The sequence below is a fragment of the Cololabis saira genome, chromosome 18 (genome assembly GCF_033807715.1).
Source record: "Cololabis saira isolate AMF1-May2022 chromosome 18, fColSai1.1, whole genome shotgun sequence".
Taxonomy (NCBI): domain Eukaryota; kingdom Metazoa; phylum Chordata; class Actinopteri; order Beloniformes; family Belonidae; genus Cololabis; species Cololabis saira.
The window spans coordinates 30,834,139-30,906,227 of record NC_084604.1 but is presented as its reverse complement, the minus strand read 5'-3'; the positions used below and the strand labels follow the sequence as shown (position 1 = coordinate 30,906,227).

At 38.9% G+C, this 72,089-nt stretch overlaps 3 protein-coding genes across 3 annotated transcripts; 2 read left to right on the top strand and 1 right to left on the bottom strand.

The window, feature by feature from the left end:
• The first annotated feature begins 26,861 nt into the window (after window positions 1–26,861).
• On the top strand, window positions 26,862–38,259 carry mgat2 (alpha-1,6-mannosyl-glycoprotein 2-beta-N-acetylglucosaminyltransferase). Its single transcript, XM_061746479.1, has 2 exons — window positions 26,862–27,037; window positions 36,429–38,259. Exon 2 carries the CDS (start codon window positions 36,678–36,680, stop codon window positions 38,088–38,090), a length of 1,413 nt encoding a protein of 470 aa, XP_061602463.1. The 5' UTR covers window positions 26,862–27,037; window positions 36,429–36,677; the 3' UTR covers window positions 38,091–38,259.
• A 3,540-nt stretch (window positions 38,260–41,799) lies between these two features.
• On the bottom strand, window positions 41,800–56,303 carry wdr20b (WD repeat domain 20b). The gene is made up of 4 exons (XM_061746798.1): window positions 56,040–56,303; window positions 46,805–46,987; window positions 44,441–45,835; window positions 41,800–43,483 (listed from the first exon to the last, which is right to left on the bottom strand). The coding sequence occupies exons 1-4, from the start codon at window positions 56,286–56,288 to the stop codon at window positions 43,427–43,429; spliced, it is 1,884 nt and encodes a 627-aa protein (XP_061602782.1). The 5' UTR covers window positions 56,289–56,303; the 3' UTR covers window positions 41,800–43,426.
• A 7,989-nt stretch (window positions 56,304–64,292) lies between these two features.
• Window positions 64,293–71,768, top strand: hsp90aa1.1 (heat shock protein 90, alpha (cytosolic), class A member 1, tandem duplicate 1). The gene is made up of 11 exons (XM_061707237.1): window positions 64,293–64,509; window positions 65,318–65,467; window positions 65,571–65,937; window positions 66,057–66,190; window positions 66,883–67,188; window positions 67,277–67,442; window positions 68,268–68,458; window positions 69,459–69,606; window positions 69,700–69,968; window positions 70,873–71,206; window positions 71,318–71,768. Exons 2-11 carry the CDS (start codon window positions 65,318–65,320, stop codon window positions 71,425–71,427), a joined length of 2,175 nt encoding a protein of 724 aa, XP_061563221.1. The 5' UTR covers window positions 64,293–64,509; the 3' UTR covers window positions 71,428–71,768.
• Window positions 71,769–72,089: the final 321 nt, after the last annotated feature.

The following is a 72,089-nucleotide window of genomic DNA, read 5'->3' as shown; positions in this document are numbered from 1 at the left end:
AATTGTACACATTGTTTGCTCTTACTGATGGCAAAAAATGTAATTTCCCAGAGAGAGCGGCTTTCACAGTGGAACGTAACAGCTGGAACTAAACTGAGTTTGAATTTTCCAAGAAAAGAAATTGCCTTTTGACCCCCAAATAAGACATCAGCATGGCTCTTATAGATCAAATAAAGTCTCTTGAGTTCAACATTTGTTTTAGTTGATGATATCTGGTAAGCTCTGTCATCTCACAGCTTATTTCATTTTTGATTCATCTCTTCCTTTTTATTACTCTCCTTTAGGAATATCATTTTCTCATTTAAAAAGAAAGTGCTGCAGACATAAAGTTGCATATGAAAATAGCTAAAATGATGGTCTTCAGTTAGTTCATATTTGGCTGAGTAATACATAGGGAGACGTGATGTCTGAGGAGATACTTATGGCAGTAAAAGTTTGCATGCTAGCTCATCAGAAGGACACTACACACATCTGGGACAGAGAAGGATAGTTTGCAGCAGTGGCAGTGAGTGCTTTTCTGTTTTTGCCCCCGGTTTGCTTCCACAGGTTGATCTTAGGGGACTTTGCAGAGCAGCCAGAACACTTGAGAAGTAAAGCTGAAGCATGCTAACAAACCCTGACGCTGACAGATAAGCACCAGTTTTATCCACATGGGGTGCAGAAACCTTACAATACAATGCAGGCCAGCTGACAGTCTTGCCTGGGCCCCGAAAAAAATAATCTAAGATGGGCCCCCCTGCGCACGGATCTCTCCTTCTCCCTCTTCCTCTCCTCTCCCTCTGCTCTTCAGGTTTTTATACAAGCTAATGGACGTTAACATTAGAGCTAGCCAGTTAGGTTAAGTTACAAGGTTGGTAAACATTGGCTGTGCTGTTTCTTACCTTGCTCTACGCTGACTTTATTAATTCCAGCTTCACCGTCACCCCCTTTTTAAAATATTTGTGTAGAGAATCTCTGAGGCCTCTATTTTCTTCTTCTCTTCTTCTCTTTTCTCTTCTTTTCTGAGCACCGGACTTGTGCTGACCGGACATTTTGACCATTCTAATGGTTGAATTAAATTATCCAATTTTGATCAGCGGCCAAACCATTTTTGTGTTGGGGGTTCTTGACCACAATTAGGAAGAAAACAAATAACAAGCTTTTATGTAACTCAAATACTACATATTTTTACTACAAATAGGCATATACGGCAACTACAAACGCATGGAGTGCTGCTGGGTGTAAAAAAGAGTATACTTCAGGTGCTCTTCGGCATGGGGATCCAAAAGATTCAAAAACAAGAAAAAACCGAGACACTCAAGAAGTTGGAAAAATATAAAAGGCCTTTATTAAATCATGGCTTAGAAAAAGTTAAAATGCCTAGAAAAAGTTAAAATGCCAACATGTTCCGGCCATGTAGGCCTTCCTCAAGGCAGATAGCAAAGACGACTTTTTTCTTGTTTTTACAAAAAGGCATATTTTGAAACATTTTGAAAAATGATTCCATAATTTAATGAGAATTTTTTTTTTTTTTTCAGTTCTGGGCACCCCCCACCCAACCCTGGGCCCGGGACAACAGACCCGTTTGTCCCCCCCTATCGGCGGGCGTGGTACAATGCAGTAGCCCAGGTTCTCCCTCACGCTCTAACCATTGCAAAGACAGTGCAACCGCCCCGACAGGTGGGCATCACCGTGCGATCCCTGGCAGAGCGTGACGCCTGCTGCTGGAACCTGGCGGGGGTGGAAATCAACCTCCTGCAGCTCTCCATCTCGTCTTCGTCACATGCTTATTTTATTAACATCCTGAGGCTTGAGTACCACTCCAGATGAAAAGCAGTGGGCTATTATGGAAAAGTGAATAACGAGCTGCCAGCATCTCGCCAGTTGCATGTAAATTACCCAACAGAGAGGACTCTTGTGTAGGCTGTGTAGGTTTAACTTCATAAATCAGTTGGCTAGTTACTGTAAATTATATCTTCGTAAATAGAGATGATGGAAGCAGCAGAAGTGCATGCACTAATAACACGAGATGATTTAGAAAGAGCATAAAAACTCAAAGATAATGCAGAAATACTACTAAGAGAGAAAAAAAAGCATTCAATCTACTTTCATTAGGCAAAAATCGTCAAAGCCGTGTTGATTTTATTCCTCTTGATGGAGTCCAGTTATTTCTGTTTTGATAACATACTCACTTTTATTGACCATGACGTTTTTGTGCTCAAGTTCAGTCATCTCATTTTAATCTCTGCTTCCTCTTGAACAGCGTTGAACCTAAAAAAAACTCCAAAAGCCTTTTAATAATCGTTTAAGAACAACAAAGACGGAGAACGGCGTTGGGAGGCTCATCCTGAAAAAGAGCAGATTTGGCTTGTGTCAAATTGGCGCAGACTCGCCGGGGGGCAGAGCTTACGGCTCATGAATGTGTCCTGCTGCCTGTCAACATCAGATCAACATTTTATTAACACGTTGTTTTACCTCAGCGACTCAAATCCTTCTGCACATGTTGGAGCCAGAAGGAGATCCAGAATATGAACGAGAACAATGAGAAGACATGTGACATAATGTCATATATATATATATATATACATATATATATATATATATGGGTCAATGACGAAAAATTATTTTCAACAGGTTTTCAACATTTTAATTTAATAAAAAAAAGAATATCTATTGCAGTAGTTCAAACATTAAGAATGTTGTGTACACATACATTCATATAAAGATTTTAAATTAATTGATTTCAGAGTTTTTTGTCAAAATGAATCGGCATTAGCCTTAAAAAAAGTAATGTGGTGCAACCATGATTCATATTAAGATAAATTTATTTCCTTAACATCTTGACATATTTTTTTGACACGTTTTCAGTATTATACAAAAAATTGTTGTTTTTTTAATGGTCGCGCCACATGATATTTCATAAAATGGACATCATCAGTCAAACTTTGTTTGTATATTATGATGGAAATATAAATACAAATGTGTTGCAATCTTACACACTACAAGACATTTCGGAAATCATGCCAGATCGGGCAGAAGATTGATTTAAATACATTTAGAGTGATTTCAAAAAAAGTTTTCAAAACAAGAGTCGCACCACATGACATTTTGATGCTAAAAACAACAACAAAATCCCAAATGAGTAGTATTTTTTGTAGAATTCAAGTGAGTCTATATGTGGGACAGGGAGGTCATATATATGGTATTTTTTTATCCATTTAAACCTTTTTTGAATTGAAAGAAAATCTGTTTTTCAGAAAATATAGCTGTCACGTCATTGACCCATATATATATATGTATATCCACTTGTTTATATATGGTGGAAGTGAAACATACTGAATTAGAAAGATCTGAAGCCATAAAATGAAAAGGTCAATGAGGCTATCACCAAATTGCTTTAGATTTTATAGTTTTCTAACAATCAAGCCTGTCAGAGATACTTTATTTTTGATTGCATTGAGATGGAGCATAAAAGAGTAAGAGTTGGCGTCTCTGGTCACTGTATCTATGATATTTGTACTCAGACACGCCAGTTGTCAATAAAATAGTTTACTACCGCGCTGACTTTTAGCTTTAGTCTCCCAGCTCTTATCTAATCTAGTCATCCAGAAGGTTTTGCAAATAAAAGAAATATCTATACATTTGTTCCATATCTGGCCCACAACATCAAACTGAGCCATGAAATGAAACTTTACCTCACCACCAAAACATCCACATTTCTTTGGAGGCGTTATGGAAACAAAAACAAAATGCTTAGTAAAAGTATTTGCAGATCCTCTGGGATAGAAAAAACATATTTGCTGCGCAGGTTGATCAAGTTTGCTTATAAAACAACTGCTGAAGCTTTCACTCCAGTGAATAAGCCCGCTAGCAGGAATCTACAGTAGCTGTTGTTTAAAAAAGATTTAAGAATTCTGATAAATTAATTAAATAAATTAATGATATTAACAAGAGTACCTTGTACATGGGAATACTCCAACATACATTTTTTCTCTTTTTTTAGCTCTTGGTTAAATATAAGATACATTTTCATAATACCTCTGTAAATTAAAAAAAAATACAAAATCATGACATGAGTTTATATCCTTTATATTTCTGGATGTTTCACCTTTAAAAAAGTTGTTTTTTATTTGAATTGAATATAATGAGTTTAGAAACCTTAGTGTCATGCTTTGAGCTTTTAAGTTTAATTCAATTGTAAATACTTCTTGCTTGTTTTAGCTTTTCTTTGTCATGGATATAGTTTTACCGGGCTCAGATATTTTATACCATTGCAGAGAAAGCTCATATAAATGCTTCAAGCAATTCTTTGTTTTGTTTTTCCTCTTTCTCATAAGCTTTTACAAGCCCACAGCTTCCTGTCAGTTTCAACAAACAGCCCTCAGACATCAGATCGGGCATAAAGCCGCTCCAGGAACCAAAAAAAATCTGGCATAAATGACAATTTCACAGTCCTCTGCAGCGTTGATCTCAGGTGTTTCTTAGAAAAAAAAACAAGTTAGTGATAGCTGTTTTGCCTCATCGAAAGCGCTCGGCATGAATCCATAACGCCTCTCAATACAGAGTGTCATTCACCAGTGCTTATTCAAATGCGTAGAATTTCTATTGACTTGCCTGCATTGATCTCTCTATCTGTTTATATACTCTCACCTAATCAATTGTAACCTGGCTCGAACTGATCACTATAACTCACAATCACTCAAAATCTGTGTTTGGTCTGCTGATAACCCTCTACCTTTAAATATGTGGACTGTGCATCATGTTGACTGGTATCAGATCATCTGGTGGGTGGACAGGCTGAAATCAATACATCTAAAGAGACAGCTGAGAGTGGGCATGTTGCTCTCACTGGCTGCAGCCTACCAAATCCAACCCATTGCTACTAGTAAGAAATGTTTCTTAGAAACCATGTGATTTAACATTCGGATATCTCTTGGGTTGTGCAGAGTATCTACTACATTATACAGTCTACTTATAAGTGGAGGTTTTTGCTCCAAGACATAACCAGCAGTGAGTGCTGAAAGGTCAAAACGGCAGGATGCACGCGACATCGCACTGCTAAACGCTTGTTTATCTGCATTTCAAACCCAGCTTTGTGTAGCGAGCACCTGTTCAACCAAGTAAAAAAAGTGAAATAAAAAGAAAACAACAAAAGAACCACAGGATGAAGGTCATCAACACTAAAAAAGAAAAAAAAAGAACTATCTTCTTCAATTGTATATTTGCATCTCGAGAGTTGCCATTTTGTTGTGATTTTCTGAAAGCAGAGCCAGTGGGAGACTGGAAGTGGAATGACTCAGACATAACGGGGGATGTTTGTTGGGCCAAAAAAAAAAAAAAAAAAACTAAAAAAGCCCAACTCTGCACCATCCACTCCAGAAAATGGGCCTCTCTGCGATGATGGCATAAACACTGTTTGTCATCTTTAATTCCAGTCATTTTCTGACATATTGGTTGTTCTGCAGAGATTTTGTGTGTAAGAGCCAGAGGCAAAGTGGTAATAGTGAGGTTGAAAAAAGAAAAAAAAAGAGTGGAATTGAAGGGAGCAGGAGTCCAAAAAATAAAAAATAAAAAAATACACCTGTCACACTGTCACAAAATTCTCTCGCCGAATTACCTCCCACCCCCAACTATTCAAAATGTGAAGAGAAATAAAACCAAGGTCCAGATCAAAACCTCTCACCTAGCCAACATTCAATTAAAAAAAAAAAACCGTGGAGATGTTGTCACAGAAACCAGCAGCCACGTTTAACAATCAAACATGCATGACAGTTCATTTTCCCTCCTGGATTAGAGGCGCGACAGCGACGGCGACGGCGGGCAGCAGCAGGGTGTGACAGTTGGATGGCAAAGGCAGACAATCCACCACTCCAAGCGCAGTGGAAGGAATTAGCAGCTGCTAACAAGATCAGCGGGTGGCAGCTGTTCACTCATCATCTTGAACATCTGTTTATCACTTCAAACAATTTGGGAATTCACAATAATTCAGGAGCAGCGATTCTGCTGAGGCACACAACAAATGTTTACATGTTGGCGTCACAAAAAAAAAAAAAGAGGATATCACATGTCAGTTATGTTTACCTGCTTCTACACCTCCGATCACCTCCCCCCACAGTCGTCGCTCGGTAAGGTGCACACGGTATTCTTTAATGTGCCCTTCATGCAAATCAGGTTAGATGTTCAATGCCACGAGGGATGTTGCTGAGATTCATAAATGTTGGCAATAGAATTACTCGCGCGGGTCATATTAAGGCCAAGCGCTGAGAATTCAAAAGGTTAACTTGCAAAGCGGTGCACAAAAGAGATTGACAGTACGGTTATTGGTGGGTATTTTCCTAAAGGGTTACAGCTAGTCTCTTAGGGACGCTAAGTCTGAAAATACCTATAAAGCTAGGAGAATATATATTGCACATGTGCATGACTGTAACGGGGGGGATTACAGCAAAAGACCACCTTGTAAAATAAAGTATGCAGCGCCGCTGAGAAGCCGTGACCTGTGTGAGAAATAAATTACAATCCAGACAGAACTACACATCCTCTTAGCCTGAGGAGAGCTGAAGGATGAGGTCTTCTGTAACACCATTTCGCTGCAGACTGTTAAATGCCAGTATTTGGTCTTTTCCATTTATGAGTAATATTTTCTTCCGCTGCCCCTGAGCGCTGAGCTGTGCCCGACTACATATGTCAGAGCAGTCAAAGGCCGGAACGGCCACCGACCTCTGCAATTTCCTGCAACTCTCCCGGTTTCTGTCATGAATCCCTTCCTGTGAATTGTCAGATCAGATTCAAAAATGGTTTTAGTGACAAAAAAAATAAATACATTTGTTCTCTAATTTAGTTACAGAGCCGCTGCACATTCCTACACTGCAACTGACATACGTGATGACGGAAGGTGTTGAACACACAGCAGAGTTTAAAAGCTCTGCGTTTGAACGTCGTATGGTTTCACACTTTGATTCTTTTTCTCACTCCCTCTCCTTTTGATCGATGAAAGATGCTCTCCCGCTGTGTTTGCCCTACTCCTGCTTCTCTTTTCTGCTCCAGTCATACTCTCCACTTCAATGGCATGGCGTGTGTAATTAGACATAGCTGGAGCTGACAGCCTGATCAGGATTCCTTGAAACGACTCTGCATCTCTATTTTTTCCCCCTCTACTGCAACTCTGGAGCTCACCCCAGGGGAACAGCTCAACAATACCTGTCACCTTCCCTCCCGATGCCCGCTCCATGCCTTCACTCTCTCTCTGTCTCTCTCTCTGTCTGTCTCTCTCTGTCTTTCTGCAGGAGCCACTTTCATCTGTGGGGCCACACTGCCCCCGCAGGTATGTTTGAGCATTGCAGCATCTTCTCAGTGGGTTGCTCACTGCACATCTTGGCATGTAAGGGCTTGTGTTACGCGTGACTTGTGTACAAATCTTCATCTGATAACCTACACATTTCTCTCTTCCAGCTCAGCCGTGACTAAGACGTGGAGATCATCCACCTAACATCAGTCAGGTGGAGGATATTCATTTTCAGTGCATCAGTTTTATGATGGCGTCAATACACTGTTCAGTCCATTAATGCGTCGAATGTGCAAACTACACAAGGAGGCATAACTCGGATAATTTCAGTGCTTTTAGTTATGTTTGTGTGTTTGTATTGCGTTAAAGAAGAAAGGAATGGCAGCATTTTTGCCTCTGTGCTGGAAATGAAAATGTTTTAATACTTGTTCTCTCCAGACTTACTTGATGTTTCTGTCTGTAAACAGCATTTTCTAGTTTTGTCCCCTTTTGAGTCCTGAGTGCATTGGAATCACTTTATACTCCAATCATCACCTGCGATCAAACACTGATCCCCCACAAAAGCCTTTTATATCTCTGTGTATCTGTAGTTGCGTTTCCATTACCGCTGGAATTGTGCAAAACCTAAATATTGGAAAGAAAAAGACCTGTAATGTAACTTGGAAAAAAAACAAACCGTCAAATGTCTCACAAAGCTTTTTACGCCTTCATGAGGTAGTTTTTCAGATGTGTCGATAGCACCGTTTAGCACAACAAGTGTAGAGGAAACACTTCTTTCACATGTCCACGTCTCCAGGATCACTCAGTACGTTTACATGCACTAACAGAAAGTCGAATTGTTGCCTTAATCCGACCGATATTGAATTTTTAAAAGCCATGTGTACACCTTAGCCAGGCTATAGTCGAACCGAACTGAAGCTCTTGAGATCGAGCTATTAGTGCCAGATAATGTGGTCCTAATTGGAGTTATTCCAGCATGTATATGCAACCCACGCTTAGCCGAGCTACTGACTGCCCCACGAGAGCCAGAATATCAACACAGCAGGAGAAGAAGACGGCGCACAACGAAGAAGGAACCGGAAGAACGCCAACGCAAAAGTGCGCATGGCGCCACCTAGTGTCACGGAGTCGAACGCACCTCACCTAATAATCGATTGTCTTCTCGAGCGTGTTTACTTGGATTTCTCCGAAAATCCAGTTTAATCCTTAGATAGATTGTTGCCAATAGCTTGATTTAGATGTGCATGTAACCACACTGACCAGGTGTGACGTAGTCGGTCATATGAGCAGACGACATGAAAGCAAGATGACGCACTTTCTGTGGACAGAGGAGGAGGCGGAAGGATCTTTCGGAAGAGTGGTAGCGGCAGTTGCAATAATTTGTCCAAAACTAAAGATGAACCAAAATCTCGCAGGATGAGATTCTCGGAGAGTCACCCTCATGAAAAGAAGTCTTGTGGGATGACATTTCACGAGAATTGGGCTCATTCACAAAACACAGTTTAATGAAAACACCAGCCCCCCGCCACAATACTTTGTCGCAATTTCAGAATTGTTGCTTTTGTTTTGCAAAAAATGTAAACATACACACCCATTAGGTGTCTGAGGAGTGGGAGGTGTTCTCCCTGAGACTAAATTACCCCCAGTTGAAAGCATGGAAAGGCGTCAGAAAGGATGATGTTGTGCTTGGAGCCAACTTCAACTGCACAGCTGGATTTGATGACAGCTTCTCTCGTGTCAGCTGTCTTGGTCGCATGTTTTATGGGATTAATCAATTTATCTGGATCTTTAAGAATCTGATAAAAAGCTCTGTCTGTTCCCCTTTTTCTAATATTCTGGCAACAGCTATCGGGCATCGTTAAACAGCGCAGAAACGTCCTTCTCGCCCACTTCAGCCTTATGGCCAATATTAACCCAGCGTCAGGTAAATTTATTTATTTATTTATTTAAAGGTTTAGATGACAGGGACAATGCACATTAATAACACATTTAAACAAATGTAAAATGTGCCGGAATTAGCCAAAAAGGCTATTTTGCATCCACTGTCCCTGGACTGATGTAAAAATAGTCAACCTAAAAGAAAGAATTATTAGATACAATCAATAAAACATTTCCGAATAAAAAGGTTATATCAGAATAGAGATTAAGAGGTAAAAAACTAAGCTAAAATACATACACACACAGGTTAACATAAGCTCAACAACAGACAATTGCTACAAACGAAAACAGAAACAACATGAAGCCGCAACAGTAACATCAGCGAAGTAACAGTATCAGCAATGCGATGGTCATTCTTGTTTTCACCGTTGAATCGGTATATTAAACGTGTATCCCGCTGTAAACGTCTGACAGCAGCTCTGCAGATATTTTGGAGGGACTCAGCTGAAGGAGCTGGGAGCAGAGCTAACTTTGATTGACATGTGACAGATATCAGCCGGATGTTTGTTGTTCAGGAAGTTGTGTTTCCATTTTCCAATAAGGAACAGCGGCCTTGGACAGGGATGATCAACGTCAAACACCCAGGTGTGCAGTCCCCATGAATGATAGACCCCCTCTTCGGTCTGCCAGGAGGAAGTGGTCCCAGCATGCCGGCTCCAAATGGCCCATCAGCTCAGAACTCTAGAACTGGAGCTGCAGCCATGGTACCAAGCCAGAGCCTGAGTGAGCACCGGTCTTGAGAAGGTATGGATCAGATCAATAAACTATAGTACTCCAATTAAAATGCACAACATTTCAAAGGATATCTCTTCAAAATGTCCAAGATGTAAAAGAATCGATGGAACATTTGTACGTATGTTTTGGGAATGTGATCTTTTAATAATTTTCTGGAAATCAATTCATTCCTTCACACAATCAGTATTAGAAATTAATTTTGAGTTAAGCTCCAATTTGTATTTATTAAATGACACACTGGATCTTCAGTTAGACCGGAAAAAAAGCAGGATATTAATTATGATCACATACTTCGCTAAGAAATGCATACTTTTACTTTGGAAAGATGAGTCCCCTCCGACTTTCAATTTTTTTTTTGATCAAATTTCAGTTTTTTTACCATTGGAAAAATTTACTTTGGAAAAATACAACCGTGGTCATATTTTTCAAGAATTTTGGTTTCCATTATTTTCAAAACTGGAGAATTTTTCCAAAGGGGACCAATGAGTATCTCTATTTTCAAACTTGTGCCTTATATGTATGTATGTATGTATGTATGTATGTATGTATGTATGTATGGATATATATATATATATATATATATATATATATATATATATATATATATATATAGTTTGATATCGCTGTTGCTGCCATTATATATATATTTTTTAATTTATTTTTGTTTTTTAATATTTATTTAATTTTGTTCTCCCTTAATGTATGTTTTTTTTTTTTTTTTTTGTTTTGTTTTTTTTTCCCTAGGGTAATTATGGAGAGGGCAAGAATGTGGGTAGAATAGAAATCGTGAATGTGAAAATGTAAATTGTGAAAATTATTGTGAAATAAAAAGATTTAAAAAAATAAACTATAGTACAAATGGAACCTGATGTGACCCTTCCATGACTTATTTGACATGTTAAGTGCCTGGAATTGTCTTAGTTGTCCCTTGTGTTACTGGTTGATAGTATTTTCTTCTCTTTATTCAGCTTTGATGCTCCAATCACGCCCTGATCTGCATTCAGCCAGAACACCCAACCACCACAGAAGCTCCACCCTGGTTTCTCACCAACTCCTCGCCACTTCTTGTGTGATGTGGTCAAAACAGCATTGTGTTTTCTAAATGCTTTGTATTTGTGGAAATGTCTTGGCTCCGCTGTGACATTGTTCGCAGCCACTACTGTAAATGCCACACTCGCTCTCCACTGTGTTTAAAACTGGTTACAGTTAAGGTCCATTCAAGCAAATCAAGACGGTGTGGAGGCAGGGGTGGACTTGGCAGTGTGGGCAGCTTCTAATTAGCTTTTTTTTTTTTCAAATTTGCAACCTGAAGACAAAAAAAAAAAATCAATAATTTCAAAAGGTTCAGCCCTTTTCAAATGGCATTATGCCGACGTTGCACCCCTGCAGATTCACAATATAAAACAAAGCAAGCAGATTCCAGAAAACTCGCCATACGGCAGTCGATCTTTATCACAGCAGAAAGCAGAAGCTCTGGCATCAGCTCTGTTCGCATTAAAGCCAGGTAAATGGTGACGATGAGCCAGAAAGCAGCTAGACCCCAGGGCTATCACACCTAAATGGAAATGAGCCATCATTAGTTTTATTAATGTGCTTGTTCCCTGTTGTGAGGCGCCAGCTATGAACCGGGAAAATACAGTATGTTTCCTTTTGCCGAGGACTCCTTTTATGACTGACTATACGTTACTTTATCGTTGCATGTAACATTAAAGCGGGCACATCAGCCAGATGCTCCACACCGCTCTGTAATAAAGCCTAGCGTAGCTGCATATCTCACTTCTCGAGGGAAATGTCCCGTTGTTGTCAGAGCTTTGTGATTATGCTTATCTTTGTTTTCATGTGAAATGAAAACGTGGATTATTGAAGCATTTCTGACTCCAGCGGTTACCTGTGATGGAAGAAAATGAGAATATTAGGAAGAAAACATTGTCTTACTGTGTATTTTTAGTCAGAATGAAACGTTCTTGGGTTTTTGCTTCATTTTTCAATTAAACTTTTTGTTTGTTCTTTCCGTGTCTGGCTGCTGCTGCACTTTTCTATTCTTTTTTCTCTATTTGCGGAATCTCAGTCAACCACGATCCCACTCAGGTGGAATTGAATGAATGAGTGGTGTGTTTGCCCGCAGCCCTTTTGAGGAACCTCAAGGCAAGCAGCGCCTCTTGCTCTAATAATCGAGAGCAGGCACACCCAGAGGAATGCTGCCATGCCAACAAGTTTGCCGTAACATTTTCAATTCGTTTCCTCTCCCTGTAATGCAGAAGATGAAGGGGGGACCTCTGTATTGTAGCTGCCAGTCAGTCGGAGTGGTTCTGACGCACCAGGTCCCCAGCCATCCCACAAAGCCTCCTGTATGATTTACTCGGACCTTTGTTTAATTCGGGTTCTGTTTTGATCTTTGGACGCCCCCGTAACCATTAGGCGTGCACACAACAAGACGTTTACACTCATGTGCGAGCTTCACTTGCCCACACGGGAGCACACAGAGCTTTACACGGCATCAAACAGTTGATTTTCCCCCCACATGCGCCGCCACTGCACCATACTTTTCACTTGGGGGTAACAAAACGGGAGTGCACGTCTCACTGCTTCTGTCACCAGGAAATCCTCAAAGAGCAGCAGAAACACACAAGCGTTCACCGTCAGACATGCAGAAGCCCATGAATAACACACAGAAGGAGTTATAAAAAGAAAATCATCCACTTATGAGACGTAAGCCATTTGTGTTGCATTCATTGAGAAAATAACGGTCATGTCAGATTACTGACTTTTAAAGAGTTGGTCTGGTTTTACAGCACAAGCCGATTGCACTGCTTTCTATTTTGCCCTGGTGACTCTCCTAACTTTATGAAAATGCAGAACTAAATTGCCCGAGTGTCCCTTTAACAACATTCCCACTAGTAGTCTCATGTTTACAGCAAATGGGCTCAGAGACACTAACTGTAAAAGTGGAATTAATTAGAAAAATGACATTAAGTAAATGGGACCCCACGGGCGGCGACGCCGTAAAACCCGAGGCGGCAGTGCGGTAGAAATCACTGCATGGACTCAAGGACGTTTCCAGAAACCATTGTTGGTCATTTATGAATCATTGTTTTCCATTTGTACCTACATTTACACAATAGTAGGGATGCTGTGATCCAACTTTTTTACTTGCGATCCGATACCGATACCACAGCCCTAGTACCGATCCGATACCGATCCGATACCAGCGCATATTTCTATCTCTCTGTTCTGACCAATAGGTTCACTTTTTTTAGTACTTATTTTGTAGTGTGGAATAATAGAAAAGGCTTGATAAAGTGGCATTACTCAGAATGAGAATAACATACTTCCTGAGATGAATAGTCCACAACAGTAGGTTATTATGACAAAACTTGAGCCATTTATCAGATATTCAATTTTTTTTAATATAAAATAGGCAGAAGCATTAAATAAAATAAATAACATCTCAACATGAAAAAGCCAATATAAAAAAAGCAAGCAAATTTAAAAACAAATTTATTAAAAGTAGGCTTTGTTTGACATCTGTTACCATAAATAAAAGTCATGACTTGCAAAGTCAGATAAATTCTGCTGCCAACCTGTGCTGCTGTGTGGTGAGAACAGAACTAGGCATAACGTAGTGAGGCTCGAGGTGTTGAATTAAGCGTTGAAATCCCACATTACTCACTACTAACGGGGCTGGTCATCAAGCACAATAAACTGCGCAATCTTTTCTGTAATTGCTTTTCCCTTCTTGCTGTCTCGTTGGAGTTGTTCACGCTTTTCAAATGTTTATAACAACGTTGGTTGTTTGAGGGAGCCGCCGGAGTGCGCTGTTATCATGTTAACATTAAATCAGATAGATTTGTCCAGGACATTTCTCTTGCGGGACGGGAGAAGACACAAAATCAATGCATCTCTATTATTATGCGGGCATGAATTCTCAGAGTTTTGCAGGAGTGGGCGGGATTGACACACTCGTCACACTCGGGTGTGGGCGGCAATGGTCAGAAATTCAGCGGGAGCGGGATGAAGAAAACAGTCCCGCGCAGAGCTATAGTTTGTTCATCCTTTACTTTAAAGTATTGCCACACCGCTGACATTTTATGCTGTCTCTCTCTCTCGCGTTTATTGTTATCACGTGATCCCCATGGATCTATAATATTAACTGGATGAAATATCGAAAATGGCCGCCCATTCATTTCAATGCAATTTGCTCACTCAGCGCATACGCCGAAAAAATTTCTGACTTCCGGGTTTACTTCCGCGTTAAGGGGCCCATAGAGCATGCGCAGTTGAATCACCTCCCATGATGCTCTGGGGCCTCCCATCATGCCCCGGGGCACAATGGCACCGACACGGCCGTGACGTCACGCCCAAAAAGAGACTTTTCTTTGACTTTTCTGGCCGTTATAAAACATTTTTGACGGATATAAAGTCCATGACTTAAAAATATAGAATACAAAGATTAGTAATTGTCGGTGATTACAGCTGGAGGTGTCCTGTGAACAGTTTTAGAGGCTTCTCTTTTACTATTGCAGTCTATGGGAAAAAAGCTTTCTGGGCCCCATGGGATTTTTTGTTGCAGGGGAGCAAGCACGGGGAGAACATGCAAACTCCACACAGATTTCTTTCCATTTGGCCTCATTTAAAAAAATAAATCAAAGTGAAAAAGTATATTCCTACAAATATAATAAAGTATATAAATAATTATTTAGTAAAAACCCTCCTCCCATCTACCACCCTTCCCATATGTGCGCTTCCGACTCAAAGCCCGGTTCCTGGATTCTGTGGAAACAGGTTCCTTTCTTACATTTTGGGAGCCCATATTCTGTAAAACTGTGGTGAGCTGGAGGAGTTTAAACCATTTAAAAAGTTCTGAAGTGATGAAATTAATCTGTTAAATTTTAGGACTCAATGTGCCAATCCAAGTTTCAGATTCCGGTTGAAACAGACAAATAAACTGAGCTCGCTATCGTACCTCCGTCTACAGATGCTAGCAGGGCTACCCTGGCGGTGTAAAATGTACAAAAATGTACGAAACAAAAAAAACTCATAATGACATCACAAACTTCCAAATTACCATGAAGGTTGATGCATTTCTGAGTTGTAATTTAAGTGGTTCACACTGAACATTCTCATTTAGGGGGAGACTGACCTCGTTTATAGTCTCAATATAGCAAGAAACAGTTCTGGGTAGAACCACTCTACAACTGTTAGACATCATTGAGCTCTTTCATGAGTCTCTTTACTTGAAGATAAAAAAAACCCCTATTGCAATATGGTGGCATGATTGATATTAAAGAACCCAAAATCAGCTTTAACTCCAGTTCATCAGTTACCAAGCCCTCCCTCACAGCTACAGTTTCCTCCACTGTTCTGCCCCTGCTTTAAACTAAACATAAAACATTATTGTAGTTCCTATTTCTGTGGGGGAATTCTTAACAAATGACAACTGAAGTTGGAAGTAACCATTATCTCCTTGATGGTTCTTTGACATTTGAAAAACTTGGCAGTGCACAAGAAATCAGTAAAGGCAAAGCAGATGATACTGTGCATCTTGCATGAAATTACTACTACTACCACTACTGTCATTTAGCAGACACAATTAGGGTTAAGGCCTTGCTCAGGGGCCCATGGTGGTTCATCTTGGTTGCCATTCTAGGGTTTGAACCGGGGTCCTCCAAACACAAGCCCACCTCTGTAGCCACTAGACTACCACCCCCCTAAATCAGTGCAGAATAACGTAAAAACGGCACAACAGGAGCTACAATACCTCAGTAAAAGGGCTTCTTGAGTCAAATGAAAGACTTTTCAACACGCCCTATCAGTAGTTTGTGTTGGCAGAGCCAAAGAGACTGCAGAACAAGAGCAGCAACGCGCTGATGACGGAGCTGCAACTGAAGAGAACATCAAAGACGACACCTTCTATCCGCCTCGTGATGCAACGACGAGCATTTGTGTGTTCAGCTTCAACTGTCCAAACAGCCCAGCCTCTGGAAGCTGAACGTTAAGTACCAGACTCCACTCTCGCCTGTGCGCATGTTTGCATTTCTGAAATGCACACATGCACATTTGAATATGAATTACACCAAAATCCCCTTAAAGAAATATATTTAAAGAACAAAAAACACCTGAACTCTTCACTTATTTGCACATTTTGGCACTGCTGTTAGTTTTGATGGGTTGACAAATATGTATTTATTTGAACAAGCAAGTGTTTCCAAATATTAAACTTTCACCAGGTTTTTTTTTCTCCAAAATACCATTTATTAGTTCATAACTATTTTGTCTCTCTTGGGTTTTGATTGTTCTTGTTCTTCCATACCTCACCTTGACCTCCACTGTTAATACTAAATCATATTTGTTACATGAACATCAGCTACCGGAATGCACATTTTTTTTCTTTTTTATAACCTTCTAGGTTGTTTTTTTTGGAAATCAAGTATTTTGTTCAAGTTCCCTACATTTATGGTTTCTGACAGAGAGGCTATGCTATAATGCTTTGGGGGAATTCTGCCAATTATGGCACAGAAAAAATATCGATATATATCGAGTATCGCCATTCAGCTAGAAAATAACGAGATATGACATTTTGGCACTACTGTTAGTTTTGATGTGTTGACAAATATGTATTTATTTGAACGAGCAAGTGTTTCCAAATATTAAACTTTCACCAGGTTTTTTTTTCCAAAATACCATTTATTAGTTCATAACTATTTTGTCTCTCTTGGGTTTTGATTGTTCTTGTTCTTCCATACCTCACCTTGACCTCCACTGTTAATACTAAATCATAGTATTATTTTTTGGAAATCAAGTATTTTGTTCAAGTTCCCTACATTTATGGTTTCTGACAGAGAGTTAAAGTTTTATAGTAAAATCGATACTGATAAAAGAATCCAATGCTTCACTTGACCTTTTTTAACAGCCAGTTGTGAGCATGTCGCAGCCTGAACAGACGAGTGAAGGTCTGAGAGCTTAGTGAAAGTAATATAGAGATGCAAAAACCTTTGCACTTTTTTCCTCTTCCATTATGATTGTTAAATGTGTGTATAAGTGTTGCATCTATAGGCCAAATCAGACAGCAAAAAGCACATTGCCATATAAGTCATGTCAAGCAGGAGTTTAAAACCTGGCATATTTTTGAAAAAATGCTAAATTGCATTGTATTTTGTCATGAACATGCAGTGCTGCTGCCATCTAGTGCTTCACCCTTAAAAAAAAAAAGTAAAAAGGGGAAAAAGACTGCATTTCAATAAAGGCTATGGACTATATGGGTGAAAATACAGGGAATCCCACCTGCCTGCAAGCACTTTGTGTCATTGTTAAATGTCTAGCCACGTAAATCACAGTACAATTAGGCACATTAGAGACTTTCAAACTCTATTCACACTGAGAAAAACGTGCATCTCGGCATGGTACTTTTGCTTTAATGTTATGGGCATACTGTTTCATAGAAGAGCCGACTGACTAGAAATTCAGTCCACTGCGGTATAGCTGTAATTATTCATTGCACTGCTCAACTTCTTGCTGAATGGCACAGCGAGTACACTTCCACAGGCTCCAGGACAAATTATCCTTTAATCATGTTATCCTCAGTAAAAGGAAGGTCTTGTAATTAGGTTTCCTTCAGATGCATTTCACATTGAGGCTGCTTGCTTTATCTTCACCCAGCAGGTGGTACTGGGTCCAGTTACCGCAAACTGAGCTTGAACTACCAAAATAAGCATTTATCCCCAACTGGCAAAAGGTATATAAAAAAAAAAAAGAACCAGACTCGATGCAATTATCATCTTCCTTCAACTTCTTCGCAGTGGCTCATATTTTCCATGTACATTATACATTGTGTTAAGTTTTCACATTTATCAAAAAGCTTACAAGTTGATACTCAAATTATGATTCAAAGCCAATCAGAACGTCAAGTGGAGTCACAAGTATACGGGCAGCACATTTTACACTGCTTATGCTTTCACCAAATATAAAAAACCATCATGTTCTTTTAACACTTAGCAAAAGGAAAAAAAACATGACCAAAATTAACCCCATTAGTGATCATATCAAAAAACAGTCTTTGAAAAATGTCATCAACTGATGTACTTCTCATTCCCGCCTGAATGACAGCATTTAAAATGTATTAGGAGTATGAGAGAAATTTGAAATCCAATGAATAAACACAGAGATCAATATTAGACAACAAAACATTTATTTGCAGTGCTGAATAATCCAATATTGATCAGCCTCTTCATGACGAGTTCATCATCCATCAATCAGAGGACGTCTGGCAATACATCTAATCCAGCTGTACAAAAACAAAATAATGGAAGAGTTAGTAAAGGTGAAGTGGCAGACATGCAACATCACTGCTGCAAATTCCTCCAACGGACAAAGCAATAAATACATTCTTACATTTGCCATTTACATGTAATGCTTGTCTAGAAAGTTATGTTGGGTAAATGAAACCACTGCACAACAGTTTCGAGGTGCGTTCAGGGTAATCAGGAACAAAGCCAGTCGCTTCTCCAGAGCATAACGAGATGCATACAAATTAACAGATGTGTCAAGTAACAAAGTACAAATACTTCGTTACCTTACTTAAGTAGAAATTTTGGTTATCTATACTTCACTGGAGTAATTATTTTTCAGACGACTTTTTACTTTTACTCCTTACATTTTCACACAATTATCTGTACTTTTCACTCCTTACATTCTAAAAACAGCCTTGTTACTCTATTTCATTTCGGCCTTTAAAAAAAACTATCCAGTTAAATTGCTCCATCCGGATAGAGTGAATTTGGTTGTGGCACAGATGTTCTTGTCTAGTTTTGTTCTTACAGCCGTTGCCCATCGCAAACACTTCTTTGAATCTTCAGACATAATAAAGAAATATTCAGAGTTAAGTTTGGATCATAACCTCAGTTTTTCCTAAACTATTTTGATGGATTTCCAGCTGTAGGGTTCTTTATTACACTACAGGTATGAGAAACCCTTTATTACTCCCTCAGACTTCCACACAGTCTGCTCCGTATTTAATTTTTTCCATTTCTCAACTCACTTAAATTATATTTATGGTTTCAAACAGATCCGTTCATTTGTTTCTGTTGCCTGGAATAATGTACAAGGTTTTTTTTTCATTGGTTGTGGGAATGGAGTTTGGTTGGAGTACCGTAGTTTTTCTTCCTGATTCCTGCAACTAAACTTGGATGTACATTCCAATAAACATTAGGATAAATGATAACATGCCTCTGAAGTTTGACTTTTTGCACCATTTCAATACTTATAGGCAACTAGTCGTCATATCTTCTACTCTCTGAAACACATGTTAATGCTCAATAGTACACATATATGGTTCTTTAATATATTTGCATTATACTAAGATGCATTCATTTTCAATGGCTTTTGGCTGTGCGATTAATCGATTTTAAATCTGCCATTTTTCTTTAAAAATAAAGATAAAATATTTGAAACAATTTATTCCATTGTCTTTTGTAGTTTTACCAAAAAAATCGAAATCGAAAATCGGGTTTTCAGAGAAAAAAAATCGGGATTTTAATTTTGTCCAAAATCGCCCAGCCCTACTTTTACTTGAGTTGATACTTCAACTTCTACAGGAGTATTTTTAAACTTTAGTATCTATACTTCTACCTGAGTAATGAATGTGAATACTTTTGACACCTCTGAATGCTTGTCTAGAAAGTTATGTTGGGTAAATAAAACTGCAAGACAGTTTGGAGGTGCGTTCAGGGAAATCAGGAACAAAGCCAGTCACTTCTCCAGAGCATAACGAGATGCATACAAATTAACCACTATAAAACTTGTTAGAACAAAAAAAATCTTACAGTATACACAATTTTACAAACAAAGATGCAACATTCAACAAGTATTTCAGACTGAACAGCGTCCACAAGTCTCACCTTGACGAAGCCGATGTCTTTGGCGTACTGCCTGAAGCACTGCCGGCACATGTTCAGCCCGTATTTACGGATCAAGCCGTGTCTGTTTGAGCACACTCGGCTGAAATAAAACGAAACACATTTATTAGCCTTGTATCTGCACATCAGGGTATAATGCGCCTTAATCCACGGAGAAAACACGGTGCTGGGAAATGCATTTGCAACAACTTTAGCAAAAAAAGAACGACTTCGGAATGATACATGTACTTTCTTGCATCTCATATCAAAACTGCATGTAAAATATTAGTTTACATAGTATTGTATCTTAAAATGGGAGCTGTTTCTAACAATGGCAGTGCGGGCTGGCAGCATCTTCTCCGCCATGTTGGCTCGGATCGGCGCCCATGCGGTGTGAATGTGACAGCACATTCTTAAGCGGGAGACTGCACAGAACCGTTCAAAGTCACCGATTTAAGGACATAAGTCGATAATAGTCAAAACAAGGGCATTTCTAACCAGGAGCGGGATCCCTGTCCGAACTTTCTGGGGTGACTCCAGTAGAGCTGCTGGTGGCCCATCTTGTCTCTTTTCGCTCGAGCGGTGGAAAGGAGGAAACAGGGGCGCGCATGCGCAAATGTTGAAAGCCGAAAACTGTTTCCGGCTCTGGGGGGGATGTGCAGCGCCCCCTATCGTCAGAGAGGAGAACTGCGTGTGGACGTCTGAAGAAGAAGAAGAAGCTTTATTGGCCAAGTATGAACATGCCAGATAGGGAATTTTCTTTTTTTCGCTCACTGTACCCAGATTTAAATAGTTACAAACAGTAATAGACAAATACTCTTATTAACATATATACAATTTAATATACGTGGACTGGTGCCAGCGGAACCGCCTCCAGATTAACTCTGGAAAAACTAAGGAGCTGGTGGCGGACTTCCGCCGGCGCAAAGTCCCCCCCTCGCCGGTGAACATCCAGGGAACGCACATAGAGATTGTGGACTCTTATAAGTACCTGGGTGTTCACCTGAACAATAAACTGGACTGGACTGTCAACACCCAGGCCCTATACAAAAAGGGCCAAAGCCGACTCCACCTGCTGCGCAGACTGAGGTCCTTTGGAGTGAGGGACGGCCTCCTGAGGACCTTTTATGACTCTGTGGTGGCGTCGGCCATCTTTTATGGGGTGGTCTGCTGGAGCAGCAGCATCACTGCAGCAGAGAGGAAGAGACTGGACAAGGTGGTGAGGAAAGCCGGCTCTGTCCTGGGCTGCAGTCTGGACCGGGTGGAGGTGGTGGGGGAGAGGAGGATGGTGGCTAAGCTGTCCTCCATCATGGACAATGTCTCCCACCCCCTTCATGAGACTGTCAGAGCCCTGGAGAGCTCCATCAGTGACCGGCTTCGTCACCCACGATGCACCACCGAGAGGCATCGCAGGTCCTTCCTCCCCGCTGCCATCAGACTTTATAATCACGCCTGCTCTCAGTAGCCAACAGACAATAATATGTGCAATAACTTAACTTAAGATGTGCAATATCTGCCAATCTACCTCACACTCCACCTGCTTTTCCGCACTGTTCATCTGTATATACTGTTCATACCCTGTTTATACATATTTTATACGTATCTTTTGTATGTCTTATATATTTTTTATTTCTGACTTTTCAGTCCTTTTACCCCTCCCTTATATGTGTGTGCTGCAACAAATAAGTTTCCCCACTGAGGGAGAAAATAAAGGATATTCTATTCTATTCTATTCTATTCTAAAAGTGAAATGAAAGGTGCAGCAGTATGAGGTAGACATGATTATTGAAAGGTGCATTGTTACAGCATAAGATTGTGATTATTATTATTATTATTATTAATATTAATAATAATAATAATAATAATAATAATAATAATAATAATAATAATAATAATAATAATAATAATAATAATATTATTGCCTGCATGGTCTGTCATTATGCACGCACTACTTTAAAACAAATGTGTATTTCAGTATGTGGTGTAAAATTATGGAACTCCTTAACAACTGATTTAAAGGATTGTAAGAATATTCACCAGTTCAAGAAATTGTATAAAGACAACACAATCAGACAATATGAATTTAACGGGTAAAATATCTTTTGTTGTTTTTGTTTTTATATTGTTGGTGAGTTAGTGTGTATGTTTTCTTATTTTTTTGTTTTGTTTTTTCATTATTTCTTTTTTTTTTGGTATTATATAAGTAGTGATTGTTGAACAGACGGACAGACCATCTTCATATGAATTGTTTTATTTTTTTTTTTGAGAAAGGGGCTTGGTATATAAGGCTTTCTTCTTCTTGCCCCTTTTCCATCATGGAATGGAACATATGTGAACTATTTCCATGATATGGAATAAATAAAAATGAAATTAAAAAAATATTTTTCAATATAAGACGGTGTCCCTTCATTTATTTATTTGTTTATACCACAAGTAACCCAATACAAAATACACTGTCAGAGATTAATCCCTGGATTTTCCAGATATAATCCATGCAGTTATGATACACTATGCACTATACACTATACACTATACACTATGCTGTGGCAGGTCAGGAAGTTTAACCTGCCACAGCAGCTGCTGACCACCTTCTACACCGCCATCATACAGTCTGTTCTGTGCACTTCCATCACTGTCTGACATGATTATTGGAAGGTGCATTGTTACAGCATATGATTGTGGCTATTATTATTATTATTTTTATTATTGCACAGTGATTGATTACTCTGAGACTCTATGAGTGGTGAGAGTTCATCAGAGCAACAGCTTGGGGGAAGAAACTGTCTCTGCATCTGGAGGTTTTGGCGTACAGAGCTCTGTAGCGCCGTCCAGAGGGGAGGAGTTCAAACAGACTGGGTGTGAGGGGTCTGCACAGATGCTACCTGCAGTTTCCTGGTCCTGGACCGGTACAGGTCCTGGATAGATGGGAGGTTAGTCCCAATTATCCTCTCTGCAGACCTGATTGTCTGTTGCAGTCTGTGCCTGTCTAGTTTGGTGGCCGATCCGAAGCAGACAGTGATGGAAGTGCAGAGGACATATGATGGCAGAGTAGAAGGTGGTCAGCAGCTGCTGTGGCAGGTTAAACTTCCTGACCTGCCACAGCATAGTGTATAGTGTATAGTGTATCATCACTGCATGGATTATATCCGGAAAATTCAGAGATTAATCTCTGACAGTGTATTTGTATTGCGTTACTTGTGGTATAAACAACAACCCCACAATAAACAATTGAAAAATAATGACATACCATGCATGTACTGTAAATCTGTCTACACATTAGGTAACATTTGAATTGAATTTACAAATCATTAGCAAAGTAATTTTATGTAACAGGTAATGAATTTACTAAAGCATGTAGTTGACAATCCTGTCTTTTAACTAAGAAGTCATTATTTTCCATACCTTCAACAAGGAACTAACTCTGGTTATGTGGGTTTCTCCTATGAGGTTTATCTTACCAGTAATAACGAACAGATGCTTCATTGAGTTGGTGTGAGATTAATCCCTACAATAAAATCCTTTTTATCTCTATAGTGAACCGTCGGTCTGTCCAGGATTCTCCCCGTCTTTACTCCAGTGACAGCTGGAATAATCCTCATCAGACCCTATAAAAAAGACGGAAGTGGGTATGGATTGAAATCTGCTTTGCCTTTACCACACAAATAAGAACTACATCCTGTCTTGATTTAAAAAAAAAAATGTAGTAAGAATAAAAATAAACTTATCAAATGTAAAAATGTATACACTATTGTCCATCCACCCATTAGCTTCTGTGTATCTGTGCTCGAGTCATGGGTTCATGGGCAGCTGGAGCTTTTTAACAACAAATATTTACACTTTTACGCCCTTGTCGGCCACCGTAGGTATGATAGCTTGCACCTTTCTTCTGTAACTTTTTTAAGTATGTAATGGTTGTGTGTTTGTGTATGTTGGTTGTGTGTGGACCTTCTGAGTCCGTAATAAAGATTATTATTATTATTATTAAATCTCCCTTTAATGATGTGCTATAAATGTTTGGGAACTGAGAAGTTTTAGTTTTCAAAATAAAATGTTTTCACGTAGATAAGAGTTCGATTTGAAATGGTTTGAAATGCTTTGTTGTAGTCTTTGGTTTCATAATGTGCCTATTTTCTTTTTGATTTATCTATTTTTTGTGTGTGACTGACAGCTTTGTAGAGCAGCAGGTTTTGGGACCAGACCCTTCTTGTGCTGTGACTACATATGCAAAATATAGTTTGGTATCATCTTTCTTGGATATGTAAGGTCTTCCCTGAAACCTATGTTGGATAGAGTTTAAAATCTTACTGCTGGTTTACAAAGCACTGAATGGTCTGGGACCAAAATACATGCTTGATCTGTTATTTTCCTATGAAGCTCCCAGACCCCTGAGGTTCATCTGGATCTGGTTTGTTGTGGTTCCCAAGAACCAGAACCAAGCAAGGTGAGGCAGCGTTCAGTTATTCTGCTCCTCACCGGTGGAACAAACTTCCTGTAGACCTGAGGTCTGCTCCAACTGTCAGCTCCTTTAAATCAGGGTTAAAAACATTACTGTTTACTGAAGCGTACTCTTAAATTAAATACTTACCTGCTGTACTATACTGCCCTTACTTTTTAACAACTTGTGCTTTTTATTATTTTACCTATTTTCTTATAATTTTATTTAATTTTATTTGTTATTTACTGTTTAATTGTGTCTTGCCGCTTTTAATGTTGATGTAAAGCACTTTGAATTACCTTGTGTTGAATTGTGCTATACAAATAAACTTGCCTTGCCTTAAATTAAATACTTACCTGCTGTAGTCTACTGCCCTTAGTACTTTTTAACAACTTTTGCTTGTTATTATTTTACCATTTTATTTCATTTTATTTGTTATTTACTGTTTAATTGTGTCTTGTCGCTTTTAATGTTGATGTAAAGCACTTTGAATTACCTTGTGTTGAATTGTGCTATACAAATAAACGTGCTTTGCCTTGCCTATGTTGTGTGGTGGACATACATCCAAGTACATATGAGGATGAATTTCAAAAACATAGTGCAGTGTTTTATATATATTCGTCCGCAATGAGATTATCTGGTTCACCTTAATTTATATCAGCTTGGTCCAAAAGCAGTAGGCAGGGTTTCTGTCGATTAAGAGTTTGTGCATCGTGGAGCATGAATTAGAGAGCAGTGGTTCTCAAATGGGGGTACGCGTACCCCTGGGGTACGTGAAGGCACTACAGGGGGTACGTGAGATTTTAAAATAAAATGGCGGATATAGTTGAACTTCAAACTTTAAAAATAATGTTTAAAGCAAAAAAATAGATCGTTACCAGAACAGTTACAAAATTTGTTCAGATTGGAGGATGAGAACAACAGACTTAAACTTGATTTCAAACATACTTTTGCAAGGCTAAACATAAAACAAAGGTGTATTTCTGTTACAGGTGTAAAATTATGGCATGGACAAAGCAAGGAACTGAAAAGTTGCACAAGTTTGTATCAGAAAATGTTTAAAAAAGAAAAGATAAGTACCTACAAAAAAGAAGGAGAAAGAGAAAAAAATAGATAGAAGAGTGGTATTTTTGTTTTCTTTCTTGTTATAAATATGTGTATAGAAAGATTGGTGTTCAGTAAGTCAACGTAATTCTATTAACAGAGAGGGGCAGGTATCATAAGTTTTGTTCTTCCTGCTCCTTTTCTTTCATGGTGATAATGTGTACTTCATGGAATTTTGTACAACATTATTAAGAATATATACCATGAATGGAATAAATGAAATGAAATGAATTGAAATGAAAAAATATACATATATTTAAAAAGTAGCATCCATGCAAAAATCCTTTGAAAATAAATATTTCATGAATAATTGAGGAAAATATAAGTTTAAATTCATAAAATTAATTTTATCTTCAGGAGTAGGCTATTCAACTTTATCCTAAAACCGCAGAGTATCCCCCACACCAGGATGGTTCCACCTAACCCTTCAAATGCCACCTGGCTTCACCTGTCAATCACTTGGACCAGCGATGGAGTCGTGGTTGAAGCATAGCAGCCAGTACTCGAGTTGAGGGGGGATGAGGGGGGATGGCATCCCCCCCCTGAAATAAAAACGGTCCAAATCATCCCCCCTTTCCATCCCTTATGTCATTTCGTCAATGAATGTGGTATTACTGCTATTTCAACATTTAGAGTCATCACCAGAAAAATAACACCAGAAAAATAACCTATTTGACAATTTTCACCTGTTTCAAGTACATTTTCACTTGAAATAAGTAGAAAAATCTGCCAGTGGGACAAGATTTATCTTCTTATTACAAGCTAAAAAATCTTGTTCCACTGGCAGATTTTTCTACTTATATCAAGTGAAAATCTACTTGAAACAGTTGAAAATTGTTGTTTTTTCCAGTGATGAGTCTTGTTTTAAGTGTAATGAGATTTTTTTTTTTTACTAAAATGAGACATTTTAACTAGAAATAAGACAAATATTCTTGTTAAGATTGTGAGTTTTTGCAGTGATCCATTTTAATTATCCTGTGAAGGACAAAGTCATATTGATAAGTTCAGAAAACTGTTTTTTATTGTTGTGTTTTGATGTATTTGATGTAAACCCAGTGGATATTTAAAGCTTACAGAAGGCTGCATTTAACTGCTGCTATGTCATTCCTGCAGTATTTCTGCAGGTGTTTTGGTCAGTGCTATTATTTGTAATATATTATATTATTTTAATCAGCACAAATTATCTGTCCCCATATGATAAAATCCACCATTCCCCCTGATTTTCTTTTTACAACTCGAGTACTGATAGCAGCAATATTTTTATGTTTAACTAATCAGTTACTGATGGCACAGTGCTCTGTTTTAGCTCTTTTTTTTTTTTACAACCAAAAGTGCTTTGCGCTGGTTAGGGGGTACTTGGCTGAAAAAATATTTCACAGGGGGTACATCACTGAAAAAAGGTTGAGGACCACTGGATTAGACGCTAGAGCTTGAACAGAAACGTGTTCCTAATAAAGTGGCCAGCGAGTGCACATTTACCCCCACGGGAGCCCCGGTGCATTGTGGGACGGCGGCAGGCGGTGGTTCCGTATTTGTGAATTTTTTTATTTTTTATTTTTTTTACAGCCAAAGCCGTCAGCTGAGCGTCGGTGCAGCTCGACATGGAGGGGAGCAGGACGCCGCCGCTGTAATGTCTCGCCGCCCAGCAGCACAGCAGCACGGCTCCAGCTCTAGGTAGGTGCATGTATGGTGGCGGCTGCTCGGTGCGGAGCTGCTAACAGGCTAACGCCAGCCATTGAAAACATACAGGCGGATTTATGCTTCCGCGTTACACCGACGCAGAGCCTACGGCGTAGGGTACGCGGCGACGCGCACTGTACGTTGCGCGTCGCCGCGTACCTTACGGCGTAAGCTCTGCGTCGTTTTAATAATTCAGGCTTTAGCCCTTACTGTGTTGAAACAACGCAGTTTATCTAAAAGGTTGAGATGAATTTATGCTTTTATCGGTATTTTATTCACACGCACATTTACTGGTGTGACTGGTAAAGGTGCATGTAAACCCATCTCATGTCAGTGACGCTCAGCTTGAGGTTTGATCTGAATGTGCAGCTTCAGCCAGACACAAGATTGATAGCAGGAAGCCGGAGAGAGCCCTAATTCAATAATAAATAAGACATTTGTCAAAGAGGTTTGTCAAACAGACACGGTAAGAAAAAGCAGATCAATAAACTAGGAATGTAATGCAAAACGAGAAGGCTTGGAACTGTATTCAGTAATTATGTAAGCAAAGATGGAGTATTGCGAGATGGAATAGAGATATAACTTTGCAGACTAGTGGCCTACTTTTTATCAACACTGTTTTTGCAGGTGTGATTTCTGTAAGAGAGCTTGATCACTATTCATAAGATGCCAGAATGATCATGTCATCAATCTCTTGTTCTTGGGTCTTTAAATTAAACTGGAGATGCACTCAAACTAGTAATTTTAAGCAAAGTGTAATTACACTAAGTTTTTGTTTTTTACTATAAATCATTTTTACCTATTGGTTAGGGCTGGGCGATTTTGGACAAAAATAAAATCCTGATTTTTTTCTCTGAAAACGCGATTTTCGATTTCGATTTTTTGGGTAAAACTACAAAAGACAATGGAATAAATTGTTTCAAATATTTTATCTTTATTTTTAAAGAAAAATAGTAAACAAATTTCCCTATTGGGAATGAAGTGCAATTGAAAGATACTGTAAATCCTCCTTGAGTTTAGTAAAGTGACAACATTTACAATTTTCTTGACCAAACAAAGATGACTAGACGGGCTCTGTCTGTAATGCAGCCAGCTGCAAAAAAGGAAAATCGATTTTCCGATTTTCCTTTTTTAACATCGATTGTGATTAATAAATCCGATTTAGATTTAAAATCGATTAATCGCACAGCCCTACTATTGGTTACTCTGAAAATGCAGCGTATATGGATCATTCCTGCAGTAAATCTTGGAACACAGTATTTCATGATAATCTATTATGTTAAAAGTAAACATAGTCCGCCAGCCATTGAAATCATAAAGCAGGGTTAGCTCCTACTGTGTTGAAACAACACAGCTTATCTAAAAGGTTAAGATGAATTTATGCTTTTATCAGTATTTTATTCACATTTACTGGTGTTACTGGTGCAGGTAACTCGTCTCATGTCAGTGACGCTCAGCTTGAGGTTTGATCTGAATGTGCAGCTTCAGCCAGACACAAGATTGATAGCAGGAAGCCGGAGAGAGCCCTAATTCAATAATAAATAAGACATGGAGGTTTGTCAAACAGACACGGGAAGAAATAGCCAATCAATATTGATAAAGTAATTAAAGTAGGAATGTAATGCAAAACGAGAAGGCTTTGAACTCCGTTCAGTAATTATGTAAGCAAAGATGGAGTATTGCGAGATGGAATAGAGATACAGTTAGGTCCATAAATATTTGGACACTGACACAATTTTCAGTATTCCAGCTCTGTACAACACCACAATGGATTTGAAATGAAACAATCAAGATGTGCTTCAAGTGCAGACTTTCAGCTTTAATTTGAAGGTATTTACATCCAAATCAGGTGAACGGTGTAGGAATTACAACACATTTTATATGTACCTTCCACTTTTTAAGGGACCAAAAGTAATTGGACAACTAACATAATCATACATCAAATTGTCAATTTTTTATATTTTGTTGCAAATCCTTTGCAGTCGATGACAGCCTGAAGTCTGGAACCCATAGACATCACCAGACGCTGGGTTTCGTCCCTGGTGATGCTCTGCCAGGCCTCTGCTGCAGTTGTCTTCACTTCCTGCTTGTTCTTTGGGCATTTTCCCTTCAGTTTTGCCTTCAGCAAGTGAAATGCATGCTCAATCGGATTCAGGTCAGGTGATTGACTTGGCCATTGCAGAACATTTCACTTCTTTGCCTCTTTGGTTGCTTTCGCAGTATGCTTCGGGTCATTGTCCATCTGCATTGTGAAGCGCCGACCAATGAATTTTGAAGCATTTGGCTGAATATGAGCAGATAATATTGCCCGAAACACTTCAGAATTCATTCTGCTGCTTTTGTCAGCTGCCACATCATCAATAAATATAAGAGAAGACTTCACCAGAGGAAATACAGAGGAAATACAGATGGGTTACACAAGGTGTAAACCATTGGTGAGCCTCAAAAACAGGAAAGCCAGATTAAAGTGAACAGTTCCTTCCCTTCTCCATACTCTTCTCTTTCCATCATTGTGGTACAAGTTGATCTTTGTCTCATCTGTCCATAAGATGTTGTTCCAGAACTGCACAGGCTCTTTTAGATATTTCTTAGCTAACTTTAATCTGGCCTTCCTGTTTTTGAGGCTCACCAATGGTTTACACCTTGTGTAACCCATCTGTATTTCCTCTGTATTTCCTCTGGTGAAGTCTTCTCTTATATTTATTGATGATGTGGCAGCTGACAAAAGCAGCAGAATGAATTCTGAAGTGTTTCGGGCAATATTATCTGCTCATATTCAGCCAAATGCTTCAAAATTCATTGGTCGGCGCTTCACAATGCAGATGGACAATGACCCGAAGCATACTGCGAAAGCAACCAAAGAGGCAAAGAAGTGAAATGTTCTGCAATGGCCAAGTCAATCACCTGACCTGAATCCGATTGAGCATGCATTTCACTTGCTGAAGGCAAAACTGAAGGGAAAATGCCCAAAGAACAAGCAGGAAGTGAAGACAACTGCAGCAGAGGCCTGGCAGAGCATCACCAGGGACGAAACCCAGCGTCTGGTGATGTCTATGGGTTCCAGACTTCAGGCTGTCATCGACTGCAAAGGATTTGCAACAAAATATTAAAAATTGACAATTTGATGTATGATTATGTTAGTTGTCCAATTACTTTTGGTCCCTTAAAAAGTGGAAGGTACATATAAAATGTGTTGTAATTCCTACACCGTTCACCTGATTTGGATGTAAATACCTTCAAATTAAAGCTGAAAGTCTGCACTTGAAGCACATCTTGATTGTTTCATTTCAAATCCATTGTGGTGTTGTACAGAGCTGGAATACTGAAAATTGTGTCAGTGTCCAAATATTTATGGACCTAACTGTATAACTTTGCAGACTAGTGGCCTACTTTTTATCAATACTGTTTTTTGCAGGTGTAATTCCTGTAAGAGAGCTTGATCACTATTCATACAATGCAGAATGATCATGTCATCCTTCTCTTGTGCTTTAGGAGAGTTCTGTTTTCAAGTATTAGGTCTTTAAATTAAACTGATTTGTAATTAAACTAAGTTTTTGTTTTAGCTATAAATCTTTTTTACCTATTGGTTAAGTGTATTAGTGCAGTGTATATGGATCATTCCTGCAGTAAATCTTGGAACACAGTATTTCATGAAAATCTATTACATTAAAAGTAAACATAGTCCAGTCTTCAATATAGATATATAACTAAAGTGGGATGACACACTTTCATAGTAATGGCATGGTTATTTCAAAGCAAATGACTGGTATCCATGAAATGACACCAATATTTATTTGGAAATACCAGCTGGCATTTTTTTTTTTTTTTAATTTTTATCAGAGTTGTAATTAAGGGTATCAGGTAAGTGTGCACATTCCTGCACTAAAAGATGCCATATTATTTTTATGAACAGACCTCTGATTCATTGTCATTGCTTTAAAATCCAGATAAAATGATGCTCATTAGATTTCCAGAGGTGTTACCAAATGTTGCTAAACATGACACCTCATTAACACAATTAAGCAATTAAAGATCCATCAAGTAAAAGGGCACAAGGAATTTATTAAATCAAAGGGGAAAACAATGGAACGGCGGCAGCAAACTCAGTACTTGGCTGTTTCTAAATTCACCAAAGACAGCCAGAAAGCCACAGCAGTAATGGACAAAATCATAGAACTTGTTGACCAGTTGCTTTTGGTAATTGAAAATGTCAGATATTTGGTCTTTTGAGCATTTGGGGCTGAATAAATGTCTTTAGTTGTAGACAGTGTTGGGGGTAACGCGTTACAAAAGTAACGCAATTACAGTAATGTATTACTATTTGCTGTAACGCAGTAATATAACGCATTACTAATACATTTTCGGTAATATTTTACTCGTTACAATCTAAGTAACGCGCGTTACAACGCATTTTAACCCGTTTAGCTGTTGTTTTTTAAAGAATTCACCAACACCGCGTCCGCGAGACATCCCGACAACAGAAAAAAGCGTTGGGAACGCGGCGCGGCGGAACGTAGCGCCGCTGGACACTGTTTGTGGGGGACTGTTTAGCGGTTGAGCAGAGCCGGCAGGGAAAAGTCAACAGTGCGGCGTGTCCGCGTGTAACTTAAATCTACCATGGTCTCAGCGTTAGAGCTCGGCCAAGTGAGGCTTTATTAATATATGGGCTTTATACATTTATTAAATATATATGAGCGCGGAGTCGGCGAGGAGCAGGAGCCGGGCTCACAGTCAGTCGCGCTGTGAGAGCGGATTTATGGTTCCGCGTTAAATCGACGCAGAGCTTTCGCCGTAGGGTACGCAGTAGTTCGCGTAACCCACGGCGTATGGCCTGCGTTGGTGTAACGCGGAACCATAAATCAGCCTTAAACCACACCTGCAGCCCATCAGGAGGAGAGGTTAAAACAGCTGCGAGTTGTTGATTGCTGGTACGTTTTGTTAACTCTGAGAGAAATATTGGTTTGTTTGTTAGCTTGCTGGTGTTTTTTTTCTCTCTGGGAGTTATTTATGAAGAAGTTCTGAGTTCCGTGTGAGCAGTATTCGAGTTGAGGGGGGATGAGGGGTGATGTGATGGCACCCCCCCTGAAATTAAAACGGTCCAAATCACCCCCCCCCCCCCCCTGAAATAAAAACGGTCCAAATCATCCCCCCTGAAATAAAAACAGTCCAAATCATCCCCCCTGAAATAAAAACGGTCCAAATCATCCCCCCTGAAATAAAAACGGTCCAAATCATCCCCCCTGAAATAAAAACGGTCCAAATCATCCCCCCCCTGAAATAAAAACGGTCCAAATCATCCCCCCCCTGAAATAAAAACGGTCCAAATCATCCCCCTGTAAAACTGCCATCCCCCCTTTCCATCCCTTATGTCATTTCATCAATGAATGTGGTTTTACTGCTATTTCAACATTTAGAGTCATCACCAGAAAAATAACACCAGAAAAATAACTTATTTGACAATTTTCACCTGTTTGAAGTAAATTTTCACTTGAAATAAGTAGAAAAATCTGCCAGTGGGACAAGATTTATCTTTTTTTGCTATTTTGTTGAAAGTAACTCAAAAGTAATACACAAGTAGTGTAACGCATTACAATTCAGATATAGTAATATTGTAATGTAACTAATTACTTTCAAATGACAGTAACTAGTAATATATAATGTATTATATTTTGGATGTAACTTGCCCAACACTGGTTGTAGAGAAGTGTGAGTGATGCTCTGACACTAGTGACTGAGGCCACGTTTACACGTAGCCGGGTATTTACAAAAACGGATATTTTCCCCTCTACGTTTTCAAAAAAATCCTCGTTTACACGGACCCGCATGAAAACGCTCTTAACGTCATGCCAGCCAATCAGAATCCTGGAAAAACATCAACAAATGACACGTGTGTAACTTCCAGTTAAGGGCTGATTTATGGTTCCGCGTTACATTAACGCAGAGCCTACGGCGTAGGGTACGCGGCGACGCGCACGTACCTTGCGCGTCGCCGCGTACCCTACGCCGTCGATTTAACGCGGAACCATAATTCAGGCTTCATGCTGCTGGCTGACGCGCTCACAGGCTTGAATGAGCAGGAGGCTGGACGGGGGGGGGGGAGTTACTTTTAAGTGTGACTTTAGAATATTAAACAGGTAAAATACAAGAAAATATTGACGGTGCCCAAACTAATTGTAAACACAGGTCGCACACATGACGCTGGTGAGTTTCTGGTGCATAATGTGACGTTCTGAAGCTTAAATCTCCGTTTTCCTCCGTTTAGACGCAAACGGGAAAACGGAGTTTTTGAAAATCTCCACTTTGGCCGGAGTTTTCAGAAATGATCGTTTTTGGTGACTTTGAGCTCCGTTTCCGTGTAAACGGACGGCCAAAACGCATGAAAACGCCTCCGTTTTTGTAAATACCCGGCTACGTGTAAACGGGGCCTGATATTGGATCAGTACTCTATATAAGCCAGTACCCACAGCCCAGGTATCATAATCTTTATCTGAAATGAAAAAGAGGACATCAGAACATCTCTGAATTTGAACTTATCTAGCGTAGTCTCCAAATGGTAACCTATCCATGTTACTGTTGAGATTTGCAGCGTTAATCTAGATCCCTGAAAAACTGTCTCCACAACCTTTAAATGAAAGTTCAGAAGAACTTGGAGGCCGTTAAGAAAACTTTAAATCAGGCTTGCTCACTCTGTCTGTTCAGCTCTGTAGGTAGTAGGGCTGGCCGATTTTGGACAAAAATAAAATCCCAATTTTTTTTTTTTCTCTGAAAACCCGATTTTCGATTTCGATTTTTTTGGTAAAACTACAAAAGACAATGCAATAAATTGTTTCAAATATTTTATCTTTATTTTTAAAGAAAAATAGCAAACACGTTTCCCTATTGGGAATGAAGTGCAATTGAAAGATACTGTAAATCCTCCTTGAGTTTAGTAAAGTGACAACATTTACAATTTTCTTGACCAAACACAGATGACTAGACGAGCTCTGTCTGTAATGCAGCCAGCTGCAAAAAAGGAAAATCCATTTTCCGATTTTCCTTTTTTTTAACATCGATTGTGATTAATAAATCCGATTTAGATTTAAAATCGATTAATCGCACAGCCCTAGTAGGTAGGTCACCTGGTCTCGCATGTTTTTATGGAAAAATGTGAACTCTAAAAGCGATAGTGCTAGACATTTTGATTCTTGGACTTCCTAACAAGCCATGACAACCAGTTTTGTGCAATCCCATTAAATCCAAATTCTTTCTTCAGTACTTAAAGAACTTCAGTACTTAGTGTCTTGTAATATCAGTTATTTTGAATTAGTAAGGGTGATTGCAGGGTTAAACTGGCTCTTCTCTCACATTGGTTTCCAAGAGTTCCAGTGCACAGAGGCCCAAAGAGGAAACTTTTGCTGAGATCAGATTGCTGAAGTTTTGCATCACACACATAGAGAGAAACTTCAAAGATAATCTTAAACAGCTCACGTCAACTCTAATCTCATACATTCACTCTTGCCAAGATTTGATAATAGCAGTGCATCATACAGTATACTACTGGGTATTCAGAGGATCGGTTTGATGGACGAGGCAATTGCAGAGCAATACACCACATCACATAATGGGTGCTGTTGTGCAACAATACGTACCATGGAAGGGGGGGGGTCTCGGAGGGAAAAGTGGTTGTGGATCTGCAGTCAACAGGGTTTTGTCTTTTCTTCAGCAAGAACTGGGAAGATATTGACAGGCGTTTTTAATGTTGGTCAGCTGCTCTTCATTAGCCTCAAAGGCTAGAATATCTATTGTTATTGGCAAGGGATCAGCTTAGCTGCTCCAGGATTGTTCGCATCCAAACCTGCAGTTTATAGAAAATGGAATAGAGATTAAAAGTATACCCACTAGGGATGGGCGGTATGGACTAAAAAATGTATCACGATAATTTCTGGCATTTATCCCGATAACGATAAAAATGACGATAAAAAAAATACCAATTCAACTCCATCTTTTTAACTATAAATCTATCTCGCTCTCAGATCCGCCATGTTTGTTACACAAAAACGTCATCAACGGGAATTTATCCTTTTCTTTCTTTCTTTCTTTCTTTCTTTCTTTCTTTCTTTCTTTCTTTCTTTCTTTCTTTCTTTCTTTCTTTCTTTCTTTCTTTCTTTCTTTCTTTCTTTCTTTCTTTCTTTCTTTCTTTCTTTCTTTCTTTCTTTCTTTCTTTCTTTCTTTCTTTCTTTCTTTCTTTCAGGCTGATTTCCTTCCTTCCTTCCTTCCTTCCTTCCTTCCTTCCTTCCTTCCTTCCTTCCTTCCTTCTGCGTTGATTCAACGCAGAACCATAAATCAGCTTTACACAAAAACGTCATCAATGGGAATTTATCATTTTTACCGCGAGATGACAAATTCTTATCGTGGGGAATTTTTTGGATGGTATATCGTGAACGGTAAAATATCGCCCATTCCTAATACCCACTTGCCTGGATGCTCCTGACAAGCTTTACCCACTATACCCTCTAGATCTGCCCTCCCCTCTGCCCAGGGCTGTAGTTTGGCTAAATCCAGGTTAAGCTGTTTCTGTAAAGTCTTCCCTCTCTTGGAGCAGGAGCACAAAGTTGGCAGCTCTTTGTTAATCTCTGGCTGGTGAATTGTGCTGGCTGTGTTCTTTGCAGATGTTAGGTCAGGGTGAACATACCTAATGTCATTATTTGTTAAGCTAGCATTCCAAGGTTTGTGAGGCAGATTTGATCGAGTTTGTGCTTTATGGTTGTTTTAAAAACAAATCTGAATGGTTTTAATCACTTGTTGCAGAGCTCTGAACTTCTACTATGTAGTTTTAACATTGTTTTAAGAAACAGTTTTATAAATTCATGTTATTTTTGATACATTTTCAGTAGGGCTGTGCGATTAATCGATTTTAAATCTAAATCGGATTTATTATTCAAGACGATGTTAAAAAAAGGAAAATCGGAAAATCGATTCTTCTTTTTTGCAGCTGGCTGCATTACAGACAGAGCTCGTCTAGTCATCTTTGTTTGATCAAGAAAATTGTAAATTTGTCACTTTACTAAACTCAAGGAGGATTTACAGTATCTTTCAATTGCACTTCATTCCCAATAGGGAAATTTGTTTGCTATTTTTCTTTAAAAATAAAGATAAAATATTTGAAACAATTTATTCTATTGTCTTTTGTAGTTTTACCAAAAAAATCGAAATCGAAAATCGGGTTTTCAGAGAAAAAAATTGGGATTTTTTTGTCCAAAATCGCCCAGCCCTAATTTGCAATATTCTCTTGTATTCAATTCAAAATATGTACTTTTAACATGCTGACTTTTTTATCATGTTTTTTAGCTTTAAATCTCATGATACACTTCGGTAACTCAGTTTTCTTGCTTTATTTTTCATCCAGGTGGCTTGTGTACACTGCCTCCAAGCAACCATCATGCCTTATGGAATATTCATGAACCACCAATGACATTCCAGCACAATTGGTGTTTACAACAACAGTCTCTCTTGCCAACAATTAGCCTTCAAACAGCTTTTTTTTAAAATCAGAGCTGATTCTCAAATCAGCACTCAAGCATCAAATTTTTTTTGTTAGTTTGTTATTCTACAATCAATTTCTCTTCCTTTGCAAGAGGCTGCAACCCTTTTTATCATGAGATTCAGAATCTACAAGAGGAAGGTGGTGATCTTGACTTTGGTGGTGGTCATTTGTGGTCTCGCTTTCTGGAGCAGCGGAAGGCAGAAGAAGAATGAAAGTGGATCGTTCATCAAGGAGCTGGAGGTGGTGAGGAGAAGTGGCTTGAGCAGCAGCAGCAGTAGTAGTAGCAGCGTCAACAGTCATATCCAGGTGCAAGCGACACCTGCAGTCAAGCGAGCATCTATTCTGCCACATATTCAACAGGCAAATGACACGCACCAAGACAAAACAATTGACAAAACCAAAATGAGCAAGTCAGAGGTAGATAATACCACTCTGGTCTATCGTGGCATTGTCTTCCAGCTTAACTTTGACCAGACGATAATAAACGAAGAGAAGTTTAAGACGGTACGGCACAAAGACGATCTGGTCGTCGTGGTTCAGATCCACAACCGACCAGAGTACCTAAAGCTATTAGTAGATAGTTTACGAAAGGCCAGGGGTGTGGAGAGCATACTGCTGATATTCAGCCATGATTACTGGTCCCCAGAGATAAATAAAATAGTGGCCTCTGTGGACTTCTGTCAAGTCCTTCAGATTTTTTTCCCCTTCAGCATCCAGCTGTACCCCAACGAATTCCCTGGACATGACCCCAAGGACTGCCCGAGAGACATTCCCAAGAAAGACGCCTTAAAGCTGGGGTGCATCAATGCAGATTACCCCGACTCATTTGGTCACTACCGTGAGGCCAAGTTCTCCCAGACCAAGCACCACTGGTGGTGGAAGCTGCACTTTGTGTGGGACAGAGTCCGAGTTCTCAAAGAGCATCAAGGTCTGGTCCTACTCATTGAAGAGGATCATTACTTGTCTTCAGACTTTATCCATCTCTTAAAACTGATGACATCTCTCAAAAGGGAGCAGTGCAGCGACTGTGATATCCTTTCCCTGGGGAGCTACAGCCACATAAGCTACTCCAGCAAGGCGAATAAGGTGGAAGTAAAAGCCTGGAAGTCCACCGACCACAACATGGGGATGGCTCTGAATCGAGAGACTTACCAGAAACTTATCAAATGCACAGACACATTCTGCACTTATGACGACTACAACTGGGACTGGTCCTTGCAACATCTAACTGTGTCCTGCCTGCCCACCTACTGGAAGGTCATGGTGAGCGAAGCTCCACGGATTTTCCACGCGGGAGACTGTGGCATGCACCACAAGAAGGCCTCTTGCATGCCCGTCGGCCAGAAAACGAAGATCGAAAACATCCTACAGAGCAGTGGGAACCAGCTGTTCCCCAAAAACCTCCTGATTACAAAGAGACTGCCTGCAAACGGGGCAGGAGGGGTGGCCCCCCACGTGAAAAACGGGGGCTGGGGAGATATCAGGGACCATGAACTCTGCAAGAGTTATGCCCGATTACAGTGACCTTAATTGCTACTTCTATAAATATATATTGTCTCTTTTGCATCCTATATAAAGAAAAAGTATATCTTTATGGACTATTCTTCATATTGCCTGTTTTCTTGGACTGTTTTCTTGGATTGTTTCAAATAAAGACGAATGTTGCATTTTTGGCCTCTTCAATACGTGTGGTATTATTCTATCTGCTAACTTTTGTATTGATGTTCAAAATAATATATTCTGTTTCTATATTAAGGCCCTCGACTTAAAATGCGGCTTGTGATTCAAAGTGACAACATTTAGAACAACTTTAAATAGATGGTAAAGTGGGAAACGCAGTCTGGTGTTCATTAGCTTTCAGAATATTGGTTATTCTGTGGATTTAGCAATCCCCCTGTGCACACATTAATTTGAGGACATTTATAGCACGTAAAGTTGCCGAGATCAGATTTGAGACACCGTGTTCCATTTAAAACCTTCAACAGGTTTCTAGAACAAAGAGAGCCGTAAAAGTCACTTAATATACACAGTATTTTTGTTCTGTCAAGACATTAAACTGACAAAATCAACCAGTTTCTGTTGTTATTCAAGATCCATATAGATTTTAAGGGCTTCACCCATGACTCAGTATGTGGGGTTCCCACTGGGGCCGGAGCATTGATTTGTATTATTCATTTATTTGTAGCTCTCTGTGTGAAATTCTTTTTGAATATTATATAGCTGTAATAAGGAGTCTTTTATCCCATGCGTAAATCCTCTGTATCCTTGTTAGGTTGGACAGACTTTTCAAGACTGGAACAATGATGAGGGCTAACAAAGGTTCCCTGCGGATGGAGCGGTCCCTGCGGGGTAACAAGTCCCAGTTAATTTCCTATGTGGGAACTATAATTCCGACCACGTGACTGGCGCATTGTGCTGCCGTTCTCATGGCTGAGACCCAGTAATTGGGCCTGCACCTCAAGGGAAACAGTTTCTCAGAATAGGACTGAGGAAAAAAAAAAAAAAAAAGGAAGTGCCCCGTGCCCCCCCCCCCCTCCATCCTTAGTGACTAATGGTTAACTGATGTTGGAGCCTTAGAAACTGTAATGTGCTGCTTCCTTTGAAACCTTTTTAGGTAGCCACGAAGCTATTCATTCTGCTGAATAGAGTATTGTAAAAGTATGTACAATGTCATTATAACTCTCTTAATAGCATGTCATTATAACTCTCTTAATAGCTTTGCTAAGACTTGAAGAGCAGTGGCGGCAGAAGCTAAGGTATGGCAAGGTTACGAGTCACAGAACTTAACTAGAGTATCAATCAACACGTCCAGCAAATACTCATCACAGAAGTTTGTATGTAGCTTATCTGTGTGGTTAAGAAAATTGGAACTTTTTCAAATGCAGTCTCGCTCACTGCAAAAAGTAAAAAAAAAAAAGGAATATTTGTCTTATTTCTAGTTAAAATGTCTTATAACTTGTTATTTGACCATGTTCACCTGTTTCAAGTAAATTTTCACTTGAAATAAGTAGAAAAATCTGCCAGTGGGACAAGATTTATCTTCTCATTACAAGAAAAAACAATCTTGTTCCATTGGCAGATTTTTCCACTTATTTTAAGTGAAAATCTACTTGAAACAGGTGAAAATGGTTGTTTTTGAGTCTTGTCTTAAATGTAATGAGATTTTTTTTGACATTTTAACTAGAAATAAGACAAATATTCTTGTAAGATTTTCAGTTTTTGCAGTGTATAATAACTAGTGAAATTGATCATGTTGTTCTGAGTTGCATTTGTAGTTATTCTATATGTATTACGTAATAGAATAATCAATACAAATAGACAGAGTAATTCCATAAATGTGTTAAAAAAAACAAACGAAGCGAAGGTGTGGCGGCTGCCATACCTTGCCATACCCAATTGACGCCCCTGTTGAAGAGCCACAGGCTTCAAGGCAACAAATAGCAGATCATTTAGGGGCTTAACTTGGACAGCTTTTTCCCTTTACTGGTCCTAACATGGCTTAATATTTTCTCAACATCCCTGCAGCGAGTTAAATAAACTTTCTATTATCCGACTGGACATTTTCTGTTTAAAGGAAACCTCTATCACAGATAGGATTTAATTATTTAAGTACAAGTAAGTAGGTGCTAATAGGTCCAGTACCATCAAAGAGTGACTATATTTATTAGGGGTGTAACAATATATCGTGCCACAAAATTTCGTGATACAAAAACGTCACAATACATGTCGTGGAGGTGACAAACTGTATCGCGATATTGGAATATTAATATTAATCTATTGTGTTGACTAGTAACGCGCATCCGAAAAAAGAAAAAAGTAAAATCATACATGAGAGAAACTATTCAGTTTGTGGCAAAATATTTGTACTAGTATGAAACTGAAGATGCATAATGCAAACCTGACATTTACTTTTAGTTCAGTTTGTGGAAAATGGTTGGCCTGGCTTTCTCTTTAAAACTTAAACAAACTGTAACAATAGGGCAAATGCACCGCATTGTTTTGTATTTTGTGTCTTTCAAATAAAAGACAATTTTTTCCAGTCATATGTTCCTCATGCAAGGTTGTTAAAAAAATACTGCTATATCGTATCGTATCGTTATCGTGACCTCAATATCGTGTATCGTACCGTATGGTGAGATTAGTGTTAGAGATTATCGTTACACCCCTAATATTTATCAAATTTAAGACGTTGTTTGTATTTCTTGGTAAGAGACTCCAATAAATAAAACCATGAATAAAGAGCACATCTTTTATGATGCTGTGATGCGAGTACACTTCACACCACTCTCTTCACACCTCACGCTGAGGCTGCTGGTGAACAGGGATGAGTGCTGGAGAGCTTGTTTTCTGAAATGCCCTTGAGGTGAAAGTGAAAAAGTGTGTGTGTGTGTGTGTGTGTGTGACGTCAGATGGACTGGCAGCAGCAGGTTTCATGGCCTCGTATCCTGGAACAGGGTGAATCAGGTATGAGATGGATGGGTGGATGCTTGTCTGAGCAATGCTGCCACCTGCTGGACAACTGTATCACTCATTATCAAAACACACACACAAACAGCATAATCACTCCACGTTTTACCATATCTCAGCTACTGTGCAAAAGTTTTGGGTAATACATATAAAAGGATCATTATTACCACCACTATTTACACTGCAGAAAGGAACAATACTTTTAATTCACAATACCAGTTTTGAAGATCATACAAATTCACTATTTTTTTAAAATCAGGATTTTTGTAAATTCATTGATTTGGTTCATATTCAGACTGCACAATTGATGTACGGGGTAGCAGACAACCTACTCTTAAACAATAGTAGAAATGAGGGATATAAATTGAGGGGAAAGTTAATATTCAAACATCCTCTGGTCCGTACAATTTTAAAAGGTTTTTGAAGCTGTGGAACAGATGAAGTAAAATTAAAGCGGTGTCCAAGCATGAACCGGTGCAAAAAGCGGTACTAAAGATTTTTACTATACAGCTAAAAAGGGGATCTATAACTTTCTCTTGATGGACAACTAATTCATTTCTCATATGATTAGCCACTCCAGCTGTAGTTAACTTTTGACTTTAATTAATCACACAGTAATTTTCTTTGGATTCATTGTATGTCTGGCACTCTTTCTCACCCCTGACCTTCTAAAGAGGAACGCTTGAAAGTTTATCACAAGGTAAAACACTGTTTGATGGAGGTGTCGTCTCTCGTGGTGAATTAACGGTAAACACACATATTCTGTCAAAGGTGTTTTAATAGGCATCACATGAATGAAAAGGCTCCCACTGTTAAAATTCTCAATCCTAACCAGGTGCTTCATAAACACCTTCACCGCCATCAAGTGTTGACATTTTAGTCACTTGGAAATTGACACAGTGTCAGTTTGTTCACAAGTTCGGCATCAGATCAGGACCAGAGGTCACAACAACAGAATTCACAGATTTCAGCCCTGTCTGCAAAACACAGTTATCAGTTTCGTTTAAGTGAATTCACAAGCATGTCGATGGATGGGACACGAGCCAACAGGTGAGGGGAGGAGGGGGGGGGGTATGCCGGCGTCAGTCTTCCTGTGGTTTACCTGAGCTCAAAGTGATGGCTGAATTAGACCACTGCATCTGCGCCTACCTGTCTTCGCTGTAAAAGGAAACCTGCAGCGACAGCCAAGCGAGCGTTAAGTACTAGCTGTTAGACAAGAAGATTTCAAAGACAATTACTATTCCAAAAATGATTCATTAATAAAAAATACACCTGAATTCTCTTTATGTACAACAGAAAAGAAACATGTTCACCTGCATATTCAAGATTCATTTTAATATTAGATTTTCTGTATTAGAAATATCACTATTTTCTGAAATGAGGATCTTTGAACTACTGTAATAATTTCAATATTTACATATAATACAGTCATTTAATCTCAAACAATATTAAAATAAATGCTTAATAGATAGAAAGGTTTATATTTAAATGGAGTTCTGACCCACTCCAGTATGTAAAGCCATTCTCCTCTAACAAACTATCAAGTGCAAACAATTTTTTCTCCATATAAAAAACTATGATTGCAGCATCCAGCTTCGAGACAGAGCAATAACGTGACTTTTTCCCAACATGCTTCCAAACCTGGCGTCAAAATGTTAGTTTGTGTTCTGCTGTTGTGAGTTCAAAATGGGGTAACGGTAAAGAGAACAAGGATGAATGAAAACTTGTGCAAAATTCACTCTTAAAGTGTGATACCTCAAATTTGAATAATTGTATTGGAAGTAGGAAGTTTTGCCTCTCTTGAACCAGTGTTTGAGGACTGTGACTGCACAAGGGGAACTACCCAGGCAAAAACAAACAAAAAAAACTAGGTGGACTTGGTTCGGGGGATATGACGCTGCTCCCAAACAATCCCTCATCTTATTCCCTTTATCTTTGTACACACTAAACTTACAAGGTATTTCACTGAACCCACACAGGTTAGGTTGAGGCATCATCACTACATCAAGTCTAGTCTTTGAAGATGTACAGGCACAAGAGATTGGGTGTAGAGGTTCATTTTTTTCAGACTAGACATGATTTGATATGAGCAAAAACAGGACAATGATTTAAAGCTCAGTCTTTAACTTCCAACAGCCTCCTTTTAACTCCACGCCCCGTCCCACAACCCCCGACACAGAGAGGTCTAAGTCATTAACCCTGGCTTGGACATGATCAGTTAATTTGTTTTATTTTGTTTAAGCATGAGCAGTCACGAAGACGGCTGTAGTGTTGAGAAAGACAATGACGCCAGACTTCGTGTGTCGTGTTTCTGTATGTGAAGGAGTACTGCAGGGGCCTCGGTCATCCCCGCCTGTTGCACGGAGCTGTCGTTGGCAGCGCCAGCGTCAGGGCTATACTACTGTTCCACTGGGGGAGTTGGCTGGGTTGTTTTGAGATGAGAGAAGTCCCTGCAGAGAGAGACAGACAACACACAAGCTGATTAGAAGGAGAAGCGTCATTAAAGCGAGCCATAATAAGCAGAACATTAAAAGAAAATAGTCTTAATCACCATCAAGATGCTCAAGGTTTGAAAAAAATAACCTCTGCCTAAATGCAGGTGCACTTTTAAATGACAGAAAAAAGCTAATAAGCTAATAATTGAAAAAAATTGCAAGGTTGGTGGTGTCTATGGTTGCAAAGGGGTGGAAATTTTCCGGTAAATTTCCGGAAACTTTCCGAAAACTTTCCATGGGAAGTTAAGCTGGGGAATTTTGGAAATATTCCAAATTGGAAACTTTCCTTGGGAATTATGGGAATTATGGGAATTTATGGGAATTAACTGGAAATTGGGGGTAATTTAAACAAACTGTATCATATCCAAACATAAATGTAAATATTTATTTTGTCATAAGCAGATATCCATGCAAGATAATACAAAAACATGACATTTCAACAGATTTATTTGAGTAGAACTTTAGTTTTTATTCTTGTATGAACAATTATTTTAATAGTCTTGTGCTTTGAGCTCAAATGTGTGGCCTCCAGGCTTCAAGAAATCACCTGTGCATATGATGGAGGAATGCACAGTGCCTGTAGGGGGCGTGGCCTCAATAGCCCTGCAGTAAGCAATGTGCTGTGTGCATGTGATTGAGGAGTGTACTTGCATTAAATCTGGTTGTTTTATCCAAGACTATGCTACAATATATTCCCCCCAACTATATTTAAGTTCCCTGTTAAGGGCCAACCTTCAATTCTGTAAATTTCTTATTTATTCCCGTTAATTCCCGTTAATTCCCATATATTCCCGTTAATTCCCATATATTCCCGTTAATTCCCATGGAAAGTTTCCAACTTTGAAAATTCCCGGAATTTTGCAACCCTAGTGGTGTCACATGAGAGTATTGTGGAAAAAAACAGTCACTCACCATTTTCCCAGGCCTTGCCCATGTGCAAACAAAACCCTCCTGACAAGCCGTTACCAGACAGTCCTCGAGGAAGATCAACACAGTCAGTCTTTCATGAGCAATCTTTTTGCACACCAGTGGTTCTAGGAGTGGCACTTCCTCCATGCGTGGGCACAGCGTCGTGCCCAGAGTCTTAGCTACCTCGGCCTTTGCTGTCCGCGAGGAGCTGAGCTGGTTGAGCTTGTCGCTGCTCTTGCTGCTGATGTGGCCCATGCTGTGGTTTCGCTTGTGGTCCTTCTCGTGCCGATCCTTCCGCGAGTCGTGCAAGGACAGCGTTGCAAACTTGCTGACACTGGTGGCGATGAAAGTGCTGTCTATGATGCTGTTGCCCTTGGTGCTGCCGCTGCTGTTGCTGCCCGTGTGGCTGTTTGGGGTGCTGCCCCCCGCTGGGTTAGAGGAGTGAGGCAAGCTATTAGACCGAGGCAGGGTACCGGGGAGGGAGTTAGCTTGGTTGCCACTGGAACTGCTATTGCTTGCATTGTCTTTACAATTGTTCCCACTGGAATTGGTGGCGGTGATGGGCACGGTCGTCGTAGTTTGTCCAGTGGCTGTCGGGCTTGTGGCGCTCATGACGTTAGTGTGAGTCCTGGTGCGAGACAAAGGGAGGTGGGGGAAAAGAATATCCTCTGTGAGATCCCACAGACACAGCTGGGTGTCTTGCCCCACTGAGCCAAATCTGTACGTCACACTAACGGGTCTAGTGTCTGTTGAGTTTCTCTTAGACAGCCGAGAGTGAGAGCTATTAGCTCTCTCTCTGCCCGCCGCAAAGTGAATCTGCTCATGGAAGTCCTCGTCACTGCCGCTGAACTCGGCGGGGAGGTCGCCATCCTCGACGCTGGTGGTGCAGTGGTCAAACGCCACAACACTCACCCACGACTTGTGACCATGCCCGCGCGCAATGACTCTGCAGTCCAGGAACGACCACACCGTCACCAGGTCGTCCTCCCCTCCAGCTACAATATACCGTCCATCTGGGCTCCAGCACACGCACAGTAAGCCACCAAAGTAGCTTTTCATGGTTCCGTGGAGCTCGGCGGCATCGAAGCCGAACACTCGCAAAAAGCCATCCTGGCTCGCACAAGCCAAAAACTTGCCGTCTGGGGAAAAGGCAAACTCATTCAGCGCCCCCTCTCCCACTGTCCATCGCAGCAATGGGTTGCGAGCCGACTTGCTCTTGCAGGTGTGCACGGCGTAGTTTTCTCCTTGTTTGAGGAGCTGGTAGTGAGGCGCTGTGGTGCCACAGGTGTTTTCCACATTGTACAGGTACATGCTGCCGCTGGAGTGAGCCACCAGAAACAGGCTCTCTGAACCAGGAACCCATCGGACACATGTTACTCTCGACTTGTCAATAAGTCTCTGGAGGGTGGAGTTAGAATAGAGAATAGAGGAAAAAGAAGACAAGCAGTTAGTCACCTACTTAATCCCCCTGGACAACCAATTTAATTCAGTTCACTACCAAAACTACAGCGCAAAAACTAGTGCTGGGCGGTATGACCAAAAATTTATATCACGGTATTTTTCAAAAATATATCGGTTTCACGGTATATCCCGGTATTTTTTTTTTCATGCACAACTGGGTGTTAACCACATTTTCTAATGATTTGGAAAGGAATTGCTGCAGTAAATTGGCTTAGAATGGCCTATTTTACTGTCATGAGGAGGATGCATAAATCAAATAAATTTGATTTAGGCATGCTTTTCAAAGAAAAAAAATCTTTTACAAAATTACAAGGTAGAAAATATTTATTGAACATAAAAAAACTGAACATTTTTTAATTTCCCAGCATTATGTTGTTTTGGTTCCACCTCCTGGTGAATGTTAGGTAAAATTCTCATGTGGTTACATTTTGGTTGGCCAACGATTTATGTTTGTGGTGCGCAACCGGTACGGGAGCGGCCAGTCTATTTCCTTATATTACAACGCCGTTATTAATTGTTCGTTTTTTTTCCCACTTATTCCACCAAACACCAAAAGTGTTTTTTTTTGCCATTTTCGGCCGAACAATTTCGGTTACCGAACAATCAGTGCATCATTACTGCAAAACCGTCCCCTCACAAACAGTGTCCAGCGGCGCTACGTTCCGCCGCGCAGCGGAACGTAGCGCCGCGCCGCGTTCCCAACGTTGTGTACGCTACTGTACATACTCACCGGTATTACGGTATATGAAAACTTCATATCATAAGAAAAATAAACACCGGTATTCGGTATGAACCGGTATAGCGCCCAGCACTAGCAAAAACTATCAAATATTCAGCCAGATTCCGAAGAATCAAGCAGTCTCCAGAAAACTTTCCTCATCCATAACAATGTAGACTGGAACCCACCTCCTCATTGAAGAGTTTGCTGGTTTCCTTTTTGATCGGATCTATGAGCTGCACCTGGCCTGCTGAGAAGCCAACCAGCAGGGAGACGCTTTCGGCCGTCGCTGTGAGGGGGTTGAAGTCGTGACATGTGGGCTGCGTTCCCTTGTATATCCTCTTGTCGATGGGCTTACTAAGATCAGCAGCCTAGGACCATGACAAAAACACAGTTAAAGAATTTTATTAATAAGATGCCAAAGATATGTTGTGGCAGACAGAAATTAAAGTATGATGACTGTTTTATTTAGCTTCTTACTTATTCTCTACTTATTTATTATGAAAGTCTAGATTGCATCTAGATTGCAGTATGAATTAAAATTTAAGTCGGAGGATCATCTCAGAGCTACAGTTTTCCTTCTGACCCCATTCAGATGTTAAAGGGAGTGTTTCGTTTTTTACAACCTGGACCTTATTTCTGGCATTTTTTATGGTCGTATACTCACCCAGAGGTGTTTGGTGTCATTTGGAGTCCTTCGGAAGATATTAGGAGTTTTGTGCGAGCCGCTTATCCATATAATGTTAGCGAATGGGGCACAGCGGGACACAGACGATGCAGCGTCTAAATAACACATTATTGCCGCGAAACTCGTTCATTTCTTTTGCCCACTCTTGCTACATCTTAGTCCCCAGGTTTTTATTCAGTTAGTTCGCTACTGTTAGTTTACTGTTAGTTATTTGAAACATGTCTGAATGTGAGGCTGTGGACGACGACTTTGAATATGATGGACGTCCTTACTGTTTTCTAGTCTAAGTTACCGTTTTAAGTCTAGCTGTACCTGTCCGGGATGCGCGCACAGAGATGACGTCATGCAGGTCAGAGGTCTCGTTTACAAACTGATTTCCTAGTTGTTAGTGAGTTATTATGTGTTTAACTGAATAAAAACCTGGGGACTAAGATGTAGCAAGAGTGGGCAAAAGAAATGAACGAGTTTCGCAGCAATAATGTGTTATTTAGACGCTGCATCGTCTGTGTCCCGCTGTGCCCCATTCGCTAACATTATATGGAGAAGCGGCTCGCAAAAAACTCCTAATATCTTCCGAAGGACTCCAAATGACACCAAACTTTTCTGGGTGAGTATACAACCATAAAAAATGCCAAAAATAAGGTCCAGGTTGTAAAAAACTGAACTTTCCCTTTAAGACAATATTCATGGATTTCAATCGTTGAAGATTTCATCAATGCTTTTCGTGAATGCAACAGTTTTCAATATGGCAAGTAAATCTGGACCTACTTTGACATTTACATTAAGTCAGATTTTGCTTTTCAACACTCAACCTTTCAAAAAACAAAAAAACAATAACACTCCGTATTTGTTTGTTTTCCACATCTGTACAGTAATGTAGGTTCTGGATAAACCTACAGGTATTCAAGCCTGAGTTTTTTTCTCAACATTGAAATTCGTATACCCACACATATTACATCAAATGTTAATGGGACAATTTATTTTGACATGGAACCAGTCTGAATGTCAAACTATATTTTGGTGAATATTTTCACACACTTTACAAGACTTTGCTCTGAATTCAGGAAAATCAGCTTTGTGTCTCAAATCAGATCTTTGGTTCGTACTGGTATTACTGATTGATCAAATCACATTTGGGTATTCAGATGTCACCAACCCATCTGCTGCAGCAAGAGTCAATAACTTTATACATGCACTTGTGACATGACTAGTCAGCTTTTCTTGTACAGGAACAAGTGATGTTCCAAATTCTTCTCTCCAACACTCTGACTTTTGACCAATACAGAGTACCCTTCTGATACAAATGATCTTTTTAATTTTTCCTGTTTTAAATAAATACAAAATTCAACTTTGTTTTTTCATTTTAAATAAAGAGCAGTTTTAGAGCTGAATTTCCCATCTGAGAGACTGTACCACAGCTCCAGATGTTCATTTATGCAGTAACATAAATGGCCAACAGGGACTGGTCATCTTAGACAAGGACTTCTACAGTTTTGTCCATCGTTGCTCTGGTTTAAGTCTGGAAACCACAGTCCTGCATAATGAGTACGTTGAAGTTTTCCTGGTAGGACTTTCTGGCTAAGATAACATGAAATTGCCAACATAATTCTAATGTTACGTCTCCCGCTCCAGCTCAATTTCAGCGCTTATATGTTACTGTATCTGCCAGCTGAAAACTGGAATTTCCAAGGCTGTATTTAGTAACTCTTGCTGCTTGTAGAGCAATAAAGTACACAGTATTGGATGGTGCTAATACTCAACCTTAACCGAACCTTTATGTTGGCAGTATCTTGGAGTATTCCTGATATTGCTATCTGGACAACTCAAACAGGAGTTTCAATCAAAATGCCTGCATTTATCAACACAAGGGTTCTCTGTGTGGTTTACTTCACTCAAGAGCACCTATTTTGTTAATTTGCTTGTTAAATGTGATACAAAAGACACTTTGAAAACCAGATTCAGAGGCCAGAGGTTCTGTACTGATCTAATTTTCATGACTTCTCTCTTTAATACGATGAAATATGATATCAACAGACATTGGCTTATAAACCAGCTGGTATAAAAGTGCACATCATACTCGAAATCGTCTAAAACTAAACACATGCTTTTACACAGTGGAACTTTCCAATCACCAATTGTTTGTATGATTTATACTCTAGAAATTTTGTAGTGGAATAAATATCAACACAGTTCTTTGAATAGAGCAAAGAACTTCCACTGAATGTTGCTTCAGGGCAAACAGTCTCAGTGTTACAGCCCCCGTTTAATGAGACCAAATTCAGTTACACCAAACCGTGTCTCACAATGCATGACATCCTAACGCTGACAGTTTAGTATACCCATCATTAGGCAAGGCAAGTTTATTTGTAGAGCACAATTCAAAACAAGGTAATTCAAAGTGCTTTACATCAACATTAAAAGCAGCAACACAAAATTAAACAGTAAATAACAAATAAAATGATAAGAAAAGAGGTAAAATAATAAAAAGCACAAGTTGTTAAAAAGTAAGGGCAGTAGAGTACAGCAGGTAAGTATTTAATTTAAGAGTATGCTTGAGTAAACAGTAATGTTTTTAGGCCTGATTTAAAGGAGCTGACAGTTGGAGCAGACCTCAGGTCTACAGGAAGTTTGTTCCACCGGTGAGGAGCAGAATAACTGAACGCTGCCTCACCTTGCTTGGTTCTGGTTCTGGAACCACAACAAACCAGATCCAGATGAACCTCAGGGGTCTGGGAGCTTCATAGGAACTAACAGATCAAGTATTTTGGTCCAAGACCATTCAGATCTTTGTAGACCAGCAGGAAGATTTTAAACTCAATCCTTTGACTCACTAGAAGCCAGTGTAGTGATTTCATGACCGGTGTAATGTGGTCCAGTTTCCTAGTGTTTGTAAGGACTCTGGCAGCAAGATTACACTGTCAGCATCAAATACCTGACCACCTTCTACTCTGCCATCATACAGTCTGTCCTCTGCACTTCCATCACTGTCTGGTTCGGATCGGCCACCAAACTAGACAGACAGACTGCAACGGACAATCAGGTCTGCAGAGAGGATAATTGGGACTAACCTGTCATCTATCCAGGACCAGGAAACGGGCAGGTAGCATCTCTGCAGACCCCTCACACCCAGGACACAGTCTGTTTTAACTCCTCCCCTCTGGACGCCGCTACAGAGAACTGTAGCCAAAACCTCCAGACGCAGAGACAGTTTCTTCCCCCAAGCTGTTGCTCTGATGAACTCTCATAATAATAATAATAATAATAATAATAATAATAATAATAATAATAATAATAATAATAATAACTTTATTTGTCAGTATGCATGGAAACACACTGAAATTTGTCCTCTGCTTTTTAACCCATCACTAGTAGCAGTGGGCTGCCTTTATTCTGGTGTTGGGGGAGCAATTAGGGTTAAGGGGCCCAAGGTGGTATATTTTTGGTTGCCATCTTTGGGGCTCGAACCTGGGCTAGACTACCACATCAGCACTCGTAGAGTCTCAGAGTAACCAAGCACTGTGCAATAATAATAATAATAATAATAATAACCACAATCATATGCTGTAACAATGCACCTTTCAATAACAATGACTACCTCATACTGCTGCACCTTTCACTTTTTTTAAAATTGTATATATGTGAATAAGAGCTGTCATTGGTCTACTTTAAATCAGGGCTAAAAACATTACTGTTTACTGAAGTGTACTCTTAAATTAAATACTTACCTGCTGTACTCTACTGCCCCTTACTTTTTAACAACTTGTGCTTTTTATTATTTTACCTCTTTTCCTATCATTTTATTTAATTTTATTTGTTATTTACTGTTTAATTGTGTCTTCCCGCTTTTAATGTTGATGTAAAGCACTTTGAATTACCTTTTGTTGAATTGTGCTATACAAATACACTTGCCTTGCCTATTTACTGTACAGTGAGAAAAATAATCGGAGTCAAATTCCCTGTCTTGTTCCTACCTGTCAAGTCTCCCATTTTGGCCGGGAAACTACTGTATTTTAGCCCTCTTTCCCGCCGTCCTCCCGTATTAGTATTTTCCCGTAAATTTCCCGTTTTATAATATAATAATTTTTAAATTGCAAACTGAATTGTCACTAGCCTCGTGAGAACTGCCACCTGCTGTAGCTTGGGTGACAGCAAACTCAGAACAACAAATCAGAGATGGATGGATGTAACGAGAGAGAAAACATTTCTGCACAAAAAACAAAGACTTTGTGTTAATATCTCTAAAAATGGGAAACCGAATTTACTTTCCTAAAGATGAGCAGCACAGAAACATGCGTCTGTGTCATCAGTCACTGAATGCCAGATAGCCACATGAGTGAAAATGACAAATTATAAGAAAATTTAAATGTTTCACTTGAAGACAACCAATTTGTATATAAACTGGAAATACATATATAAAAAAAGTGCTTTAATTCCCTTTTGTGTTTTCATTTAGGTTCTATTATAGGAACTACAGGACTGTCTCAGAAAATTTGAATATTGTGATAAAGTTCTTTATTTTCTGTAATGCAATTAAAAAAAACAAAAATGTTATACATTCTGGATTCATTACAAATCAACTGAAATATTGCAAGCCTTTTATTATTTTAATATTGCTGATTATGGCTTACAGTTTAAGATTAAGATTCCCAGAATATTCAAATTTTTTGAGATAGGATATTTGAGTTTTCTTAAGCTGTAAGCCATAATCAGCAATATTAAAATAATAAAAGGCTTGCAATATTTCAGTTGATTTGTAATGAATCCAGAATGTATGACATTTTTGCAGAATTACAGAAAATAAAAAGGACTTTATCACAATATTCTAATTTTCTAAGACAGTCCTGTACATACATAGGAAGTACAATGTCAACAAAGGTCGTCCTATCAGGCTACGAGCACATAATTGTATTTTGTAGGTGGCTGACAGGTGGTTATTTTGGATTTCTCGTAAATCTGTCTTAAAATGTAAGATACTAGACCTCGGTGGGACTGGTGGGACAGCGGCGGGAAAATTTCCCTTATTTTTAAATCCAAAACTTGACAGGTGTGGTCTTGTTTGACCTGACTTGGACAATAAACAGGGGTGAAAGTAAGCCGGTACGATCCGGTACTCCGTACCACCAAAAGATTCAGTGCCGGTACGCAGTACCGGGAAAAAAAACAAACGAATTACTGACAATAATCTTCACATATGGCAGGTCTCAAACTCTCGATCATTCACACCAAAGACGGCAACGCTGACCACTCAGCCATGACTCAGCTACACCTTTTAATGGACATACAGTTATATAAACCGATCACAAATACTGAGCAAGGAGAGATGGACATAGCGATATAATCTTGCTACACTAAGAGTCCCGACCGGTTTTTTCGTACGAATAATTTTTTTTTACGTTTTAAGTGTTTTGCTTTGATGAAAAAAATGCTTAAGAAGTTATCTTCCATTTCAATGCACACATTGTAAGAGACATTTTGAGACATTTTACTCATCATCATCTCTTCTTTCATTTATGTGCCCAATGTTCTGAAAATTCAAAGACAGACGTGTTAACTGATTAATTTAACTGTACATTTATTCTAATTTGAAACAAAACAAATTGATTTTGAAAGTTTTGTCAACATTTACAAATTATTCTGTGACAATCCTTGGTCCGGACACCATTTAAATAAATAATTTGCTATAGGCCTACACAGTGTCAAGTGTTTTCTAATTTTTACACCATACAGGTGTTAAAAAATTGAATGCCTGTTCAGGGATCCAAGAAGCTGGTGGTGGGAGGAGAACAAGCCATGAAGGTTGGGGTCCAGTACTCGAGTTGTAAAAAAAAATCAGGGGGGATGGTGGATTTTATCATATGGGGACAGATAATTTGTGCTGATTACAAAAAATATAATATATTACAAATAATAGCACTGACCAAAACACCTGCAGAAATAAACACAAACACATCAAAACACAACAATAAAAAACAGTTTTCTGAACTTATCAATATGACTCTGTCCTTCACAGGATAAGTAAAATGGATCACTGCAAAAACTCAAAATCTTAACAAGAATATTTGTCTTATTTCTAGTTAAAATGTCTCATTTTAGTAAAAAAAAAAATCTCATTACACTTAAAACAAGACTCATCACTGGAAAAAACAAGAATTTTCACCTGTTTCAAGTAGATTTTCACTTGAAATAAGTAGAAAAATCTGCCAGTGGAACAAGATTTTTTTGCTTGTAATGAGAAGATAAATCTTGTCCCACTGGCAGATTTTTCTACTTATTTCAAGTGAAAATTTACTTGAAACAGGTGAAAATTGTCAAATAAGTTATTTTTCTGGTGATGACTCTAAATGTTGAAATAGCAGTTTTATTTCAGGGGGGGATGATTTGGACCGTTTTTATTTCAGTATTTTTTTATTATTTTTAATTTTTTTTATTTTAGTATATCCTACACTACCAGCATGTGGAATTCCTTACCGACAGCCATAAAAGAGAGCAAATCCCTAATCTCCTTCAAGTCTGCCCTAAAAAGCCACCTACAGGAGGCTGCTACTCGTAACTGGGAATAATCAAAGCCTCTACTGCACATCCCGCTGTTCCTTCTGATTATTGTTTCTTGTTTTTGTTTTTTTGTTTTGTATTACCTAGCTTATTCTATTTGTCTCATCACCTTTTTAGTCTCTCTCGGTGCAAAATAACAGTAATTCCCCCCTTTTCGGTTTTTTACAATCTTCCCTACAAAGTACTGCTTCTTACCTGTATGTCATTCAATGTTATATGAATTTAAAAAAGGTCTCCAATGTAAACAAGTGTAATGCTTTCTTGGAATAATGCCTTTTAGTTGACTTTGTATCAGCGAATCTGTACTGTCATGAAACTGTACCTGATCCTATGCAATTCTTCTAATAAATTCTTCAATCAATCAATCAATCAGGGGGGATGCCATCTCCCCTCATCTCGAGTACTGTTGGGGTCGTAGTACCAGCAAAAACTTTAATCTACTTTCACCCCTGACAATAAACCTGATTCCTAAATACTCATCACTTCCAGTCCAGTGGCTTTCATTTAAACACCCCCATAGAAACCCCAACTGTGGCTCTGCTGGTGAGCTCTTGTACGGGGAGGGGCGGGGGGGTTGGTTGCCATGTAAATAACCGAGATAAACATCATATGACATGAGAACATTGCTTCCAGTCTCTCCCTAGTCACTTAAAACCTTGTGTCACAGCTTGTCGTGGTGATTTCTAGTAATCGGCGGGCTGGGGAGAGTTTGTAACCAGGGGCGTCAATTGGGTATGGCAAGGTACGGCAGCCGCCACACCTTGGCTTCAAGGGAAAATGCAAATGTTTGTTTTTTAAATACATTTATGGAATTACTCTGTGTCTATTTGTATTGATTATTCTATTACTTAATACATATAGAATAACTACATATGCAAATCAGAACAACATGATCGATTTCACTAGTTATTCTACACTGCAAAAACTGAAAATCTTAACAAGAATATTTGTCTCATTTCTAGTTAAAATGTCAAATTTTTAGTCAAAAAAAAAAAATCTCATTACATTTAAGACAAGACTCAAAAACAACCATTTTCACCTGTTTCAAGTAGATTTTCACTTAAAATAAGTGGAAAAATCTGCCAGTGGAACAAGATTTTTTTGCTTGTAATGAGAAGATAAATCTTGTCCCACTGGCAGATTTTTCTACTTATTTCAAGTGAAAATTTACTTTAAAACCTCATTTTGTACATTTCCGGTCTACATTTTATTTTACTGTCTATACTTTTTATTGTTTATACATTTAATTCTATTTTATTTTATCTCTTATATATTTGTTTTTATATTTGTATTGTGTTGCACCAATCCCCATAACAAATTCCTCGTGTGAAAACTTGGCAATAAACCCCTTTCTGATTCTGATTCTGATTCTGATCTAAGAATAATGCACACTGCACTTTTCATTGTGTTTCAGTGTGTTTTTTCATGCAAATATGTTGCATAATTAAAATGGAAGTTTGAATTACATTGTTTTGACTCAGTCTGTCCAATGCATTATCACTATCATCTGATGTACATATATACAACTTGGATTTTAAGATGTGTAATGCATTTTTAAATTTTTCGGTGAACTATGTAGAATATCGCGATATATCGCATAATCGGGATATCGCAATTTGTATCGTATCGTGGCTCAAGTACCGTGATGCGTATCGTATCGTGAGGTCCTTCCCAATACCCACCCCTAGTGAAAATGGTCAAATAAGTTATTTTTCTGGTGATGAATCTTGTTTTAAGTGTAATGAGATTTTTTGACTAAAAAATAGACATTTTAATTAGAAATAAGACAAATATTCCTGGTAAGATTTTGAGTTTTTGCTGTGTGAGTGAGACTGTATTTGAAAAAGTTCCAATTTTCTTGACCACACAGATAAGCTACATAAACTTCTGTGATGAGTATTTGCTGGACGTGTTGATTGATACTCTAGTTAAGTTCTGTGAGTCGTAACCTTGCCAACCTTAGCTTCCACTGTTTGTAACCAAGCCCAAACAAGTGTGACGCCGTTAGCAGGGCAGCTCCTAAGTGTGTGTATCAGCTGCTGCATGGCCTCTCATAACATACGCACTTCACTGACAGCACCCCACAGGAGTCGCTACACACGATGCAATGTGTTCAAAAACGCTCCATCAGCGGGCTGCCCGCCGGCCAACGCGGCTCCGCGTCAGCTGTCACAGTTGTTTACCTTTCTCACGCCTTTGTAGATATAAAAGTACAGTTCCCGGCCCACATTGAAACAGATCCTGTCCCCGTTGCCGGACTGGTCGTTCACGTTCACGAAGGAGACCTTGACCGGGTTGGAGCCCTGCGAGTTGAAAGGCACCCTGTTCGGGCGGCTGTATTCGGAGTGGGTGAGGAGTTTGTAGACGCCTTCTCGGGTGGTGAATTGAGTTTTAATTTCGTTCATCTCCTTCCCTCCTCCCTCCGCCGCCATCTTGGAAATTGGCAATCATCCTTGTCCCAACCCCGGATGCTGCACACGGCGCATGCGCTGAACGGCGGCGGTCCGGAATCATCGAGATAAAAGTAGAATCACAAAGTATTATAATAGATACATATATTATATATGTACATATATTATAATACATACATTACAATACATACATACATTTTTAACAGTTTTAAACTATGTTTTTTTTACAACATGTATAGATATGTTCCCCGTTATAATGGATCCAGGTTTATATATATAAATCATATATATTATATATATATATATATATATATATATATATATATATATATATATATATATATATATATAAAAATCTATAATATATATATATATATATATATATATATATATATATATATATATATATATATATATATATATATATATATATATATATATATATATATATAAACCTGGATCCATTATAACGGGGAACATATCTATACAATTTAAAACTGTTAAAAATGCAGTGGGTATGTAATCCAATTTTGAATATGATATGATTAGGGGTTTTTTGCCCCTTTTTTTGTGAGTGAAACGATTTTTTAACTATTTGACTCGAACCTGAATTGAATTAGATGCATATTTTTGAATGCCATGAACACATGGAAAACAAATTATTATCCAGCAATTCACTTTAATACAAAATAACAATGAACTGAATAAAATAAGTAGCCTATCTTTCTTAAACAGAAACCTGTCCTGCTTAACTTAAAATTGTATAAATTAATATAAAACAATAGAAAGACAGCAGAACATCCATTATGTAATAGTGCACATTTTTAGTGCAATAAGAAAAGTGCAAACAGAAAGTCTGTAGAAAAACACATTTGAGCCTCAAAGGCCATGATTGTAGGCTACAGTTGTAGTAAAACAGAAAAAAAATAACTTATGAACTCAACAGCTCAATGCCATTTTCCATTGGCATTTTATGACTATTTTTTGACTCTCACAGTAATACGGGACAAGTGCGTCCCTTTTCAGCTCAATACAGGACGTGTACTTTAGTTTATAAATACGGGACGATTCAGTTTTTCAAGGGACGGTTGGCAACCCTAGATATGATGCACCTTTCAATAACCATGTCTACTTCATTCTGCTGCACCTTTCCCTTTTTAAAAAAATGTATATATGTTAATAAGAGCTGACATTTGTTTATTTCCTGTACAGTGAGCGAAAATAACCGAGTCAAATTCACTGTCTTGTTTGACCTGACTTGGCCGATAAACCTGATTCTGATTCTCATTCTGATAATAGCACAACACCTGACTTTCCTATGACCTAATCTCAAACACCAACAATCCAAACTCCAGATTGACGCTAACGCAAAAATAAGAAATGTGCCTTCATTTTTGTTGTAAAATGCAGAGAATATTTTTTATCAACTATTTTCTTAAGACAACTATGTTTTTAGGGATATAATTGCTTCATTTTTTTTTGTCCGTTTGCTGTTGTTGTTTTTTTTCCTTTTTTTTAAATAATACAATTTCAATTTTGCGGTTTCTGGGAAGGGAACGTTTGTCATTGTGTTCTTGTCTTGTCTGTGTTTTATCTTAAAGTTGGAGCATTTGTGCCTGACATGCAATCATGCCTTGTCCAGTAATGGGCAATTTAACTTTTTTGTTATCTGTATGTCAAAATACTGTTTGAATTAAATCACTCTGTGTTGAGTTGTTTTTGTTTTTCAAATGTATGGTACAAATGAGAGCATTGATCCCTGCTTTCAGTAATGTTCTTTAGCATTACAGATTGAGTATATGTTTCATGTTTTTTTTCATTAGGACATCTATGTGGTTGGGGGATCTCTCTACCAATGTACAGTTTCCTTTTAAAACTTTGTTATCAATGATATAAAATGCCAAAATAAAGGGGAATTTCTTTATCAAAAAAAAAAGGAAAGCTGCAGTTCATCAACAGACCATTAGGCTGACTAATATTAAAATGTTCAACTTTGCAAAGTAATAGAATAGAATAGAAACTGTATTTATCTTTGTATTACATACAGTGTATCAACACAACAAAATTTAAAGTACTACTCTGATCAGTGCTTTAAAATAAAATAAAATAAAATAAATAAAACTACTAATAAATACAATGTATGACAGACAAGACATCCCCCCCAGACACTTCTCACTCCCTTCAACCTCACTCATCACCCCCAACCACACAACCATACATACAGTATCTCCACGCTCACAATACACATACTGATATACAGTCAAAAATTCAAAAATTGGTTTTGGTCTTTAGCTATTTTTCACTTCCATGACAATTCTTTTTTTTTTGGTGTAGACTTTCACTTGGCAGCCAACTTCGCCACTGCCTAGCTATCACTTCCTCAAATAATCCCCATGCTATGGAGCTCAATAAAGCCGTTGGCAGCTTTCAGAGCTAACCCAATGTCAGCTGAGGGAAGCCATTTTTTATTTCACCACCGAAACATCATTTGAAACAGGATATTCCACCGCAAACATTAGCTCTGCAGCTCCTCCGGTGATGCCACAAATAGGCTGTCCAGTAATTTAACAGTCTGCTTCAGTTCATCAATTGACCAATGGGGGCTAGCTCCAAAAGCGAGTCAGTCGCCACCAAGTGCCTACCATCTATCTAGTAATTGCTGGTGATGATTAGTTGTAGATTGGTCATCCATACCCATTTACTTCATGAAAATTATTTATTGTCAAATGGGAATAGATTAAGCGCCAACCATCTAACTTCAAGGTTGAGGCCCATGTGAAACCAAAGGCATTTTAAGATTAGATACTGCAACTATCACTAGCCCCTTTCACACAGAGATTCCGCAATATTGGTGTAAAGAAGTCCTGCCAATACGCCGCCTTTGTTGGTTCACACAGAACCATACAACGCCGGCATAACGCCGCTCCCGTCTGTAAATTCACACAGCATGCCGGCGTTCCGCAATCAGAGGCGTGACGAGAGCGTCAGTCCGACCGTCATGTCAGCGGCATGCCGGCTGTGTCATTCACACAGACCCCGTTTCGTCTCTGTGACGGCTCTGTGACTACCTCCGCTGCCGGCTTATTGGTGGGGCCACTTGGCCCCCCCATTCCGCCTCCGTGACTTTCACACAGAACAGCGAGGCGGCTTAAAGGCGCAACGTTCCCGCCTCGAACTGGCTGTGTGAAAGGGGCTACTGGATGATGAAGGCGTGTTTAACCCCCACTGGGTAATATAAATGCAAGGCGTGTCATTTGCCACCCTGTGCCTGAAGGCGAGTGGAGAGGAGGGCAGGCGGGTCAGCCATTATTCGTGTAACATAACCTAAGATGTTTGGGTGTGTAGAATGACATATTATCCCCACATCAGGTGGAGGAAATATGCCATTAAAGAGGTGTAATTTTCAAAATAAGGATGGACTAATATTGTGAAGAGTGTTTTTTTGGCAGGTTTGTCATTTTTGTGGCCAGTTGTTCAAACAATGGACCATCCTTTACAGTTCCGGACATATGCCGGTTTATGCCGTCTTTGGGTCCGAGGCTGAATAAGCCCTACCGGTCACGTTCTGTTTCTTGTTTTACTGTCATTGGCTGTTTCCTTATTTTATAAAATAATATTACATTTTTTAAAGAAAAACCTCCCCAGGTGGGTTGTTCGCAGGTTATGTAATCAACAAATCCCTCCCATGACCCGCCACCCCGCATTAGTGCTGTTTACATTAGGCCTGACATGCGGTTAAGTGTACCAGAGGCGAGTTATTCGTGGGGCCAGCGAATAAGATGCTAGACGCTGGCTCCAAAAGCACGTCAATCTCCATTACCTCCAATGTTTAAAATGTCCAGCTTTAAAGCAGAAATAAACATATTTACGGCCTGGTTCAAAAAAGCACTTTGGTCTCAATCGTTTGATTTCACTAGGGTTGCCACCCGTCCCGTAAAATACGGAATTGTCCTTTATTTGAGAAAAAAATGTTGCGTCCCGTATTGAACTAATACGGGACGCGATTTGTACCGTATTTTCATTAACTTTTACACCATATTCTAGTTGAATTATTGAAATAAATGAACCTTTACACCATATTCTAGTTGAATTATTGAAATAAATTAACTTTTACACCATATTCTAGTTGAATTATTGAAATAAATTAACTTTTACACCATATTCTAGTTGAATTATTGAAATAAATTAACTTTTACACCATATTCTAGTTGAATTATTGAAATAAATTAACTTTTACACCATATTCTATTTGAATTATTGAAATAAATGAACCTTTACACCATATTCTAGTTGAATTATTGAAATAAGTTAACTTTTACACCATATTCTAGTTGAATTATTGAAATAAATGAACTTTTACACCATATTCTAGTTGAATTATTGAAATAAATTAACTTTTACACCATATTCTTCACCTGTATCTATATTCTACATCTGGGCTGATGTGGACGTACACAGCATAGGAGGATATTTCAGTTGCTAGTATGGCTGTCTGTCTGTACAGTCATGCAAGTTCAATGCTATTAAAGCAGTTTAAACTTTAAATCAAAGCATTTAGTTTTTTCATATAAAATAAACACATTTTTATTCAGTTTAGAAGTTTTAGGGCTTTTTTTTTTGGCTCCTGCGCTGCTGAAATCGGGGCGTCCCTTATTTCTATTTCTGAAAGGTGGCAACCCTAGATTTCACACCCATGAAGACCTTCAGGGTGGTGAATGTTTATGTACCAGGCCACAGAAATGTATATAAAAAAGCATTACCGGTACATTTTTTTTTCTGAGATCAATGATTAACAGTCTGCTTAGTCGATGGCTAGCTGTTATCACTTTCTCATCGTAATCGTCATGCTGCCGCGCTTAGCTAACAAACCAGACGTTTGTATTAACCCAGCGTCAGGTAAACGTAATTTTTTAATTATGCAGTCAAGTATAGTACAGTATACTCTGCTGTAAACGTCTGACAGCAGCTCTGCAGATATGCCAGTGGGTTTGGCTGAAGGAACTGAGAGCCAGGCTAACTTTGATTGATCAATGGTGGGTGTGTTCCCACCAGCGTCTTTAGCAACGTGGCTGCACCCAGTACAAAGAAAAACGGGCTTGAAAGCCGCTCTTTAGAAACCAAGGGGCCACATGACCTGATGCTTTATTCATTGTTTTATACAGTCTGGTCACCACTAAACTCCATGTTCAAATGTCCAGCTTTGTGGCAGATTTTTACTCACAGCCAGGTTCAAAAATAAGTTGGATTTCCATAGCTATATCTCAAAACCATGACAACTGTACTGGGAGTATTTATTTCTTTGTAAAACTGAAGGTAACATCATATAAAGCAATACATTTCTATATAATTATATGTGTGGAGTTTTGATTGGCTTCTGGTTTAACCAATGGCTTGCCATCAACACTTCCTCAATAGTCATTATTATGCTACAAGGCCGACATGATGATGCTAACTCAGTCTCGGCCATGAGTCATTGCTGATTTTACCATTGAAGTGAAATTTGAAACAGGATATTCAACAGCAAACATTTCCTGGCAACTCCACAGCTCCTCTGGTGTGGAGTGACTGAATAAGAAGGAGAATGAGCTGGTAGCCAAAGCCAACTATGATTGAAATAAGGTGAGTGTGTTCTAATTGGCTTCCTGGGCCTCTGTTCTGCCCATGTGAACATGGCCCCATGCAGTAATAGGACAAAAAAAGGCTTCAAAACGACCCTGTAATCCAGTTATTTTACAGTCTATACTAAGAGCACAGTTGAAGATGCAAATATTACATATCCTTGACTCAGACTTACAGATACATGTGTATTATATTTTCTTTTCTTTCTGATATACATATATATCAGACGTCCTGTAATTAAATTAGTAAAGGAAAATTACTCCTTGATAATATATTTCCATCTTTCAGCTCCATTAAACATAGCTACTTCTCTTTATCAGTGATGTTGGGTCACAGTTTAAAATGCAGAAGCCCTGACTTATTCTGGCAATATATATATATATATATATATATATATATATATATATATATAACCATGAGGAATCAGGTTCCAGTGATTGCGAAACTGCTTCATGTGTCTTAGATATACTGTCAGCTTCTAGTAACGTCTCCTGAAACATTCCGATTACACAACATTACACGTGCAAGTGTAATTCACTGCCATCCTCTGGACAGATTATGTTAGTAGTGCCCACAGTGGACGAGAAAGTTCTACTTTCCTGTGTTACACAAGACCAATTTTTGAAGATTTTAGTGACATTCATATAGTATATTGGACATTTTACCAACAGTCAGTTAGTATAGATCCAATGCCACTCGTTTCTATACCCGTTATCAACATACTGTGTATTCGGTATACATATAAAGTGGGGGTTGCCACCAGATACAAACAGAAAATTCAGAAACCTGTCACAGTCAAGGCTTAATTTGATCATAGATAATATAATAGCATACATTAGCATTACAAAGTCAGCTTATAGAGTTAAATCTGTGCCTGGTTCTAAAGGAGGTCACACCAAATACTGAATTTAGAGTGTATGAGTCATTTTGTTCTGAGCATTGTGTGATTATATTTTGTGCACATAGAACCACGAGGTCACCTGATATGGGCTTTTCTATGGTGAATGCAAATTCTTGAAAATTGCCAATAATCAGCAATCCACTTGCTCTGCTTACCACTGATATTATCACTGTATTTTCTGTTTGAATCTTAATAAAGAGACTGAAAAATCAATATTTCAAATGTGATGAAACAATACAGGAGAGGTTGACATGTCTGCAATATTGTAATGATGTGTACATGACTGCAACTCATTTACTCATTTTTTTGTCCCAATGCTTGTCACACTAGTATTGCAGAATTTCTGACCTGATTCCAGCCTTATTATGTTCAGATTTCCTGTTTTTCCTCTGCTCTCATAGATCTGAATCTATCATTCAGGTATTGATAAAGTATTTTTGAATTAAATTGAATCACTACATATATATTTGAGACAAAATTAGGTTGGTGTTAGAAACAGAGGGCATGACCTCTCTTCCTTCCTTCTTTTACATCATATACGTAACATCTGCCGTGGACTTGAATGGATATATAACAAGATGGCAGTGAACAGCAACCAAAGCAAGACATCTATACAAACAGCCTCTTTTTAATAAAATTTCACGCAGGTACCTGGTTAAAATGACCACAGTTTGTCCGTAGGTACCCTATCCACTTTATCACTTAAGTGGGATAACATTTTTGTGTCTTGTCAGAGACTTAAAGTAGCAATTCGTCTCCATGAACCTCCATCGTTCCCCGAGTTAACATTAAAGTGCCATTTTGCTGCAAACAGATATTTCATTCCAACTCAAAACTGCTTCAGTTCATGCTGTTTTGGCCTCGAATAGAAGTTTGCATTCCTTACTAACTGATAAAACACAGGGTCATTGTATTTCCCAAATGATCCTTTAACTGAACCAGGGAAAGGTACATTTGTGTACATTTTAAACTGGTTCATTCAACGCACAAACTGGCTCCACAAAAGAAAACCACGAGATGCCCCCGAAAGGTCCAATAATAAATGTATGTTTTAAATCACAGTATACAATTTTAGGAGATACATTTGTGAGGCACACGTTTAATTAATATGCATCTCAGCTTCTGTGAGACATATTAAAAGGATATAAAGTGGTCGTCCAAGTGTCTAAAATAACCGGAAGCGGGGAGATTCAACCCAATCTTGCATGCCAAAAAAAGACGTGGGCCTGCTGTCCATCCGTAGTTCATGGTGGCAGCAACGACAGCAGCTGATAGCAAAAGCAATGCACAGCTGCGGTGCTTGCAGGAGGGGGGTCTGGGGCCTAACGGCCAGACAAGCTATCAGGAAAGCTCTCTTCGTGACTGACAGGCACTCCTTGTGACTCTGCAGCCCTATATGGGAACATTAACTTTAGGACTCTGGTGACCCCCTTGCCAACCCCCTCCCCGGTCTTTCCTAAACGCCTCCCCCTCAGTAGTGAACGTCTCTTCTGGAAGTTTCTGAAGAGGAGCTTCGAGAAACCACCCCTGAAGTATAAAAAGACACCGGCGTGCCTCGGGGTAATGCATTAGAGTCAAAAAGTACTCACTCGAACGCACCCGAAGAGAGACTTAACTGCCCACAGGAGCAGCAGCAAAGCACACATTTGAAGAAGAAAAAGAGAAGTTCAGTCAAATTACTTGAAAGATTATCCTCAAGAAGTGAGAAAGACTGCACTCAAGGTAAGACTTTAACAAACCGGCCTAGAGCTATATTTTTTGCATTCTAAGTATAGAATAGGAGTTAGTATGTTGTACTAGTATAAATAAAAGTAGTTTTATGTAAACAAAAGTATTTAAATTCACATTTTTTCAGCATGAACTCGTTTTTTAATGATAAAATAGTCTCTTTACGGTCAGTATCTTGGTAAGTCTGTAACGTGTAAGAAGCACATGGCAGGGAGGGTGACCCTGAGCCTGAGAGCAATGACGAGGAAGAAAAGAGAACCAGTTGGCCTGAAGAGCAGATGCAGCATATTCACCTATGAGCCTAGCAATAACATAGTAAAAAGAAAAAAGAAAAAAAAATTGATCTCGGATCAATACATTTCATTTTAATTCATTTTAAATCAAAAATATGATCAAGAAAAGATGTTTAAAAACTGACTCTAGAGCAAAATAGAAAACATTGAAGATGTTTTCAACAAAATCTAAGAAAAATAATGTTTTTTTTTGTATTTGCAAGTTGCAATTACTACTTTTAGAAATAATGTTACAAGCCTTAGGGGGCTGGGAAAGAACTGGAGCTCCACCCCTTATGTCCAAATGCTAAATATTGAATGACAAATGGAACATGACTCCACCTACTATCACCAGTGGCGACCACATGTAAGCCAAGAGGTGGTCTTAAGGAGGAGGAAGATCTTTAGTACTTAAAAACAGATAAGATAAATGAACTGTAAAGTTAACGCATTTAGAAAATAGCAAACAGTATAATAGCGAGTGACTTAAACAAACATTAAAAGTATGATTTTATCTGCTTTTCCTCTAGATGCCTGAGAAAGCTGGACACGTCATGGAGGACGAAGTAGAGACCTTTGCCTTCCAGGCTGAGATTGCTCAGCTTATGTCCCTTATTATCAACACTTTCTATTCAAACAAGGAGATCTTCCTTAGAGAGCTCATCTCCAACTCTTCAGATGTAAGTAAAATCACAACTTTTAAAGAAAATCCCTTTTTTCTTCTAAGAGAGCTTACATTTATTAAAGGATCACTATTTTAATTTGACTCTCTCATCTGGGCAGGCCTTGGACAAAATCAGATATGAAAGCTTGACAGACCCCAGCAGACTCGAGTCCTGCAAAGAGCTTAAGATCGAAGTCAGGCCCGACCTGCACGCTCGCACCCTGACCCTGATTGACACGGGTATCGGCATGACCAAGGCCGACCTGATCAACAACTTGGGCACAATCGCCAAGTCTGGCACCAAGGCTTTCATGGAGGCTCTGCAGGCTGGAGCTGATATCTCCATGATTGGTCAGTTCGGTGTGGGTTTCTACTCTGCATATCTGGTGGCTGAGAAGGTCACAGTCATCACAAAGCACAATGATGATGAACAGTACATTTGGGACTCTTCGGCTGGAGGCTCATTCACAGTCAAAGTAGACAGCGGTATGCTTTATTCTCCTCACTGATGTATCGCTCTATAATTTGCATGAGGAATGCAATTTGAGTCATTATTTGACAGTGAAATTGTTGAATGTTTGCTTTTTTTTCTCTTTTTTTTCTAGGAGAACCCATCGGCAGAGGAACAAAAGTGATCCTTCACCTCAAAGAAGATCAGACAGAATACTGTGAGGAGAAGCGCATTAAGGAAGTCGTGAAGAAGCACTCACAGTTCATTGGCTATCCTATTACACTTTTTGTAAGTTTTCTATTTGATAATAAAAATAAACAAATTACATTATTTATTATATTATTTATTATATTTATTATATTATTATATTTTCTGGACTATAAGCCGCACCTGTATATAAGCTGCATCCACTCTATTTGTAAAAAAACTATAAAAAAAGATATACAAGCCCCACCTGTATATAAGCCGCATCCGCTCTATTTAAAAAAAAGATATGCAAGCCGCAAATATTTATGTTGTTAGATTAGATATTTACTACATGTACAGAACCATTTTGTACTGTAAATGATGTACATGTTTGTACCTAAATAGATCCTTTCCTAACAGTGTCTTTTAACACGGCAGCAACTTTGCTGATTAAAACTGGACAGAACCGAGAGAAAAAAACTGTATTTATTTATCTATTTATCTGTTTGAAATCTGCTTCTACCTACTTCTATCTGCTAAAGAAGAAGTAGCGTATTCTTCTTTGCATTTATTTTGTCTTAGTTTTTATTCTAATTCCGGTTAGTGCGCCCGAGCGGTGGAAGAAAAATCCTAAGAATAGCCGCACCTTTGTATAAGCTGCACGGTTCAAAACCTATGAAAAAAGTAGCGGCTTATAGTCCAGAAAATACGGTACAAATGAAAGTTATTAATAGACACATATGAAAAACTGATAATGACACATTAAAGCAAATACTCAAATCTCCATTACTAAGGTGGAGAAGACAAGAGAGAAGGAGGTGGATCTTGAAGAGGGAGAGAAAGAAGAGGAGGTTGAGAAAGAGGCCGCTGAGAACAAGGACAAACCAAAGATTGAGGATGTGGGCTCGGATGAGGATGAAGATACAAAGGATGGCCAGAACAAGAGGAAGAAGAAGGTCAAGGAAAAGTATATGGATGCTCAGGAGCTGAACAAGACGAAGCCCATCTGGACCCGTAACCCAGATGACATCACCAATGAAGAGTACGGAGAGTTTTACAAGAGTCTCACCAATGACTGGGAAGATCATCTGGCTGTCAAGGTAAACTGGGAATGAAAAGAGCAGACTATTTATCATCCCTCACTGCTAGTGAGACTAATAAAAGCATATGTTTACGTTAAACCTGCAGCATTTCTCAGTGGAGGGTCAGCTGGAGTTCCGCGCCTTGCTGTTTGTGCCCAGAAGAGCTGCGTTTGACCTCTTTGAAAATAAGAAAAAGAGAAACAACATCAAGCTTTATGTACGCAGGGTCTTCATCATGGACAACTGCGAGGATCTGATTCCAGAGTATCTCAGTAAGTAAAACGTTACCAATTTTGATAATTGATCCCACAGTTTATTCTCAGTTGGATAAGTTTAAGAGCCTTTAGATCAGGGGTTGGCAACCCAAAACGTAAAAAGAGCCATATTGGACCAAAAACAAAAAAAACAAATATGTCTGGAGCCGCAAAAAAATAAAAGTCTTGTATAAGCCTTAGAATAAAGGCAACACATGCTGCATGTTTCTATATTAGTTATAACTGGGGGAAGATTTTTTTTTTTTCCATTATGCATTTCGAGAAAAAAGTCGAAATGTCGCGGAAAAAGTCGAAATGTCGAGAAAAGTCAAAATTTTTAGAAAAAAGTCGAAATGTCAAGATTAATGTTGAAGTACAATCGTGAGAAAAAAGTTGAAATGTCGAGAAAAATGTTGAAATGTCGATAAAGTTGAAATGTTTGTTGAGAAAAAAGTCGAAATGTTCAGAAAAAAGTCAAAATTTAGAGAAAAAAGTTGAAATGTCGAGATTAAAGAGGAAAAAGGAAGAAAAAAAGAGAAAAAGAAGAAAAAAAGGAAAAAAGAAGAAAAAGAGAGAAAAAAGGAACAAAAAGAGAATAAAAGAGAAAATAAAGAAGAAAAAAAGAAAAGAAGAAAAAAGAAGAAAAAAGAAGAAAAAAAGGTCAAACATTTTTGAAAAAGCTCCAGGAGCCACTAGGGTGGCGCTAAAGAGCCGCATGCGGCTCTAGAGCCGCGGGTTGCTGATCCCTGCTTTAGATTAAGCCATATTGTTATCGTAAATTGGAACTTGAGGCTTTTTGTGCTTTAATGGCTGATCTGACCCGTTTTTATCCTTTTCTTTCAGATTACATCAAGGGTGTGGTTGACTCTGAGGATCTGCCCTTGAACATCTCCAGAGAAATGCTGCAGCAGAGCAAAATCCTGAAGGTCATCCGCAAGAACCTGGTCAAGAAGTGCATGGAGCTGTTCACAGAACTGTCTGAGGACAAGGACAACTACAAGAAGTTCTACGAGCAGTTCTCCAAGAACATTAAGGTAGGTTCAACCCCTTTGGGATTAATGCAGGAACCCTTTTAATGATGTCATGTCTAGGGGTGGGTATTGGGAAGGACCTCACGATACGATATGCATCACGATACTTGAGCCACGATACAATACAAATTGCGATATCCCGATTATGCGATATATCGCGATATTCTACATAGTTCACCGAAAAATTTAAAAATGCATTACACATCTTAAAATCCAAGTTGTATATATGCACATCAGATGATAGTGATAATGCATTGGACAGACTGAGTCAAAACAATGTAATTCAAACTTTCCATTTTAATTATTATGCAAGGCAAGGCAAGGCAAGGCAAATTTATTTGTATAGCACAATTCAACACAAGGTAATTCAAAGTGCTTTACATTGACATTAAAAGCGGCAAGACATAATTAGACAGTAAATAATTCAACATAATTAGACAGTAAATAACAAATATGATTGAATAAGATGATAAGAAAAGAAGTAAAATAATAAAAAGCACAATCTGTTAAAAATAAGGGCAGTAGAATACAGCAGGTAAGTTTAATTTAAGAGTACGCTTGAGTAAACAGTAATGTTTTTAACCCTGATTTAAAGGAGCTGACAGTTTTCATGCAACATATTTGCATGAAAAAACACACTGAAACACAATGAAAAGTGCAGTGTGCATTATTCTTAGATACAAAATACTCAAAATAAAATGCAGTGTCTCACCCACACTGAAATTGAAATCACAAAAATACATTACAGCTACTTGCCCCCGACTTAAAATGACAAAAATAAAATGCAGTGTCTCACCCACACTGAAATCACAAAATAAAGTGCAGCTAGGGGTGGGCAAAAATATTGATACGGCAATATATCGCGATACATACATTGAATATCGATATCGTATCGGGAGACTATGTATCGCGATATATTGCCGTATCAATATTTTTGCCCACCCCTAGTCATGTCTAAGTGTTATCTCAGTGATCCTCAGTAATGCCTTATTTTGCACTTTAGTTGGGAATTCACGAGGACTCACAGAACAGGAAGAAGCTTTCTGACCTTCTGCGCTACTACACTTCCGCCTCTGGAGATGAGATGGTTTCCTTGAAAGACTATGTCTCCCGAATGAAGGACAGCCAGAAACATATTTACTACATCACTGGTGGGTTTTTCTAGTTATATATATTTCATTTTCAATGACAATCAAAAGATTTAATTGGATATTGATTGAATAATTTCAAAATGATGTTCACAGGTGAAACAAAGGACCAGGTGGCCAACTCCGCCTTCGTGGAGCGCCTTCGCAAAGCTGGCCTTGAGGTCATTTACATGATCGAGCCCATTGATGAGTACTGTGTCCAGCAGCTGAAGGAGTATGATGGCAAGAACCTGGTATCGGTGACCAAAGAGGGTCTGGAGCTTCCTGAGGATGAGGACGAGAAGAAGAAGCAGGAAGAACTTAACAATAAGTTTGAGAATCTTTGCAAGATTATGAAGGATATCCTTGACAAAAAGATAGAAAAGGTAATGTATTTTCTACTAGACAGGATGCTATTATATGCAGTACTCGAGTTATAAAAAAAAATCAGGGGGGGTGGTGGATTTTATCATATGGGGACAGATAATTTGTGCTGATTACAAATAATATAATATATTACAAATAATAGCACTGACCAAAACACCTGCAGAAATACTGCAGGAATGACATAGCAGCAGTTAAATGCAGCCTTCTGTAAGCTTTAAATATCCACTGGGCTTACATCAAATACATCAAAACACAACAATAAAAAACAGTTTTCTGAACTTATCAATATGACTCTGTCCTTCACAGGATAAGTAAAATGGATCACTGCAAAAACTCAAAATGTTAACAAGAATATTTGTTTTATTTCTAGTTAAAATGTACCATTTTAGTTAAAAAATCTCATTACACTTAAAACAAGACTCATCAGTGGAAAAAACAACAATCTTCACCAGTTTCAAGTAGATTTTCACTTAAAATAAGTAGAAAAATCTGCCAGTGGAACAAGATTTTTTTGCTTGTAATAAGAAGATACATCTTGTCCCACTGGCAGATTTTTCTACTTATTTCAAGGGAAAGAAAAAGAAAAAAAAAAGAAAAATCTGCCAGTGGAACACGATTTTTTTGCTTGTAATGAGAAGATAAATCTTGTCCCATCTTAAATCTTGTTGAAATAGCAGTAAAACCACATTCATTGATGAAATGACATAAATGATGGAAAGGGGGGATGTCAGTTTTACAGGGGGGATGATTTGGACCGTTTTTATTTCAGGGGGGATGCCATCCCCCCTCATCCCCCCTCAACTCGAGTACTGATTATATGGTCTTACTCAGTTTTCTACAACATCATTAATGTTGGACTGACTGTAGTCAGGCATTGCAATAACACAGTTTAATTTCCGACAGGTCTCAGTCTCCAACCGTCTAGTCTCTTCCCCCTGCTGCATCGTCACCAGCACCTACGGCTGGACGGCTAACATGGAGAGGATCATGAAATCTCAGGCCCTGAGGGACAACTCCACCATGGGCTACATGACAGCCAAGAAACACCTGGAGATAAACCCAATGCATCAGATCGTAGAAACACTGAGGGAGAAGGCAGAGGCCGACAAGAACGATAAGGCAGTGAAGGACCTGGTCATCCTCCTGTTCGAGACCGCCCTGCTGTCCTCGGGCTTCACTCTGGAAGACCCTCAGACACACGCCAACCGCATCTACAGGATGATCAAACTGGGGCTTGGTATGTTTTGTTTCTTATTCCTCCTTCAAATATGACCAGATGCATTCATCTGCTTGTAAGACAGGTATGAAAGACTTTGAAACGTCTTGACAAGTCCTTTCTTTTTCACAGGAATTGATGAGGAGGATTCTGCCGTTGAAGACCATATTCAGCCGGTTGATGAGGATATGCCAGTCTTGGAAGGAGATGAAGACACATCAAGAATGGAGGAAGTTGACTAAAAAAAACACTTGCTAGACTTTTCTAGGCTTTTTTGATGTTTATTTTTTGTAAGTTACATTTTCTTTAACATGAATACTGCTCTTGAATAGCAGTAACCTTTCACTAAATGATCTGAAATAATGCAAGGTAAAACATCTTTAATTATAGTTATGATATATCTATAAATATTATAATATCTAAAGTAATTGTTATCGGTCTATACGATAATGGCTATTTATATGACACTACTGACAACCATTAGTAGTTATAGTCAGTGGAAATTTGACATATCTTTTTGTAACTATTACATTTTTATATGTAAAGCAATCCAATTTGTAATAAAATATGTTTACAAAATTAATTGTAGTCTTCTGTGTGTGCTATTTCATAACACTTATTTCTTTTCTATTCAGATAATTATATTTATGGCACTTCACTTTTTATCTTTTTATCTTCATATCTTTACATACGCGTCCCGTATTGAGCTGAAAAGGGACACACTTTCCCGTATTACTGTGAGAGTCAAAAAATAGTAAGTTATTTTTTTCTGTTTTACTACAACTGTAGCCTACAGTCATGGCCTTTGAGACACAAATATGTTTACAAGTTTTCTAAAGACTTTCTGTTTGCACTTCTGTTATTGCACTAAAAATGTGCACTATTACAGAATGGATGTTCTGCT

Bases quoted from the DNA above. Each gene is read 5' to 3' on its own strand.
- mgat2 (XM_061746479.1), top strand. From the start codon at position 36,678: ATGAGATTCAGAATCTACAAGAGGAAGGTGGTGATCTTGACTTTGGTG.
- wdr20b (XM_061746798.1), bottom strand. From the start codon at position 56,288: ATGGCGGCGGAGGGAGGAGGGAAGGAGATGAACGAAATTAAAACTCAA. The intron at 45,836-46,804 runs GTGGGTTCCAGT...TCCACCCTCCAG, and splicing joins GCAAACTCTTCAATGAGGAG to AGACTTATTGACAAGTCGAG. The intron at 43,484-44,440 runs GTGAGTGACTGT...CTCTCTCTGCAG, and splicing joins GGGCAAGGCCTGGGAAAATG to GGACTTCTCTCATCTCAAAA.
- hsp90aa1.1 (XM_061707237.1), top strand. From the start codon at position 65,318: ATGCCTGAGAAAGCTGGACACGTCATGGAGGACGAAGTAGAGACCTTT. The intron at 66,191-66,882 runs GTAAGTTTTCTA...TCCATTACTAAG, and splicing joins GCTATCCTATTACACTTTTT to GTGGAGAAGACAAGAGAGAA. The intron at 71,207-71,317 runs GTATGTTTTGTT...TCTTTTTCACAG, and splicing joins GATGATCAAACTGGGGCTTG to GAATTGATGAGGAGGATTCT.